The sequence below is a fragment of the Delphinapterus leucas genome, chromosome X (genome assembly GCF_059928025.1).
Source record: "Delphinapterus leucas isolate spDelLeu-1000000601 "Yukka" chromosome X, BTC_Dleu_Yukka2, whole genome shotgun sequence".
NCBI lineage: Eukaryota > Metazoa > Chordata > Mammalia > Artiodactyla > Monodontidae > Delphinapterus > Delphinapterus leucas.
Genome location: NC_143150.1, coordinates 66,322,937 through 66,394,353, shown reverse-complemented (window position 1 = coordinate 66,394,353; position 71,417 = coordinate 66,322,937). Strand labels below are relative to the sequence as shown.

Here is a 71,417-nt window from a genome sequence, read left to right as displayed (position 1 = left end):
TAAATGTTTGACTAATCTACAGATATACTGTCTTTTTAACACCCCCCCCAAAAAAATCCTTAAGCCTTCCCTTTTGGAAAATGTTTGCTAAACCTTTTGGTCAATGGAGATTTCGCTGAGAATATGATTGGATCAACATTAAATATATGAGTCATGTGGCAATGATATTTTTAAGAGAGGATTATCCCTTTGTTTCCTTTTACTGTTTTTTTTAAAATTAATTAATTAATTAATTTTTGGCTGTGTGGGGTCTTTGTTGCTGTGTGCGGGCTTTCTCTGGTTGCGGCTGGGGGGGCACTCTTTGTTGCAGTGCGTGGGCTTCTCACTGTGGTGGCTTCTCTTGTTGGAGCACAGGCTCTAGGCACATGGGCTTCAGTAGTTGTGGCATGTGGGCTCAGTAGTTGTGGTTCACAGGCTCTAGAGCACAGGGTCAGTTGCTCTCTAGCATGTGGGATCTTCGCGGACCAGGGATCGAACCCATGTCCCCTGCATTGGCAGGTGGATTCTTAACAACTGCGCCACCAGGAAAGTCTCCCTTTTACTGTTCTTATCCTAAAGAAATCCCTGTATAACTGTTTGTGGGATAGCCATCCAACTAGCAAAATAACATCCTTTCTAGTGGGATTTTCATTGTCCTTTCTGCCAGCTATGGGACTAGAACCTACATGGACAAACTGGTGGAAGATAAAAGCAACTTGAAATCAGGAAACTTCGGTTCTTCTCATGGCTTTTCTTTTGACAAGTCACTTCACCTCTCTAAACATATTATTTTTTAAGGATTTATACTGAGTCATGAGAGAGATGGGCTAGTCTTTCGCACAAATGGTTTGGCAAGTTAATTCAGTGTATGTGAAATTCTTTCATATCGCTTGTCTTTCTTAGTCAAAAAGGCTGAGTTGAAAAGTGAATTAACATTTATCTCTGAGAAATGAAAACATATGCCCACACAGAAACTTGTACATGAATATTCATAGCAACTTTATTCATAATAGTCAAAAATTGGAAACAATCCAGGTGTCCATCAACTGATGAATGGATGAACCAACTCTGGAATACTATGGAATACATACCATGGAATACTACTAAAATAAAAAGGAACAAACTAATAATATACACAACGATCTGGATGAATCTTTAGGGAATTATGCGGAGTGAAAAAAACCAACTTAAAAGGTCATATACTATATGTTTCCAACTATATAAGGTTCTTGAAGTGACAAACTTAAAGAGGCAGAGAACAGATTAGCAGTTATCTGTTGTGATAGAATTGTTCTGTATCTTGACTGTAGTAGTGGATATACAAACATACATAGGTGATAAAATTTTATAGAGCTAAATATACCACACATAAGTACAAGTAAAACTGGGGAAATCTGAACAAGATTGGTGGATTGTATCAATGTCAATATCCTGGTTGTAATGCTGCACCATAGTTTTGCAAGAGGTTACCACTGGGGGAAACTGGGCAAAATGTATAAGACATCTCTCTGTATATTTCCTACAACTGCACGTGAATCTACATTTATATCAAAATAGAAAGTTTACTTTAAAAACAAAGTAAGTAAATAAGGTTTCCTTTTGTCCATTAAAATGCCCTAACCTGAAATGAAGTGTTGAGGCTAAAGAGAAAGAAATTCCAAAGGGTTTAGAATCTCCTGGGTGCTAATTTTAGGCACAGTCTTGTCTGTGCAAATACAGCAGCAGCTGCCTTGAAAAGTCTTTGTTGAGCAGTTTTCTGAATGGCTCCTTTGATCCTGTCAGTTTCTGCAGCGGGCGTATCATGGGTAGACTTGCAAGTTGGTTGACTTGGCTCCAGGGTGGAGAGAACCACAGCTCCTCCTTTACTCTGTGGGTACCCCACTTCGAGTTCTATGGGCTGGCTTGACAGGGTCCAGTCCAAAAAATCAGTTGCATCCTTGTGGGAAGGGGGAAAGGGTAAATCTGGCTGTCAAGCACCAATGCATAGCAAAGGACACAGAAATGTTGACCTAAGAGTATATAGTGCTCGAACCCGGGTCCCCTGCAGAAGCCCGTGCACCGCAACAAAGAGTAGCTCCCGCTCACTGCAACTAGAGAAAGCCTGTGTGCAGCAACGATGACCCAACACAGCCAAAAAAGAAAAAGAAGAGTATATAGTGGACAGAGGAGGATCAGGAATGGAATCTGGCAGCTAAGGTAGAAAACACTCAACTTTTTGTTTTTCCCTAAAAATGAACTAGCTTATATGTTCTGTATTTGTCAATAATTTTTTCCCTTTTCTTCTCACATAGTTTGCTCCTTAACTAGGGGGAAGCCAGGTTCCAGGTGTTTTGAGAAGTGGAGCTTTAGAATTTCTATAGCAGCTTCGTGCTAGATTGCATCCATACATTTAATTTTGTGCTAGTTTTTTTAATCATTATTTTGGAGGAAAACATATTAAGGAACCTGGAATCAGATGCTCAGCTTTTAGATGCTTTTGGTATAGCAAGTTTGCTACAAGAAAGTAAAACTTTAGGCTAGGGGCTCTCTAAACAAGGGTGAACTAATGACAAAGTTATAAACTAGTCAAAGTTGTCTTTCACGACTCCTGCCTTCACCCTTTGTGTACTCTTTTTTCCCCTCGTTGGGACTCCTTCCCTCCTTGCCCCACACCCAACTGTCCAGTATCCTCATAGCCTCTCCTTACAGACATTTTAGAGATTTTCTGTCTGGAAGGACACAGGAGAAGCTGATAACAAAGGAGGAGAGCTGAGGAATTGGGGTGAGGAGACTTACATTTTTACTGTGCATCATTTTGTGCTGTTTGAATTTTAAATATCTGCATGTACCACCTATTGGAAAAAATTTTTTTAACTTTTTTCAGTAAAGAATTTGCTATCTAGGCAGTCCATGGCATATAATATTTTGGGAAAAGATGGTCTAGGTTGAAGTGATGTAGATCAAACCTTATTTGCTTATAAAAGTTTTCAAAATAAGTGTTTGTGTTCTAAACTGAAAGCCTGATGCCAATTTTTTTAAAAATTAAAATGATTACAAATATCATTTTTAATCAAATGCTAAATGCTATGCTTTAGACTAACCTTTACAAATATTGTAAAAATACATCCTGAAATTTTAAATCTAGTTCCAATGAAAAATATTCTAACCCAATGTAAGACTAGCATGTCTTGACTTTTGGTTCATAAAATATGGTCAGCATAGATATATTTTTCTAATATAGAAATTAAGTAGGGCAGCACAGTGACAATATCATAAAATTGTATTACATAGTATACAGACATCTAGTTTACTGTAGAAATTTCTTTTTTAATTGAAGTATAGTTGAATTACAATGTTGTCTTAGTTTCAGGTATACAGCAAAGTGATTGTTTATATATATATATTTTTTCAGATTCCTTTCCATTATAAGATATTATGAGATGTTGAATATAGTTCCCTGTGCTACACAGTAGGACCTTTGATGTTTATCTATTTTATATAAAGTAGTGTGTATTTGTTAATCCCAAGCTCCTAATTTATGTCTCTCCCTCCTTCCCCTTTGGTAACCATATGTCTGTTTTCTATGTCTAGGCTCTGCTTCTGTAAATAAGTTCATTTGTACCTTTTTCTTAGATTCCACATATGAGTGATATCATATGATATTTATCTTTCTGTATCTGACTTACTTCACTCAGTATGACAATCTGTAGGTCTATCCATGTTGCTGCAAATGGCACTGTTTTGTTCTTTTTTATGGCTGAGTAATTATCACAACTTCTTTACCCATTGATTTCTTTATGGACACTTAGGTTGCTTCCATGTCCTGGCTATTGTACATAGTGCTGCTATGAACATTGGGGAGCATGTATCTTTAGTCTACTATAGAAAGTTCTTATTTCTTCACTATCCTTGCCTCATTTTGAATACCACAACCAGACGAGTTTGGCTCTCTGCCCTGTTCCAGTACTTTGAAAAGTTCAGTGTGACAGGCCTAAACTCAAGCTGCAAAAACCAGTGCTGTTTGGGTTTTTGCACAGATTCTTTCCTATTCACTTTCTTGACTGCCTACTCTCTGCTCTCATCTCCCTGGCATGCTGAACCTAGTTCCACAACTGCTTCTAGAAGTCGTTCATTTTGGTTACCTTTAAGTACTTTTCTTCTATGGTTTATAGGCCCCAGCTCCCTGCTCTGGTATTGGCTCTGAATGCTCCTTTGATTGCAGTAACACCAGCAGTTTCAGGTAAAAGAAACCTTCTCCACTAGCCCTGTCCCCATGGAAGCTTTATCAACAAAGCTTGTCCCTTTCTGTACCTTGTCAGGGTGGGCAATTTGGATGTTTGGAGCTTTACAGTTTTCCTTCATTTAAAATTTCCTGTGACAAACAGGGATAGATTTTAGGGGTCATATTGGTAACCCTTGTTATCTGTGAGAGCAGAGAACACATTCATCCCGGCAATGCCATCTTGTTCAACCCAGTTTCCTTGAGTCACCTCACACTTATGCAAGACATATTTACTTATACTACTACTTTTTCTTCCTCTTCTGCTCCTTCTCCTCTTTGCCCTTCTCCTTCTTCTTATATTTACTTTTGCAATGAAATCTCTCATCCTTTGATCCATTTCCTTCCTGTTGCCTAACAAACTTAAAATGCCTTAAAGCATTGGCCTCCTAGCACTGAATAAATCTACTCATCTCAGTCCTAATACCAGTAGGCTGACTTAAAATTGAAACTATCATTAGATCATTGTTTTTTTCATTTTCTCTGTCATTGACATGAATATAAAGTGTAAACTTAGGACACCACCTTTTGTGGAATATTCTAGAATTTATACACCAAATTAGCATTCTTCAAAGTGACCACTGAGATAGAGTTGTTACAAGTATCCCTGTGATGTAATCATTGTTACAAATGTTTGGGGGCTGCTCTTTTGGAATTAAGGGGCGACAGAAGGTAGTGGAAAGAACATGAGGTTCTGAGATGATATAGCCTTTGCTTTTTTTTTTTTGCCACATATTCTGTGTTTCTATTTATATGAAATGTCCAGAATAAGCATACCCATAGAGAGAGAAAATAGGTTAGTGGTCGTCAGGGCCTACATAAAAGCAAGAATGGAGAGTGATTGCTAATGTGTGCAGGGCTTTTTTTGGGGGGGGGGCGGTGAAGACAATTTTCTGGAATTGGATAGTGATAATTGCAAAAACTTGCAACTATATTAAAAACCACTTCATTATATACACTTTAAAAGAATAAAGTTTATGGTATATAAAATATACTTTAATTAAACTGCTATTAAAAATGTATGTAAACTTACATCTGATTTCCACATAAATAAGATATAGCCTTTTCTTTGAATTGCTAATCTGCCTCACATTAGCTGTACAATATTTGTGTCTCTGAGCTTCCCGTTCCCCATGTATACAGTGGGGTTAAGACTGTTTATCTTGCTGAGTTTTGTAGTGAGTCATTCATGCCTATGAAAATGCTGGACACATAGTAAGTGCTTGATATTTTCACACTTCTGTACTTACTGCCAATTTATCATCTGTGCAAGAAATTTGTTGCCCCTGTACACTCTCCCTTAGTTGATGGCTCTATTTCCCCCTCTCTCTTTGTGTTCTGGTCAAACTCAACTATATTCTTCCTTAAAAAATTAGGAGTATGAGGGAAATTTTCTGACTTGATATATATTGAAACTTATAGCAAATAAAATAATTAATTGAAAATCTATAGATGTCATCCCATTAACAAAAAACATCTATCATCACTATGATTTAATATAGGGAGGTTGTGACCAATATTATGAGACCAACATAAAAAATGCATAGGAAATGTATGAATTTGAAAAAGAGATATATAACTTCCATTACCTACAGAGAACATAATCATTAACATATAAACCTAATAGAATAAACAGTCATATTTTAAAAACTATTAGGAGTTCAGAAAGCTTTCTATGCTTATGATCAACAAGAACACAAAAAATTAAAAAGTTATGGCACCCTTGCTATACTTAACTAGAAAATTAAATAGGAAAAAATAAGATATTTCTCAATATCTCAATAATAAAATCTAAAAGTTTCTAGGACATACCCTAACACAGAAACACAAAAATTTACAGAGAATATTTTAAAACTTTTAAAAAATATAAAGGAGATTTTGACTAAATGAAGACATACCAAGTCTATATTTGGTGTCGCCTCCTCTGAAATTTACCTGTATTAGAGGCTTTGGTTTTTTGGGAAAATGCCATTAATGCAGGGGGCGTAAAGTGCCTTGCCAACTGTACCAGGCTTTTGTCCCTTGACCTGAGCCAAAGCAGTGATCTTGTTCACCTCAATGACAGTGAGTTTGATGCTATGCCCAGCCTCCAAAGGCTGAATCTAAACACGTGTCAACTTTCCTTTGTCAGCAACAGGACCTGGAGTGCCCTCCAGAACTTGAGAGCCCTAGACCTGAGCACAATAAGTTTAAAAGATTTCCAGATTTTGCATTTTCACCCTTGAGGTACCTACAATCTCTCTTTCTCTCTAGAAATCCCATCACAGTACTCAGTAATATGGCCTTCTTTGGGCTGTATTCATTGAAGGAGCTCAACTTGGCTGGGTGCTGGATAGTAAAAATTGACAAATACTCCTTTCCTCAATTTCCAAATTTAGAGAGTTTAGACCTTGGATACAACAATATTCGGACACTAAAACGCAGAACATTTCAGTTTCTGAAGAAGCTCCAAGTTCTCATTCTCTCCCAGAACTGCCTGAAAGACATAGAGGAGAATGCATTTTCTGACCTCAATTACTTCTACAAACTTGACTTGGCATACAATATCTTGTCAAGTTTTCAAGCAGGCCTTTTCTTGGGCCTGGAAAATCTAGAAGTTTTGAATCTCAGTTTTAATAAAATTAGTTATGAAACCAGTAGGACCTTGCCATTTCCTCCATTTATGAACCTCAAGTCTTTGAAACAACTCAACCTAGAAGGACAAATACATGGAATTCAGGTTGTTCCAACCAACTTCTTCCAAGGGCTGAATGGCCTGCAGGAGCTACTCCTAGGGAAAAATCCCATGGTATTCCTAGACCACCTTCAGTTTGACTCCCTGATTAATCTCACAAAGTTGGATATCTCAGGAACAAAATCTGGAGACTGAAGTCTCAGTTTAAATATTTCCTTATTTCAAAAACTCAAAAGACTAAAAATGCTGCACCTGGAAAACAACAACTTAGAGTCATTGACTCCTGGCATGTTCTCTGGATTAGAAAGCCTTCAGGACTTCTCTTTAAGATTCAACAACGTAAGAGTCATTAATCAAAGTCATCTGGAGAATCTGAAGTCTCTGAAGTACTTTGATCTCTATGGGAACAAACTTCAGTGCAGCTGTGACAATGCATGTTTCAAGAATTGGTCAATAAACACAGCAAATGTCCATATCCCCTACCTCTGGAGCTATACTTGTCAGCAGCCAAATATCCAGAGTTTGTTGATAGATTTCGATGATTCTATGTGTAATTTTGACCTAGGAAATGTTTGCTTCTTCTGCTCCTTCAGTCTGGTCCTCACAACCATGGTCTCCTCTTGGTTCATTGCCAAGATGACTCCGTCTCTATGGTATGGGCTCTACATATTTTAAGCCTGGTACCTGGCCAAGTGGCAAAGGACAGAGAAGGAGTTCATCTATGATGCCTTTGTCTCTTTCACTGCCACTGGTGAACAGTGGGTATATGAAGAGCTTGTTCCAGCCCTAGAAGAAGGTGGCCAGCCCACTTTTAAGCTCTGTCTTCACCACTGGGACTTTGATCCAGGCATAGACATCTTTGAGAACATCCAGAATGACATCAACACCAGCCGGAAAACTTTGTGTGTGGTCAGTAACCACTACCTGCACAGTGAATGGTGCCAGCTTGAAGTACAGCTGGCCAGCATCAAGATGTTCTATGAGCACGAGGATGTCATCATCTTGATCTTCCTGGAAGAGATCCCAAACTATAAGTTATCCAGCTACCACCGACTCAGGAAACTTGTGAATAGGCAGACATTTATCACCTGGCCAGACAGTGTCCAAGAGAGGCCACTCTTCTGGGCTCGTATTAGAAATGCATTGGGCAACAAATCTGTGGAGAAAGACAACACACAGCTGATTGTGGCCCAGTGACTAGAAGTCTTTGTGACCTCAAATCCAATGTTGCCCAAGGTGTGTATCGACTAAGAGTGTGACTGAATGTACCTGCTCTGCAGGGAGAAGGTTGCTCATGACCATTATTTGGTTAATGTCCATCAGGCAACTGGAAGAGTGAAGGGAGCTGCCTGAGGAAGCTTCAGGAACAGTGTTAGGGGATGTAATCCCGCTATTAGAGGATTAGATATCTGGAAAGTAGGGCCCTCATATGTGCTTGAGAACATTGCTCAGCTAGTTTATCCAAATCAGTTCCTGTCAAGATAGATTGAACTATACTCCTTCTAAGAACCTATAACAACATAAACACCACACACAGGGTTTAATAAAAGCAAAAAACCAAAAGTTAGGATTCTGGTGTATTCTCCTTTAGGGCATGAAATTCCAAAGGCCAGCTTCTGTTTAAGTCAGAGCCCAAGCATTAGGAGAGTCCTAGTTTGGATCCATTGATTTACTCAATGGGAAGCAGCCTTGATGATCTAGCAGTGCAATGATGACTGCAGGAACTATCACCTAGCTGTGATAAAAAAGACTTCATAGAGCAGTTTCTGGCAGCTATTCATAGGGTTGTAGCCCCAATGGCTTCATGCTTCAAGCACCAGATACAGACCAGTGTCCTGTAGCAGGCAATATCTGTAGGGAGCAACACCCAGAATAGGGGCCATGGCTCTGGTAGTAGGCAAAAGTGCTACAGATTCCTGTAGGAAGGAATTTCTTACAGGAAAAGTGCAATAAATTCCTGGAGCAAGAGGGGCCATAGGGATCTAGAGGAGATCAGCCTATAGTGGGATTAGTAGGGTACCAACACTGTCCTTTTCTGATTGTCTCTCCATGAGGACTTGGTCTTTGCCCTTTATCCCTAAGACTCTGAGAGGAGTTTGTTGAGGAAGAAAGACCCTGATGGGCAGAATCTTTAGCAGCTGAGGTAGTCAAATGTCTACCTCAGTGGGTCCTTGCCAGGTCTCTCTGTACTACACATGACTCCCCTGTGTGAAGAGAGGTCGGCATGTTTGGGACAGGACTTTTGTTAAATTGTTAGTGAAAAATCCAAGGGCATTTGTGTGGGAAATTGTGAGTCATCAGCTGGATGTTTGTGGGTTAAATATTACATTGTTGCAGGAAAGGTTTACAACTGCCTCATGGGAGATGAAAGAAATATGACATTACTTAATTTTCTTTAAATCAAATGATATCTGATTTTGAGGCCCTGTTCTGCTAGATTGTTAAAAATTCTATCTTAGTCATTATGGGCTCCTCACTCTCACCCACTAACCCCTCATGTTCTTGCATAAAGCAAAAAAAGAAAAAGTTGGTGGAGGACTTGTAGAAAGGAAGTGCTCAGGAGTGAAAAACAGCTCTTTTATTTTTTGCATCCTGAAAAAATGGGGGGCAATTTCTCCAGTCTTTGGTCCACATTACCACTTGTATGCCCATCATCCAAGCTGGATCCCTGGAGTCTGAGGACTCTGCTGCCTCTGGGCTATGCTTGGCACTGCATTTTTTGCTGAAATTGGAGATAGCCATTTACCTCCCTGGAGATGAAATGGGTCTTGGATCCCACCACTCAAGGAAACAGCAAGTAGACCTCTGTTCTTTTCCTGGTCTTACGTAAACTTCACCTCTCTGGGTGCTTCAGTCACCATTCTGTGCCCTGTTCTCCTCCCATCACACACACACACACACACACACACACACACACACTGGCATGATTAAATAAACTAAGACAGGAAGACAACTTCCTGTCTTCAGACAACTTCAACAGGCATAGGAGTATGTTCCCTTTGGATGGGGGGAGCTATATTTCTCTTATTCTTCCTGATTCTTCCACAGCAGGAAAACTAAAACAAAAACATCTCTATACATTATTCTGCCATGAAATTAATAAGTGAAAATGACTAGCAGACTAAGATCATTGGGCAGCATGGCAATCAATGGCTGTATAGGATTCTTTGAAATTACAGTGTGTGATATGAGGGGCACAATACCATGAAGAGGGTGATGGCTGTAGCCTAGTAGGAAAGTACACATTGGTGCATGTGTGTGTAGTCCTTCTTGGAAGGAAAGGTGGATAATTAATAACTTGAACTCGTTTCATTTTCGAAACGATGAGGCAATCATGCTGGAACAGAGACTAAATTTTATACACATATTCCAGGAAACCAGATGAACAGCAGTGTTCACCCATGTACTTGGGACCAGCTACATAATTGCAGGGCTTAATGTAAAATGAAAATGCGGGGCCACTTGTCCAAAAGTTATTCGGAATTTCAAGACAGTGATGGCAGAGCACTAAACCAAGTACAGGGACCTTCTGAGTGTGGAGCCCTGTGTGACTGCACTGGTCACATGCCCATGAAGCTGGTCCTGCTTGTGACTATCAGCCAGGTGAATAGGATTTTCTCCTCACAACTTAAATCTTTAAATAGGAAAACAGTGTGTATTTTCCCACAGAACATATTATTTAATCCAGTAAAGGGATGATTATTTCCTTGAACGAAACTGTCTCGCCAGTCTTTGAGGTCATCTTAAAAAAGAAATGGAATTGTCTTTTGTATTAAAAAAAATGCCATCACACCACCACAGATGAAATGGTGCCATTGTCATTCCTGTTGTTTTAGTCTTGGAAGGGATTGGGGCACTAACTCAAGGCATACCCATTATATAAAGGTTTGCATTATGTTTTTACATGTATCAAATATTTACTTAGCTGGGATACAGGGAAATTCATTTCCTAGACCAAATTACTAAAACTATAGGCACTTTAAAATGAAGCCATTGGAGCTGTAATTATATAAAAAAGATATTTGGAAATGATTATATAGTTAATTTCTCTATCATCAATCAATCTGCAGTAACAAGTGGTTTAAATTGGAACAGAAAAAAATTTAGATGAGAAAAAGAGAAATGTTCCTGCCAGTAAAGCTAAAAATATATTAAGCTTAATTTGTTAGAAAGATCTGAAATTTTTTCCCTACAGATACTGAAAAAAGGGATAGAAATCTCTCTGTTTAGAATTATTTATATGGGCCTACCTGGATGATTTTGCAAAATTTATTTAATTAATTTATTTTATTTTTGGCTGTGTTGGGTCTTCGTTGCTGCCTGCGGGCTTTCTCTAGTTGCAGAGAGCCGGGGCTAGTGGGCTTCTCATTGCGGTGGCTTCTCTTGTTGCGGAGCATGGGCTCTAGGTGCACAGGCTTCAGTAGTTGTGGCGCACAGGCTTAGTTGCTCTGCGGCATGTGGGATCTTCCCGGACCAGGGCTCGAACTCATGTCCCCTGCATCGGCAGGTGGATTCTTAACCACTGTGCCACCAGGGAAGCCCCTACCTGGATGATTTTTAAGCTCATCTTCCAAACCAGAGTTTCAGTGCCAGCTCTGTATTTATGAGAAAGGGATGTCTCCACCTATTGAATATATGTTTCCTTGCAACCACACATTTGCCTTTAATAATAGGATTAGTGATTGAGTTTAAGAGGCAGAGCCAAAATTATTCCTTGGCACACACAGTGTGGTCCAGAGATCAGAAGCATGAGCATCACCTGGGAGCTTGTCAGAAATGCATACTCTCAGGCCCAGCCCAGAGTCTGCATGTTAACTGAACCAGAATCTGCATGTTAACAAGATCTCCAGAGGATTCTTACACACATTATAGCTTGAAAGGCACTGGGTTAAGCAATTATTTACATTGAGAAATCTCTGGGAAGGTTCTCCTATCTTCAAATATTAACTCCTCTTAGGTTACACAGTGATCAAAATGTAATCATTAAATATTCTTTGGATTTCTCTTCTTGTAATATTTCTCAAAAGAGTAACAGTAACAATACCATAATTTTACATGTGTGTTGTTAATTACCATTTCCAAAGCACTTTCATACCTGTGATCTCACTTGATAACTTTGTGATGGGTAGCCCATTAAACTAATGCACCCTTATCATTCTACCAGTAAATATGAAGGTAGGTCAATATTGTATTGCTTTTGCCTAAGACCATTAAAAAATCAAAGAATACTTTGATAGTAATCATTTTGCAATATATAAATGTATCAAATCAACACATTGTACACCCTAAACTTATACAATATTATGTCAGTTATATATCAATAAAGCTGGGAAAAAACTGCAAGAATAATATATAGGTACAGTGAAATCCAACTAGATGAGTGCAAAATTGACATAAGAGTTTTGAGATAAAAGATAATATAGTGAGGATACATTTCTAAGCATGAAAATATAGAAGGGTTCATAGAATCCCAGAAAGAATCTTCATCATTGGGTAGATTTAATTATTATTAACATTCATTCTAATTGTTGAAGTGAAAAGAAGTGGCTCTGGAAGCTACATATGTGTTCATTTAAATCAGGTAACAACTTGAGTTAGAATTAGCCTAAGAAAATGCAGATATACAATGCAAAAATGAGAATAGAGGATCTATTAACTTGGGAACTATAAAAACAGGTTTGTAGATATATCTGGACACTGCTGTAAAGTTTTGTCTGCAGATTAAGAAGGTGACATTGACCCAATAATGTCACTTACTATAATCATCTTTGATTTTATTATACTGTACCTCTAGGAGGAATTTAAGCCTGTAATAGGTGGCCTATTGCATCCTAAAACATTTAGGAGGAACTGAGATGAAGCTATTGTGGATTATGGTGGCTCTAAGTCCAGTCCTAACAATTTTGTAGTTTCCAAATAAAGTTCTCAATGGAATCTTTCTAAATTGAAAATCATTAAATAAAGTGACATAGACAGGGGTTCTAACTGGGGGGAACTGTTTCCCAAGATGAGAAATGTTAAGCATCTAGTGAAAAACTAAAACTTTTAGGCTCACTGTCACAGGTGATATGTGGCTGCAAACACAGCTTAAGGTGTAGTCCCTGGCTTAATGGAGTTTGCGATCTAATTAGGAGATAACATATATTTGTGTAACAGATAATTAAAATGCTAGTCAAATGAGTGATACAGACAGTAAATGTTAAATTAGAGAAAGATGGCCAGAAGCCGAGTTGCACTAAGATATGGCAATTAATATCAGATGACCAAGGTTTGAGGCGTGACTCAACCACTTAAGAACTGTAACCCTGTTAGTTGACCGCACTAAACTCCAGTATTCCACTCTGTAAAATCAGGATAATTACAATAGCTTTCTCTAGGCTGTGTTAAAGACTAAGTGGTCTTGGGAGGATGCCTGGCCCATATGTTAGCTAAGAAATTCACCTTCCTCATGACTGAAGGACCTGGGGCAGAAAGAGCATTGGGTGTCTGAGGATGGGCTTACTGAAAAGGAGTAGCTAGAAACATAGAGGTCACCAGCTTTGTCCACTTCACCATTTGCTAAAGGTCATCCCTAAAGGGAGACCTGGGTTGTTTCCCTCAAAGGATACAGCTCAGATTTGACGGTATTTCAAGCTTTGTAGAGTACTAAAAGACAGATCTCATTTCATTGCTTACCATCCCCTGACATTCCCAACCTAATCTCTATAATCTAAAGTACCTGTGGATGCCCAAGGCCCAAGCCAGCAGCTTTTTAGGGTTAGAAAGAAGATTGGCATCAGTGAGTTGCAGTGATGAAAGGAAAGGGGACCGGAGAGAACGAGAAGTAGCAGAACCGGTTTCCTTGCTAGCCTCTGCACAGTACTGCCACCTGGTGGTTATTTAATAAACCACAATATCTCTTCCTCCCATAGTCTTGTCCTAAAGTACAGCCTTAGTGTTAACGGAGAGAACGTGGTGATGCACTGTATTCGTTTCTGGTGACTACTGTAACAAATTACTACAAAGATGGTGACAACAGAAGTTTATTCTCTCATAGTTCTGGAGGCTAGAAGTCCAAAATCAAGGTGTGGGCGAGGCCATGATCCCTCTAGAAGTTCTAGGGGAGAATCTGTTCTTTGCCTTTTCCAGCTTCTGTTGGTTGCTGGCCGCTGTTCCTGAGCTTGTGGCTGCATCACTCGAATCTCTGCCTGCCTCTTCACATGGTCTTCTCCTGTTCTGTGTGCCTGATCTTCCTTTGCCTCTCTCTTAAAGGGACGCTTGTAATGGCATTTAGGGCCCACTTGGAAAATCAAGGATTTTCTCTTCATTTTAAGATGCTTAATTCAATGGACATCTGCAAAGACTCTTTTCCAAATAGGGCAACATACACAAGTTCCAGGCATTTGATGTGAATATCTTTTGGGGACCATTTTTTGGCCTAACACATTTATTCTTTATTATCATTTATTATACATTGTTGGTAATGAATATATAAAATCGATTGGGACTTCCCTGGTGGCGCAGCAGTTAAGATTCCACCTGCCAATGCAGGGGACACAGGTTCAAGCCCTGGTCCGGGAAGATCCCACATGCCGCAGAGCAACTAAGCCCGTGTGCCACAACTACTGAGCCTGCGATCTAGGGCCTGCGAGCCACAACTACTAAGCCCGCGTGCCACAGCTACTGAAGCCCACGTGCCTAGAGCTCGTGCTCTGCAACGAGAGAAGCCCCCGCTCGCCACAACTAGAGAAAACCCACGTGCAGCAAGGAAGACCCAACATTTCTTTGGTTTAATAAAAACAAAATTATTAAAAAAAAATAAAGATTGATCTGCTGGCCAGGGCAGGCCAAGAGGATAGGATGCAGGATATAAAGTTTTGAATTTGGGTGTGGGGATGAGATAAGGAGGGAAAAATCTAGAGTGTCAACTTTTCTAGGGAAGGCCAACTTGGGTGGGACAGCTCAGTTAGAGACCCTGGGTGGCTGGGAAGCAGCACAGAGGACTCTGGGCACATGGTGTGGAGGAGAGAGTATAGAAAGGGCAAGAAAGGGGTGGTGAGCTAAGATTTAACTTTTGTTTGTTTTTAATAAACTGAATGTGAGTGGTCCTAACCCTTAAAATCCTCTATATGTATAAGGAAATGGGCACTCTCAAACACTGCTGGTGAGACTGGTGGAGTTGGTAAAATCCTTTTGGAGAACAATTCTACATATATATCATGTACCTCCATCCAGTAATTCTAAGAAGTCTAGAACTCTATTTTAAGGAAATGATCAGAATACAGGAAGATTTATGCACAAAGGCATTCCTTATGTCCTTTTTTTATGGTGCTCTTGAGTGTTTGTAAACAACTCAAATGTCTACCTTTAGAAAGTAATAGTTGAGTGAATTATGGTTCATCTATATGATGAAATATTTTATAGTCATAAAAGTATGTTTATGAAAAGTGTACCATAACATGAAAAATGCTTTTATGTGAGATGTTAAGCAAAATAAGTAGGAATTATGAATACATACATACATACTTTACACAAATATTAATTCTAAATTGACTCAAGATTTTAAAAAATATGTATATGTCACCTCTTTATATGTATATATACATATTGAACTCTCAGAAATTGTGCATAAATAGGTGACATAACCACCTCTTAAAAAGCACAAACAGGGACTTCCCTGGTGGTACAGTGGTTGAGAATCCACCTGCCAATGCAGGGGACATGGGTTTAAGCCCTGGTCCAGGAAGATCCCACATGACGTGGAGCAACTAAGTCGCTGCACCATGACTACTGAGCCTGCGCTCTAGAGCCCGCGAGCCACAACTACTGAAGCCCGCACGCCTAGAGCCCATGCTCCGTAACGAGAAGCCACCGCAGTGAGAAGCATGCACAATGCAACGAAGAGTAGCTCCCACTTGCTGCAACTAGAGAAAGCCCGCGTGCAGCAACAAAGACCCGATGCAGCCAAAAGTAAATAAATAAAATAAAATAAATTTATTTATAAAAAAGCACAAACATCATATCGTTTATTTTTGTATTCATCTAGCTCAGTAAAATCTTGCCTCCTGAAACTAAATATTTTCCCTCTATGTTTATTTCAACTTTTGTTCCCAAGCAGTTAGGCTTAAAAATTTGTAGATATATACAGTGTGTCTGTGATACATGCTGAATTACTACAGGAACTGCAGCTATAAATTGAACAAATATGGTTGAATGGGCTTGGTCCTAAAGGATGTAAGGGACTTTGACAGAACCAAATAGAGTGCCAGCACTGCCACTGGTCTTGGAGCTCATGGTACTTGGATTTTAGCACTGATACAGAAGAGACTTCTTAACAGAACTTTTTTGTTCATCAGTCTAAAGTATTTAAAGTCAATTCATGGTGGAAATGTAATTAAAGGTCAATATAGAAAAATGTTCTTATACTGATATTTTAAAATATGGAGATACCTCAGAATAAGCAATAGTGATAGAGTTAACCAAGTACTTCCTGACATTAAACAAATACAAATATATATTTTTTCCTTAATAAAGAAACTTATTAAGCTGCCCTCTCAGCACAGCCAGCAGCACGTCCGTCTCCTATCTGAAGAAATTTATTGATATGGGAAAATGCTTACATAATAAGAGGGGTAAAAAATTGTATGTGCCAGATAACCTTAACCATACAAAAATAAATAGAAAAAAAGACTGGAAAAAATATACCACAAGGTTAAGAGGGGTTATCCATAGCTACTGAGTCTTTTAAAAAGTTTTTTCTTATATTTCTAATCATTCTACGATGACATGTACTAATTTTAAAACCCAAAAGAAATTCTTTCAGAAGTGAAAGAATGGCCGATAGCAGGAAATGCTGCAGAGGGGCTAAGCATAGTGTGAATTGAAAAGGAGTCACAGAATTTGGGAACCAGAGGTGGTGTTTCAATAAATGGGGTATCAGACCCCAGGTATTGGGCTTGGAATACTGAGGCAGGCTTGGGTTGAACTGTAGCCCTGCTACTTCACATTTCGGTGACACTGGACACGTAAGTTCTCTAGGCGTCTGTTCCTTTGCTGCAAGCCCTGCTACTCCAGTGGGAAATGCTACGAGGGGTTCTAGTGGAGTTATCCATCTACTCGGCACCACGGTCACAGGGACAGAGTAGTATGTCCAGATGAGTGTGACCATCAGGGCAGCTTGCAATATGTAGAAAGCAACACTTATAACCCATTTTATCTTAGGCAACTGAGCTGTCCGTGCTTTCACGTGAGTTTTGAGCTTATCAGTCATCTTGTTGATCTTTCTCTCCAGCCTGGCGTATCTGGCAAACTCGTCCATCACGTTGACGGTGGAGAGCTCCTGCTTCATACCCTGAATCTCTGCTCGCATCTGAGACTCCTGCTCCACGTCCTTCTGCAGCACCCTGGACGTGAAGGAGGAGAAGGACGGGAGGAGGATCCTGAGTACATTGCACCCAAACACGAAGCTGAGCACCAGCAGCCAAGCCCAGCGGTCAGCCTCTGCCGCGCTCATCTCGGAGGCTGACGGCGGCGCCAGCTCGGCTAAAACAGCTCCACCTGGGACCAAGCTGATGGCCGCGCGTGCGCAGTGAGCCCAGCGCCCCGCAGAGGCGCGCCGCCGTGCCTGCGCACTGCCTATTAATACTTAATAGTAATAATTATTACTTACATAATACTTAGATTTAGAACTCCCATACCCATTCCTGTCCCCATCTACCCCACTCTTTCCATTCTCATAGCTAACCATTTTATTAGTTTCTGATATATCCTTTCAGTGTTTCTTTATACAGATACAAGCAAAAATAAATATATATTTTCATTTCTCCCCTTTCTTATACAAAAGGTAGCATAGTACTATACACTATTTTGCATCTGGCTTTCTTCACCTAAGTACATCCTGAAAATACAGAGCTTTCTCATTCTTTCTTACAACTTCGTATAGTATAACATTCAATTATATATTATAGTTTTAAAAATCTAATCCCTTATTGGTAGACACAAGTTTTTTTCCTGTCTTTTGCTATTACAAACAATGAGAAAATGTACATACATTATCCATAAAGTGCAGATATGTCCTTATCGTGAATAAATTTGCAGAAATGAAACTGTTGGCTCAAAGGGTAAATTCATTAAATCTTCATTCCACTTAGAGTTTTAACCTGCTGTATGGTGTGAGGAAGAGATGGAACTTTATCTTTTTCTATAGTATAGATACCTGGTTGTGTCAACACTATTCATGTAAAAAATAAAGTCCGTCTTTACCCCACTGATTTGATTTTGTACTAATTTTCTGTATGTATTTGGTTCTATGATGGACTTTCTCTTTTGTCCCATTGGTCTGTCTACTCATGTTCCAGTGACTCGGTGTGTACTTTTAAAATTTTGCAAGTTTAGCTCAGCATGGTTTTATTAAGGAGGGTGCAGGTACTATAAGAAAAAGACCCAAGATTGTACACAAGTAGTTTAACAAGATAGAAATTGGTTTTTCTTTTAGGTTAACAGAGTAGAGGTAAGTGGTCCAGGGCTGGTAAAGAAGCTCTGCCATGTCTGGGTCCAAGGTGGCTGCTTCATCTTTTGGCATCTCTTAGCCAGCAGATGGGGAAAAGGGCCAAAGGAAAGCATGAACTTTCCCTTTCAGTGTCACAATGTGGAAATGGCTCACAATGATTTCCAGAACTTGGTCACTTGGCCACTCCAAGCCACAAGGGAGATGGGGAAACGTAGTCTCTTGCTGGATAGCCATCTACCTGGCTACAACTTAGGAGTTCTATTAGATAATAGGGGGAAATGGTCTTTACTACAATGGTGGCCTGATGTAAAGGACTCCAATGTTGAAGGTACTGATGTTAGGGGAAGCACTGAAAGAAACTGGCCAGCACCACACTAACCATTTGCATGAGTTATTTTATGACAGGAGGTCCTGATAAGGAACACGGAACTAACAAGCCACCACCAACCGGAAGAATTCAGGAAAGGTCAAAAAGGGACGCCAGTCCATATGTCCTACCAACCTCCCAGAATCCTCCTCGCTGGAATCCATCTTGGCTGAGTGATGCGCGCACTACCAGGAAGGACCCTGAGTCAGAACAATTGGCCAGAGACAATCCAGAAACTAATCCCATTACCATAAAACCTGAGACTGTGAGCCACATGGCAGAGCAGTCCTCCTGGGTTCCCTTACCCTGCTGCTCTCCGCCCGGGTGCCCCTACCCAATAAAGTCTCTTGCATTGTCAGCACGTGCCGCCTTGGACAATTCATTTCCAAGTGTTAGACAAGAGCTCACTCTTGGGCCCTGGAAGGGGTCCCCCTCCCTGCAACAGTGAGGCACTGTAACCTGAAGAATGGCATAAACTCTTCTCTCCAGGGGACTAATGCAAAGGTGTCTAGGGTTCATATAGGCTTTACCTTCCTGCCCTCACAATTTTGGTGTTTTTTCCCCTCAGAATCATATTTATTGTTTGTTAGAGCTCCTCTCTCTCTCTCTCTCTCTCTCTCTCTCTCTGTATGTGTTCTCATATGTGTGTGGGTTTTTTTTTTCCTTTTACTTGTTCTTTTCTCATTACTTTACTCACATGTCCTTGGAGATATCAATCTTTTTCTGAGGCAACTCTTGGGGCTTGTTAATGAATTAATTGGCAAAAAGAGGCCTCCCAGAGAACAAAAACAAGAACCTGTTTATACCTCTGAACTTCCTACATCCCTTTCCTTGTTATCCCACTTGAATGTGATAAAGAATGGATAGCTTAAGCGGCCCAAATAAGTGACCTTTTACATTTGCAGAAGATGAAGTTTGCATATGAAATGAGATCTGGGTTATAGAGACTGCTAAGCTAAAGGATAGGGATAAAGCCAAAAAGAAAAGATCCTAAAGCCTTAGGGAGACCATATGAACTAAACTGGAATACTTTAGAGAGTGAAAGGAGGCACTAAAGCAATTCAGTATATATGAAATATTTACCTACTGATCAACAAATTGGCTTTATTATATTGGTAGGCTATAAAACAGTTCTGTTAAAAACTAATTTCAAAAATAAAATTCTTTCTAAAAATAAAAACAACATATATCACTGTACATTAAAGCAAAAAACACTTATATTGATTATCTGAACATTAAAAAATAACACAAGCAGAATTTTTTTGGTATATATTCACATACCTTAATCAGTTTCTTAGCCACACCTGTCTCTAACAGCACATTACCAATATTTTTCTGAAAACGTATTTTTTTCAATATGGTTATAATGTTTTAAATCTTTTCATAAAATTGCCTGCAATTTGTTTCACAGTTGCATTTTATGGTTAATAAATTTGAAATTGCAAACATCTTCAATTGATTCTTCTCATCACAATGTTTTTAACTGAGAAAACACCCTCTACAGGAGAAGAAAAAAATTCTACTAAATGGAAAACATTCTCAATACTAATATTTTTATTAGAAAGTATATATACTTCAGCTCAAATATATTCACAGGTTCTGTCTTTTTGCCTCCATTCAGAGTACCTCTCCTTGACTAATATTTTTATAAGACAAAATGTTGTCCATTAAGTTATCTCTGCTTTTTTTTTTTTTTTTTTTTTTGTGGTACACGGGCGTCTCACTGCTGTGGCCTCTCCCGTTGTGGAGCACAGGCTCCGGACGCACAGGCCCAGCGGCCATGGCTCACGGGCCCAGCCGCTCCATGGCATGTGGGACCTTCCCGGACCGGGGCATGAACCCGTGTCCCCTGCATCGGCAGGCGGACTCTCAACCACTGCGCCACCAGGGAAGCCCTATCTCTACTTTTAATTCCTTTGACTGTTTTGACAAATTTAGATACTGAAAAATTTTAGGATGTGTCAACTTCATTCCATTCTGGAGCAGAATATCAAGTTACCTAATTAAAAATAGAATCCCCATCAAAAGATTTTCTCTACAACTTGAGATATCTCTAAGAACAGTTTGATATAATTTCAAAATCAAATGTTGTACACCATGAAGGCTTCTCATTCTCCAGTCTTCCTTGACTCTTTCTACAAGTGTATGTATTAGCTCTTGGTGTCATAGGTTGGTATATTAGTTTTCTATTGCTGTGTAACAAATTCAACAGTTTAAAGCAACACCCATTTATTGTCTCACAGTTTCTGTAAGTCAGGAGCCTGGGCTCATCTTGGCTGGGTAATCTGCTCAAAGTCTCACCAGACTACAATCTAGGTGTTGGCCAGGGTGACAGTCTCATCAGAGGTTCAGCTAAGGAAAGATCCACTTTTCTCAGAATGTTGGCAGACTTCATCTCCTTACAGTTGTAGGACTGAGGTTCTTGTTTTCTTGCTAGCTATTTACCAACGGCTGCTCTCAGCTCCTAGAGGCCACCCATTGTTCCTTTCCATGTGGCCCTCTCCATAGTCCCTTTCACAATATGGCAGTTTACTTCAAAGCCAGCAAGGGAGTCTCTCTAGTGCATGCCAGCAAGAGGGAGTCTTATATCTACATTGTAATCTAATCATAGGAGTGACATGCCATCATCTTCATCATATTCCATCAGTTAGAAGCAAGTCGCAGGCCCCACTCACTCAAGGGGAGAGGGTCATACAAAGATGTGAATACCAGAAGGTGAAGATCATGGGAGTCATCTTTGAACTTTTCCCAAGGTTCCCTGGGAAACAGACTCTGAGTTTGAGATTTGTGTGTAAGTGGATTATTGGGGGCTGCTTTTGGGAACAACACCTGTAAAGGAGTAAGGAAATCAGGATTGGATAGAGAGGGAGAAGATGCAAAGAGGTCGCAACCAATCTCACAGACTGAGATGGTCCTTCAGAAATGTCCTGAAATGAAGAAAAGAAACTAGGCCTTTGTGACCTTCATTGAGCAATCACTGCATGTAGGCTGCCCCTGAGAACGGGGCATGACCTTAGGCAAGGCAGCTCCCTTCAACACAGGACAATTTCTGAGGAGGTACTCAGTGTGAGCATTCGGCAACCAATATTCCCAGCAGCTAGAAATGAGTGCCTTAGTTCTGAAGAGGGGGTTCTGAGTGAAATGTCACATCGCCATTACACTTGGTTAACCATAAAATCTCCTTAATTAGTACATATATTTCCCAACTACTATGAATAAAATTTAGTTGAATTTATAACAACAAAAGTGTTCTAAGGGCTCGGAACTGTATTGGCAGGTGAGTCAATGAGGGAGGGGCTACTCAGAAAAAAGTGGTGGTTTTGATATATAATGTCAAGGGTGGGTGAAGGGGATAGAATTTGGTGGATGAGAGCTCTTTCATGCCTTTAAATAGCATGCAAAATATCATGTGGGGCCAGGCTAACACATTAAATCCCCAAAGCCAAACATATATTTCAGTAAAATATAATAGAATAAGAGCAAAAGCAGGTTGAACTTTATTTTTTTTCAACAATTTAATTCCACTGCTGCTTTCGAATTTTTTTTAATGAATTAATTTATTTTTGGCTGCATTGGGTCTTCATTGCTGCGTGCGGGCTTTCTCTAGTTGTGGCGAGTGGGGGCTACTCTTCGTTGCAGTGCACAGGCTTCTCATTGCGGTGGCTTCTCTTGCTGTGGAGCGGGGGCTCTAGGTGCGCGGGCTCAGTAGTTGTGGCTCACGGGCTCTAGAGCACAGGCTCAGTAGTTGTAGTGCACGGGCTTAGTTCCTCCACGGCATGTGGGATCTTCCCAGACCAGGGATCGAACCCGTGTCCCCTGCATTGGCGGGCGGATTCTTAACCACTGTGCCACCAGGGAAGCCCCTGAATTTTTAAAATATTTATTTATTTATTTTGACTGCACATGGTCTTAGTTGTGGCATGCAGGATCTTTAGTTATGGCATGCAGACTTCTTTAGTTGTGGCATACGAACTCTTAGTTGCAGCATACATGCGGGATCTAGTTCCCCGACCAGGGATTGAACCCGGGCCCCCTGCATTGGGAGTGCAGAGTCTTACCCACAGGACAACCAGGGAAGTCCCAGGATGAACTTTAATAGGGGGAAAAAATCTAAAGTCCTCTCTCTAAGTTTAGAAATTACTTGTAAAATGAGGCAAAGGGTTGCCATGTCCTAAAAGCAGTTCATGTGAAAAATATCTGAGAGGTTTAATTTACCACAGCTTTAGCTCTATGGCATGACAGAGAAAAATGATAATGCAACCTTAAGTTGAGTTAATAGAAGTCTACGTTATTGTAAATAACAGTTCTAGTGTACCCTGTGCTAACCAGACCTCATCTGTGCCCAGTTGAAGGCAAAGTATTTTATAACACACATGTAGAAAAGTGCATGAATCACAACTATACAGCTCAATGAATTTTCACAAGGTTAACATACCCATATAACTGGTAGAGTGACCAACTTTTCCAACTTCCCTAGGGGTGTCCCGGTTTTAGCACTGGAAGACTTGCATCTTGGGAAACTCCTCTGTTCTGGACAAACTAGATGGTTGGTTACCCTAACCCATCCAGATTAAGACATAGAACATTATCAGCACCCTAGAAGCCCTCATATGGATAGTCAGTCACTACCCACTCCTCTTCCCCAAAGGAAACCACTATCGTGACTTCTAACACCATAGATTATTTTGAGGTGCTCTATTTTAATATGAGTACTACAAACTAAAGAGCAGAGGTTAAAACCTCATAGCTCATGGGCTGAATCTAGCTGGTAGATGTTCTGTTTGAGTTATGCAATATTGGCCTGTAGAGCTTTTTCTTTTTTTCCATTTATTTTATTTGGGGGCCAGTGCTATGAGTTTTAATACAGGTATAGATTCATGCAACCCCTATCACACTCAGAATACAGAATAGTTCAATTGCCACAAAAATCTTCCTCACGCATCTCCTTTCTAGTCACATATTCCACCGGCTCCTAGTCCTTGGCAACCAATGATCTGATCTCCATGCCTCTAGCTTTGCCTTTTCCAGACTGTCATACATTTGGAATCTTATACACCATGAAACTCATGAGTGTGCCTTATTTCATTCAGCATGATACCCTTGAGGTTCATGCAAGTTGTTGCTTGTATTAATAGTTCATTCCTTTGTATTGCTGAGCAGTATTTCATTGTATGAACATACTTCAGTTTGCTTATCCATTCAAGGACTTCTGCATTGTTTTCAATTCTGAGCAATTATGAATTGTGCTGCTATAAACATGTATGTACAGGTTTTTGTGTGAACATAAATCTTCATTTCTCTAGGGTGAATACCTGGGTGGGGGAATTGCTGGGTCATATGCTAGGTATAGGTTTAATTTTATAGGAAACTGCCAAGCTGTTTTCCAGAGTGGCTGTACCATTTTGCACTTCTATCAGCAATGTAAGAGAGTTCCAGTGCAGAGTTCTGCATCCTTGTTAACACTTGGTATTATTATTTTTATATTTATTTTAGCCATCTTAATTGATATAAAGTTGCATCTCATTGTGAGTTTCTTTTTTAAATGTTAATTTAATTTAATTTATTTATTTTGGGCCGCGTTGGGTCTTGGTTGCTGTGCACGGACTTTCTTCTAGTTGCGGCGAGCGGGGGCTGCTCTTCATTGTGGTGCGCGGGCTTCTCATTGCGGTGGCTTGTCTTGTGGAGCACGGGCTCTAGGCACACGGGCTTCGGTAGTTGTGGTGTGCGGGCTCAGTAGTTGTGGCATGTGGGCTCTAGAGTGCAGGCTTAGTAGTTGTGGCACATGGGCTTAGTTGCTCCATGGCATGTGGGATCTTCCCGGACCAGGGCTCGAACCCGTGTCTGCTGTATTGGCAGGTGGATTCTTAACCACTGCGCTACCAGGGAAGCCCCTCATAGTGTTTTTTTAAATTTTTATTTATTATTTTAAACATCTTTATTGGAGTATAATTGCTTTACAATGGTGTGTTAGTTTCTGCTTTATAACAAAGTGAATCAGTTATACATATACATCCTCATAGTGGTTTTAATTTGCATTTCCCTAATATCAAATGGTATTAAACATTTTATCATGTGCTTATTTGTCACCTGTATATTCTCTTTAGGGAAATGTCTAAGTCCTGTGACCATTTTTTAAAAATTGAGTTTGTTTTCTTACCATTGAGTTTTGAGAGTTCTTTATATATCATGAATACAAGGTAACAGTGACTGCAACAAATGGCTTCTCATAGCTCTTAGGATAAAAATCACATCTTTATCATGGTTATAAGTCCACAGGATCTGGTCTCTCCTTACCTTGCCTCACCAGTATAATTTTAGAACTCTCTTCCTTCCACTCCATTTTCCAGCAACACTGGACTTTTTATATTGTCTCAGGCGCTTTCCCATTTTAGGAACTTTTCATCTCTGATGCTGCTTCAGATCTGTAGTAGATAAAGTTTTCTGATATTTTTGAGCTTCCATGTTCTCATCTGTAAAATAGAGATAATAAGAGTACCTACTTCAAAGCTTTTGTGAGTCGTAAATGAGTCATGTATGTTCAGTCCTTAGCACAGTGTCTGGCATACAGCAAGTGCTCAATAATTGGGAAGTATTATTAAATTCAGTGTGTCAGATTGTATGCTTGTTTTGCTTTCTTTGCTGACAACCTTGGTTGCTAGTCTATCTTATCCAAAAGGAATTGCTTCCCACTACCACAGTAACCCAGGTGGAGTGAAATAAGCGCTAAATATATGCAGAGCTGATCACCGGGAGGTCAGAAGGCCCATCTGGGCCTCAAATGCAGACTCAGTTGGAAGTAACTCCATGGAGATTTCCCAAATATACACTGACAGGATTAAAAGACACCAATGCTTATCTCATAACTTTGAACTTGTGTCTCAATACCAATGCACTATGAATTAATATTTCCTACATCTTACCTGGACCTTGAGTGCCATGTGGGAAATTTTTGTTTCTGACTCAAATTACTTCATTCCAGCCAACCCTGTAAGCATGTTGGACCCGAGTGCCTAGTTCTGAGCAATGGTTGTCTGTACTATACTATAGTTAAGTAGGTGTATGGACTCTACATCTTAACTGCCTAGGTTTGAATCCACCATTTACAAGATCTGAAACCCTAAGCAAGTCACTAAACCTCTTTGTAGATGAGTTAATTCATCTGTAAAATGAGGATTGCGAGTTTTGCGAGCAATGTGAGTTAATATATGAAAAATGCTCTAAGCGTTTGCCATTAGCTTCATGTCGTAACCAAACAATTACATTGTACTTATTACAAAAAAGGTGAGGGGGGGAACAGGGGGAACCAGGGCCTTTCCCAACTTCTGAGAGGTCTCAATTCTTAAAGGCCCCTTAGCAGTCTTACGGAGAATTCCATTTGGGGGAGCCAGGAAAACAGAAGTTTTCCAAAAGGAGCTGCCATTTGCATCTATCCTGATACGGCTGCGGGCAATTCCATGGGGTGCGTGCGGGATGGCGCTTTTCCCCAGGCTGTCGTGGGTTTGCGTGGCGCTGCAGCTGCTCTGGGCGTGGCCGCAGGGACCGAGACGGCGGCCTTGGGCCTCAGACTCTCCACGTCTACCCCTCGGCGCCAACCTCTCCCTTTTCCTCCACCTGCCGGCCCGGCGGCACCGCCGCCCGCCTCTGGTCACGAAGGTTCTCAGCGGCTCGCTGCGTGCCGGACGTGACAGATGGCAGCAGCACGTCCCACCAGCGCCCTCGCAGACTGACAGCGCCTTGGAGCAATAGCAGCGCGCAGGCGCCTTCGGGCCGCGTCCTATAGCTGCCCGAGTGGCCGGCGAGCAGGGTGCGGCGGCCGGAAAGGGGCGGGGAGAGGTGGGAGGCGGGGCGATCGAGCCCGCTAGGCGCTCGGCATTTTCCACGCGTTCCGAGCGCGAGTCGGCTGCAGTCTCTGCCGCTGTCGCTGCACAGTCTCTTCCCCCGGCCTCTCGCTGCCGCTGAATTGCCAAGATGTCGCTCTCTAACAAGCTGACTCTGGACAAGATGGACGTGAAGGGGAAGCGGGTCATCATGAGGTAATACTCGGGATTCTGCCGCAGGCTCTTCGGCCGGGGGGCCGACTTGCTTTCCCTCTTGCCCAAAGTGAACTTTAGCTCTCGTCTCGGCCCCATGGGTCCTAGCCCTGCAGGACTGGGCTGCCCACCACTGTGGCTGAAGCTTTGCCCGGATTTAACGGTTTCTAACCTCATTTTCCCCAACCCAAAAAGTGAGCCGAAGTTGCCCTTTGCAGGGTTGGATCCACCCAGGAAGGGCTCAGATTGCAGGGATCCATTTTGCTCTCTTCTCTTATTTCTGAAAGGCAGTTCTATCACCTCCAGTTCCCAGTTGGCGAGGTGGGATGTGATGCTTAGCCTGCAGATCCCTAGACCCCCAGGGAAGGGACCTTGAAAGGCCATTTGGTTAGTTTCCCTTCCCCCACCACCGTAGACCGTCCCAGACAAATCAGAAACGGCCCTGCACAAAAGGACATCTTTCCCAGAGAATGTTGATTTCGTTGTTCAGGAGTAGAACCCACTAAAGCGTTGGGGGTGGGAGGGAGAGGTGGGGTGGGCGCACCGAAGGAGGCCCTGCAGGGCTTATGTAACAGGCCGCTGCCGCTCTACGTGTCTTTGGACTACAGGCCATGGGTTTTGCACCAGGTTTGTGCCACATACTGGGTAATGCTAGAGCAGGGTGTGGCTGCTCATTCTTGCTGTTCTCTAACCTCACCCCCACAGATGGCTAGAGAAGCAGGATATTAGAAGTGGGGAAGGCTCCCCATGCGCTTTGGGGTCTTTTACTCCAAACATGTGGATTCCTGGTCACTTACCAACATGGCTTTTCCCTTGTTTGCCGGAGTTAACTAGTATAATGTGTGGAGCTTTTACATTTATCCTTTTCGTAACATGTACATTCGTGCATGCCAGGAGCTAAGTGCAGGAATTCAGTTAGGTATGTAACTGATGGACTTGACCTTGACAGGATCCAAGGGTGGCGCTTTTGTGGGGGCCATAAGGGCTTGAACTGATAGCGTTGTGTAGTCTTGTCCTTTTAGGGAAGTGGTTGATTGATGGGCAGGCATGTGCATGATGTGATCCAGCCCCTTTCCCAATTTGGGCTGGTTCAAGAGAGGGCAACTTTTGGATATTAATGGATGCAGAAAGCAGTAGGGGATCTCCCTTTACCTAAGGCTTAAACGAAGGTAGGCACCGTGAATTAGTGAACTGTATGGACACCCTAAAAGTTCATGTAGCTCTCCCCTTCCCTCTTATTTCATTATGGCCACTATTAGTTTGCAATTGGCCTTCTCTGCCCTGCTATGGAAATAATTAGAAGAACTCAATGGCTTATGGCCATGAAGAACACCTGGTGTCCCCCTTTTGCTAAATCACCTAGTCCTTTGCAATCTGGACAAAGTAGGAATCATAGCCATCCTAGTATTAGATAAGGGCCCTATCTACCCCTCAGATGCTCTTAAGGAAGGGGGATAGACCCTATGAAAAACAGGACAAGTGGACATTGGCATGCAACTAGATCTTAGATTTTAGTGATTTCCTCCCATCTCCACTGTGCTCAAGGCTGACCTTTCCAGATGCAGGCACCAGCTGAAAGACAAGAGATGGGGCATCATCTTGGCTACCTTCCTACAATTGCAGTCTTGGGCTTTATCTCCTCTCTTCCCAGGGAAACTGGCTTGAGGAATTATCTGGGCTGGCTGGGAGTGAGACTAGAGGAGGTGCTTATCTTTTCTCCCTATGGACCTAATATGAAATATGTTTCTGCCCAAGGGCTCAAAGTTTCATTTAACACAGATTAACCCTGAGCCTTGAAATGATTGACTAGTCCTGTTTTGCTGATGGAAAATGACCTGTCCAAGGTCACTGAACTAGCAAGTTGGTGGTAGAGCCAGGACTAGAATTTGGGTCTCCTTGGTTACCAACCAGATTCTCTAAATTCTTGGACATAGTGAATTGGGACAGGTTAAAGTAGACCTTTGTCCGCTGAAGGTTGCAGTCAATAATTTTTCCCTGTAATCTGGATAGAACTTATTTGGCCTGAGAACAGGAAGTTGCTTTTTTCTCAGATTATTAATGTAGCTCTAGAACAGAGGCAGCCATGCCTCATCAGCTCAAATTTCTTTTTGTCTCAATTGCCTTTATGTGGTGCTTGCTGGCAGTGCTCCGGAAGTGGGGCCTCCGGAGTAGTGGCTGCTTCACTTGCCTCCTCTCTTTATCTTGCAAAAGGGAGCTGTGATATTTGTAGAGTCTTCGGGCCCCTGCTTTGAATGCCAAGGGAAATTGACTGATTTGTTGAGGGAACTTCAGATAGCCAGAAATCTCTGGCTAATTACCAGGTTCTACCTCAGTTTTTTAGGACTCCATTTGACTTTATAGCCCTTTGAGTAAATTTCCTGTTTAATTTTGCAATGTCATTTCCTTTTTTCTTCTCATAGGTTGCCAGTCTTACTCCTTTGCCGACTTGTGAAGCGCTTCCCTTTTGCTTGCTCTCCCCCACCTCTCTCCCTCCCCCTATTTTTTTAAACCTCACTGTTTTTTCCCTAACCTGTTGTAACTTATTAAGCAACAGCCTTGGTGTAGTGGAAGAAGAAACAGGGAGGAAAAACTGAGGGCAGGGGAGGAAAAAAAAGTCTCTAAGGGAGCCGTAATACCCCAATTTTCTAGTCAGGGGCAGTAAAGCGAGGGTGGGAATGGTTCCTCTGAGAGCTTTTAATGGAACTGGGCCTGGACTCCTGCGATTTCAGGTGATAGAGTCTTGATATCTTTATTACAACTAAATTAATATTTTTAAGATTCATTTTGAAATAATTATGTACATTTACAGGAGGTTGCAAAGATAGTATAGAGAGGTCCTGTGTTCACCCAGTTTCCCTCATTGGATACATCTTACATAATTATAGTACAATATCAAGAGTAGGAAGGAAGTTGACATTGGAATAAAGTACATAATTCTTTGCTGTTTTATCACATGTGTAGATTTGTGTAACTCCCACCACAATCAAGATACAAAACTAGTTTTGTTTGAGCACTGCCAAGATCTCCCTCATGCTACTCCTTTAGAGTCGTGGCCCCTCTCCTTACATTCCTAAACCCCTGGTAACTACTAATCTCTCCTCCATTTGTAAAATTTTGTTATTTCAAAAATGTTATATAAGTGGAATCACACAGTATATAACCCTTTGGGATGGCATTTTTTCACCCAGCATAATGCCCTCGAGATTTATCCATGTTGTTGCATGTATCAATAGTTCATTCCTTGTATCGCTGAGTAGTAGTCTGTGGTACGGATGGTCCACAGTTTGAAGGACATCTGGGTTGTTTCCAGTTTGGGGTTATTTCAAATAAAGCTTCTGTGAATATTGAACATTTGTGCACTAGTCTTGGTATGGACATATGCTGTCATTTCTTTTGGGTAAACATCTAGGAGTGGAATTGCTGGGTCATATGCCTAGCCTTTTGAGGAATTCCCAGACTGTTTTCCAAAGCAGCCGCATCATTTTACATTCCTACCGGCAGTATATGAGTGCTCAATGGCTCTGCATCCTCACTAGCGTTTGATGTCATTTTTAAAATTTCAGCCATTATGATTGGTGTGTAGTGATATCTGACTTTGTGCCTGAGGCTAAGCTTGGGATTGTTTAAGGGAAGTGGAAAAGGAAGGGGTGCAGATTTTACACAGAACAAGTGGAATGTGTAGGTCAGAGCAGTTTCAGTGGTGGAGTCCTTAGACAGGAGAAGCTAAAAGCAGACCTGTTGTTGAGAGTCTAGGAGATGATGAGGGAAGATATTCCACAAACAATGAGAAGAGAGTACAAGTCCAATTCTCATCAGTAAGCTATGCCATGGCAGCGTGGATAGATGAGAGAGATTCTTGAATGTTTCCAAAGAACTTCTCTGTCAGGGCTTGGGGGTAGGGAGCAGCACTGCAAGGGTGGCTTATGCTCAGCCCCTTGCCATTAGCCCTTTTGTTTATGTATTTATTTGGCTGTGCCGGGTCTTAGTTGCGGCATGCGAACTCTTAGTTGCAGCATGTGGGATCTAGTTCCCTGACCAGGGATGAACCCTAGCCCCCTGCATTGGGAGTGCGGAGTCTTAGCCACTGGACCACCAGGGAAGTCCCGTAGCCCTTTTGAATGTGGGCCTTCTGGGAGGCTGCAGGGGGTGGGAGAAAATGACTCTTGGTAATGGGATACTCTGTCCTCTTTGGAATGCACTTTAAGGCTGGCAGGGGCCTCGTTCAGGATATTTAAAGAAGATGCTTAGAATCAGAATCGAGTAGCCTGAAATTAAGTAGACTGTATTTCTTTCTTTAGAGGCATACTGCCTTTATTTTTTTAAGATTTTAATTAAAATGTTTGAATATAGAATTAGTTCTTCAACTCACCTTTGGAAAAGCTGTTCTTCAGTGAACTAGACTACAGACCTAGGGGACATAGGAAATTGGTGGTCTTCTTAGTAGATCTAGGATTTTGTAATTGTCTGCCAAGCCTCAGCCTTAGAGAGGAAGGCCTAGTGATGGAGCTTTGTGGTCAAACATGGCAGCAGTCTTTTTGACTAGGTCATACCTTCACAGTAGTCCCTTAGTGCATGTTGCTAGCTGTTTTTAGTAATGGTTGATCTGCCTTTTAGATCACAGAATCACGTTTTGGAGAAGCCTTAGCATGTATAATAATAGCTACCACTTTTTTTTTTTGCGGTACGTGGGCCTCTCACTGCTGTGGCCTCTCCCGTTGCAGAGCACAGGCTCCGGACGCGCAGGCTCAGCGGCCATGGCTCGCGGGCCCAGCCCCTCCGCGGCATGTGGGATCCTCCCGGACCGGGGCACGAACCCATGTCCCCCTCATCGGCAGGCAGACTCACAACCACTGCGCCACCAGAGAAGCCCAATAGCTACCACTTTTATGGCACTTACTGTGTATCAGTTACTCTCCAAAGCACTTTCCAAATCGGTAACTCATTTAATTCTCACAATAACTGTGAAGTAGATAGTAGTATCATCCCCATTCTAGAGATGAGAAAAAAATCGCTTAAAAAGGATCTTGGCAGGCAAAACTTAGACCTTACAGATAGCTATCACACATCGTTGTTTTCAGTCAGATTGAAGTAGCCCGAGGTTCTAAGGAGTTAGCAAGAAGGGGGAAGAAATGATCAGTTCTTAAAAATGGTAAAGCAGCAATCTGTTGGGTAAGAAAGGAGACTGCAGTAAATTGCTACCCACACCCCCAACTCCCCCCCCACCCCCCACCCCCGGCCATGTGCTGTGCCATGTGGCTTGTGGGATCCCGACCAGGGATTGAACCTGGCCCCCAGCAGTCCTAACCAGTGGATCCTAACCACTGGATCATCAGGGAATTTCCTGCTTGTGCTATCTGGATCACTTCTTTTCTAATTGCCAGTTTGTCAGGTGGGCAGGGTCACACGTTCCATCCTCTCCTCTAAGGCTTTTATTTTCTTTAATTAAAAAAAAATTATTGAAGTATAGTTGATTTACAATGTTGTGTTAGTTTCAGGTGTACAGCAAAGTGTCCTCTCAGGCTTTTAGAAAGAGGCTGTCTTTTTGTTATTGTCTGTGTTTTGCTTGAAGGATACTGTTTGAACTTGGTCTTGGATACTGGGTTTCTTTCTGGTCCCGAGGTCCCAGCCTTTCTCCCAAAAGAATGATATTCTCTTGACATGTTTTATTGTTCCAATTAATTTTTTTCTTTTGAATAATGTTTGCTTCCTTAGAACCCAGAAATACTATCAAAGGAATCAAAATCCAGACGTGTTCCCTATAACCCTTCACTCCTCCAGCTGCCACTGTTATTAGATACTATCATGCTGGGCCCACATAGAAATCTTTTTAGATGGTACTGGCTTTAGCTTCCCTGGTCTTCAGGGCTAGTTCCTGTGATTTAAGTTGTTTTTTATTTTTTAAAATTTCTCTTTTAAAAAGTATGAGATACGTACCTAAAAGGGCACAAATCATAAGCTTCAAAGAGCGATCGCTAAAGGAGCACATTTGTCACCCAGGTCAAGAAAGAGAACATTACCAGAACCCCTGAAGCTCCCTCTGGTGTCCTATCCCAGTCACTACTCCTACCCTCATCCCCATGGCTAATCACCATCTTCTGATACTGCTGATTATTTTTAAGGTGACTTTTGAACTTCAACTTATTTAACTGGTTCACTAAAAGTCCCTCTCCTAATCTTTGGGGGAATGGAAAATTGATCATGGCTCTGAACCCAACACTTTGTTTCTTTTTCAGAGTGGACTTCAATGTTCCTATGAAGAACAACCAGATAACAAACAACCAGAGGTAATGTCCCTGCTAATCCTTGAGCTAGGTTTACGATGTACCTGGGTCTGAGTATATGGGATGAAATGGTTTCACTTCCTTATTGTAGAACTATGATAACTTAAGCCATGTGATCTTGGCTTTCAACAACCCACCATCTGGTTTGCCTTCTTATGAGAATTTAGAAATTGAAAAAAATCATTTTAAGAAAGCGACTTTTTTCTCCTCCCATTTTTTTTAAATTTGAAGAATTTGGTGTTATGCATTTTTAAAGAATATAAAGGTTTACGGTTACTTGGCTTCCCTTGCAAAATGAAGAACTGTGCATGTAGTTTTACAAGCCTCTATTCTAGCTGGCCCTGATAAAATCAGTTTTTGAGAATTTTGATTTAAGGGAAAAGACTACAGAAGTAATATTTTCAGTCAGTTTAGGCTGCTCCAAATGTCTTGGCTCCTAGATTCAGAAGCAGAAATTTTAAGTGATAGTACTGCTCTTGCTTTTGACTAGATTGTAAAAGAAGGTTTTATTTTAAATTTTAAATGAAAGGTTTGAGCTGGAAAGGTACGTTCCAATGGTATAGACCAGCAGTGTCTAATAAAAATATAATATGAGCCACATGTAATTTAAGATTTTCTAGTGGCCACATTAAAAAAGTAAAAAGAAACAGGTGAACGTAATAATACATTTTATTTAATCCAGTAAGCCCCAAATAATCATTTCAGTATGTAATCAATTAAAAATTAATCAAAGGAACATTTAACTTTTTTGGTATTATTTGAGATCCAGCACATACCAATCTGGACTAGCCACATTTCTAGTATTCAGGAGACACCTGTGGCTAATGGCTACCATATTGTACAGTGCAGGTATGGACTCAGAACACTTTCAGATATTGGCCCCAGAATAGAGCTTGGCATTTTGCCAAGCACATCCCTGCTGCACCATAGTGGAAGGTCTTTGTACAAGGCACCTCTGACCCTTCTTGTCTTTCATTATTTTCTGTAGCACACATAAAAGATTGGAAATATGCCTATCAAGGTATTTTATAAGTAAAAAACAGAGAAACAGGTCTGAGTAGATCTTTTCATTTTCAGAACTCCATGGAGTTGATTAACAAAATGAAGCATTAGAAATAATAGGACTTGGCCAGTAATGGATAGCCCTGAAGATTAATTTGATTTCATTGGGCAAACGTTGTACCTGATGAAGGTTTCTTCTTTATTTGGTATAAATGAGTTTTTATATCTGCCAAGTAGCATAAGATATTTTAGAAACATAACTTGGCTTTTTATTATTCCATTCTCTGCTGAAATGTCACCTTATCAGAGAGACTTTCCCTGGCCACCCTCTCTAAAATCCTCTTCACCACTATTCTCCAGTCATTCTTGTCCCCCTACCTTGCTTTATTTTCTCCATAGTTCTTACCACTTCTATGAGAGCAGAGACTATTTTATTTACTATTGTATTCTCAGAATCTGATATAGTAGCTGCCACAAAAGAAGCATTCAATAAATATGTTTTGAATAAATAAATGATTTTCTTTGTTATCGATTTTAATTTCTTAAAGACTGCCAAGAATGGAAAGTTAGTATTGAGTTTGTAACAAAAATTTGAAGTGTTTAAAGGAGGTTTAATAAATGTTAGGTTAAACTATAATTTAGTAAATGCAATGCATTATGTAAACCACATTCTATATAATGTATTTATTTTTACCTACATAAAAAAGTGACTTAGGATCTGTAACGGGTGCAGAAAAGTTACATGTTTTTCAGTTTTCCCCAAATTTCTTGTAATGGTTTCAAGATTTGGGAATTTTATATTTCTTCCACAGTCAAACACTTAGGATGTTTCAGGGGTCCCTAAGACCACCCACATATTTGGTGATTCACTGGAAGGACTCACAGGACTCAGCATATAGTTCTCACTGCTAAAGTTTATTACAGTGAAAGGATGCATGACAGTATCAGCAAGGGGAAAAGACACAGGCAGAATTTGGAGAAATGCATGCATGGGGTTCCATGCTTTCTCCCTCTTATGATGGGACACACCAAGCGTGCTCCTTTCTCCAGCAGTGAAAAATGCAATAATTGTGTGCAATGTTTCTGTCCAGAGAAGCCCTTTAGAGACTCAGCTCCCAAGATTTTTACTGGCAGCTGATCACATAGGCACCCTCTGCCCAGCAACTACCAAAATTCCTCCTAGAGGGGAGCAAGTGTTGAGCGTAAATCACCTTGTTTGTACAGACAGTCTAGGAACTGTGAGCAGCCCTTGTCAGAAAACTGAGGGACCACTTCAAAAGCCAAGTTCCCAGATACCAGCCAAGGGCCAACATTGCAAGCAGGTCCTTCTGAAGATAACAGCTTCAGTCCTGCTATATTAACTCTTTTCTGCACAAGGGGCAAAACATGATGAGATTGTATAATCCTAGGGGGAGGGTTGACATCCTAATTAACTTCTTCCTCTGCACATGGACCTGAGGACCATCGCTGAGTTGTTGACAGTAGATTTGAAGGAATTTGGAGAAGAAAGGGGGCTTTATGTTTTATGAGGCCATGAATAGAATAGTTACCACTAATTCTTAGGAGTAACCTTACTCTACCTGTTGACTCTTTTTGGTTGCAGGATCAAGGCTGCCGTTCCAAGCATCAAATTCTGCTTGGACAATGGAGCCAAGTCAGTTGTTCTTATGAGCCACCTGGGCCGGCCTGATGGTGTCCCCATGCCTGACAAGTACTCCTTGCAGCCAGTTGCTGTAGAACTCAAATCTCTGCTGGGCAAGTACGTTTCAGGCTCTGGTGCTGGTGGACTCTGTGACAGATGTTGTCAAGCATGTTGTTATTGGTTCTTAACTTTCTGACTGCTCAAGTGTTTTCCATGTTGTGCTCTCCCCAGGGATGTTTTGTTCTTGAAGGACTGCGTGGGCCCAGAAGTGGAGAAAGCTTGTGCTGACCCAGCTGCTGGGTCTGTCATCCTGCTGGAGAACCTTCGCTTTCATGTGGAGGAAGAAGGGAAGGGAAAAGATGCTTCTGGGAACAAGGTAGGACCTGTGATTTTGACATTAGTGAGGGTGATGAGGGCTGAGTGTATAAGAGACTGTGATTGAAGAGTAGAGGAAGCTCATGTTTATTTTGACAGCTTTTTATTGAAGTACAGCATACGATTAAAAATGCACAAATGCACAGCTTGATGAATTATCACAAAGTAAGCACACCTGTGTAACCACCACCTAGGTCAGAGAATAGGATATTGTCAGCATCCCAGAAGCCCTCCTCATCATGCTCAAGTGGTTTTGAAATACATTGGAAAAATACGTGAACACCATTTGGGTGTACGAGGATTTGGTGAACATGCTGCTTCTAATTGTCCCTTTGTTACACACCTGGCCTGTGATACATGAAGATTGTTTTTTCTAATAGTATGTGATAATATCCTATCAAAGGGGGAGGCTGTGATTGCCAAGTGCTGAGAGCAGACATTCACAGGTGGTTGTTGGCTGGGGGCATGGCGGTGAGTATCCATGATACACCAGGTGTTCCTCCAGGAGAGCCAGTTTTAGATTTTTTGTTTGTCAAGGCTGGAACTGTTTTTCTAAGCAACGGGCCCTGGTGTGTTATGGAAGGACAATCTGTATTTTTATTTAGAAGGGGAATTAACTTAAAGCTTGAGCTTGATACTTCTAACACACTAAATTAAATTTGATATCATTGGGATTTTCTTATAAAAGAATCATGTGAGCAGAAAAAGTACTTTTCCTGAGTCAAGTGGAAAGGGACTATTTGGGACATTTGATTGTAGTTGGGTAAATGATGGTCATGATGATACTGCCTTGGGTTTAAGACATTTTTCTTAAGAAGTGTAAAGCATCTTTCTTTGAATTTCTTCTTAAGGAAGTACAGATATCATCATATTTTCAAAAAAAACCTAGGTCTCAGAAAGGCAGTCATTTGATTAAAGTTAGAGGTAGTGGTACTGTTGCTGGGCCTTATATAGAGCTTAGTCCATTAGATCAGCAAACTTTCTGTAAAGGGCCAGACAATAAATATTTTAGGCTTTGTGGACCATACGGTCAGCCACAACCTTATATGGTCTCTGTTGGAACTATTCAGCTCTGACATTGTTGTGCAAAAGCAACCATAGGGAAAAAACCAAAAATTTTTTTAAAAGGCAACCATAGATAACCCACAAAATAGATTACTGTGAACGACAACCAGAATTCAAATATTAAATGATAAAGCTGGCTCTTTGAGGATGATTTAGAATTTGCCTATTGGTAGAAGGGAAGCTGAAAGCACCCTTTAAGTACTTTCTACTTTTAAGGTCTTTAGTATCTTGTGGAACAAGATGCTCTGAGGCTAGCATCTCAAGCTCCTGTTGTACTTCTGACATTTCTTAAGGTCATTGCAGTGCCTGCTTTCAAGCAGTGCCTGCTTTCTTTTCTTAGCGCTGCAGGCTCTGGTCTTGCCTTATCTTGCCTTTGGCATGGTCTTGCTACAGTAGTATGAGTCAAATGCTGACCTAAAATTTGGTGCCATTTTAGACTGAAACTCAACCAGCTATACGCTTGGGCTTAGAAATGGCAGGAGGCAACTGGCAAATTGAGGCAAAACCTTTTATTCAGGAAGTGATGAACCAACTATGCTAGTCTATGTCTTTTTTAGTTAGTTTACTTTACATTTAGTGTCCAATGGCTTTTCATGCTTGAAATTTCAGGAGCCAGCCATAAGTTCAAAGTGGATAAAAACAAAGCGAGGGCATGAAATTTTTCCTTTATCCAGTGTGCCTGCATTGGTTTTTTAGGAGCATTCTCTTCCTTCTAGTTATTGGCAGATCAAAAATGAGAAATGGGTTCTTATTACTATTAATTTCTATAGTACCTTTTCCATGAAGAGCTTTCAGTTTGTCTCATTTTTCCTCAAACAATTCTTCTTAAATAGAGGGGTTATCTTCCCTTTTTAATAGATGGGAAGATTTCAGGGGCAGAGAACAACTTGACAAAGGTTACACAGTAAATTAGCGTCAGACCTGGTCCTAGAACCCAGGTCTCCTGCCATTTGGGCAGTGTTTTCATTACTACACACATCATCTTGCAGTCACCAGTGGCAGATTATATTCCATTGTAAAGAGATTATGGGGGCTCTACAGTCTTCAGTTTTAGCATTAGTGCCCCTGCATTCTTTGGTTCATTAGAGGAAAGCACCTGTTATCTGTGGCAGCCTCCTTCTCCTCAGTACATGGGAGAATGGGAGTGGACAGTGACTGAAACAAACATCTGTTTTGTGCTCTTCCCTGCCATGTCCCTCTTATCTGGCTTCCTGTGCATCTTCACTTTAATTCCTACTGGAGACTCTGTTCATCCTGCTGCCCTGCTTTCTTTCCCCTATGGGAGCATGGTGGGTATTATCCCTGGATAGTGAGCCGACATTCAAAGCCCTATGTTTTACTTCTAGTTTTTGTTCCTCTTTCTTTTTTGTAGAAGTGTATTGTTTTATCAGATGCCTAACTTCCAGGGAAGGCTATATGAATTACCTCCTTTTGCTATTATATAAAATGTTTCTGAGGTCCTTTTCTGTTGTCATGTTTCCATCTGCCTTCTCTGTTCCAGCCTGCCCTTGTTGCTTTGATGAGGAATATGTATGAGGGCCTTTTTCCCTTTGCAGAAAGGTCTTGGTAGCCAGCAGCTTGACTCAAGTATAATCCTAAATTTTACAAGGAGAATATGTTAGAATGAGGAAATGAGTCAAGATAAGGAGAGAGAAGGATAATTTGAGTCTTGTCCTAGGAGCTGGAAAGAGGCCAGTGGGATGTGATTAGGGGTTAAGCTGTGGTTCAGGAATCTTAGGCTTGCAATTTGAGGTAAGGTGGAGGAGAGCAGAAACATGCAGAAATGACCCAAAGACCTGGAATATTAGGAAGAAAGAACAGATCCTGTTGCTAGTTTTAAAAACTGCTATCCTACCAACTCAGAGTCTTTAGAGGTGTTGAAGAGGACTCTTGGTATGAAATGCTTTTACAGTTGTCTTTGGAGCCATCAACATTTCCTGTGTTGTTGTTTTTCCTTTTGTTTTTTGTTTGTTTTTCTCTGCAGGTTAAAGCTGAGCCAGCCAAAATAGAAGCCTTTCGAGCTTCGCTTTCTAAGCTAGGGGATGTCTATGTCAATGATGCTTTTGGCACTGCTCACCGAGCCCACAGGTACTAAAAGTTTTTTGCTCATTGTCAGACTGGGAGCATTATTTCTCTGTTTACTTGAGCAGCCCAAGCTCTGGCTTGCTTTTGGATATTTCTGTATTATATTATGATCTTTTTGGCTTCTATCTCTAATTGGAGCTACAAATTACACTGAGGTTCTTGTTGAGTATCTCCGAACTAAAGAGGAAATCAAAGCAAATGTTGAGAATTGTGGAGCTTTTTGTTGAGCTTCAGGAAGATGTTCCTCTGTCTCACTTTGGGATATTTCGTGGAGAGCTCTCCCTTTGTGAATGCTGTGGGAGTGGAATCTTAGGCTGTCAGTAGGAAGCAAACTGAGGAATCCTTTCCTGTTGTCATCACCTGGCTGATTATTTATTGTGATTAAACCCTTGGCCTGAAGACTATTAATTGGGTATCTTAAATTCTACCGTAGGTCATTGCTTTTCACTTGTTCCCCTTGACCCTGCATTATTAGTCAAAAATCTTATCTTGTACCTAAGTGTTTTGTTGCAGTTTGGGCATGACAACCGTGGTGGCCTGGCATCTCAAAAGTGAAAGTATTTTCAGTGATAAGGAGATGGCCTCTAGAATTGGGAGAATTGCTAGGGATTGACCTAACATTTGAATGTCTCGTTCATTTCTAGCTCCATGGTGGGAGTAAATCTGCCAGAGAAGGCTGGAGGATTTTTGATGAAGAAGGAGCTGAACTACTTTGCCAAGGCCTTGGAGAGCCCAGAGCGACCCTTCCTGGCCATCCTGGGCGGGTATGGAGAACTCTTCAAGATCATGCTTTAAGTAGTGTTTTTGCCTGGTAGTAGGCCATAACTTGGGTGGTTTATTGTCAGATAGCACAATCAAACTGGGTGACTGAGGAGAATTTAATAAAGGGACTGTCTAAAAAGGTGTGGGTAGGGTTTAGGGAAACCCAGAAGGGACAGTACAGTAAACTGGGGCAACAGTCATCACCATCCCTAGGCCTGAAGGGAAAAAGGAAAGGGATGGTTACCAAAATCCAGAGACAGTGGTTGCGTGGAGAGGTCTCTCTGATAGAAACCGTAGCCTTTGGTCAAGGGATGTAGGGATAGTCATCTAGCAGGGAAGGAGCCAGGGAAATAGATACTCTGATCTCCTTTTAATGTCCTGCTGATGTACCCCCTCCTACCCACAATGGGCTGCAACCTAGCTGGACGTCAGAGGGCAAGGGAACTCCTTGATGCAGTCCACTCAGGTCAGCCTCCTGGGACAGAGAACAGGGCTGGAAAGGATAGAAAGTGGCTCTGGAGGGAAGAATCGGAAAGATCCACCATTGCTCATCTAACGATTTTTGAAGCACTTCAGCCTCTCAGATATGAAAACCTCCTCATATGTGTTTAATATATCATTTGGAACTCATTTCTCCAGCTCACATACCTTTTTATATTTTCTCCTGTGGGGAAAGGTACCCTGTGAATAGTGATATTCTACTGGCTTAGTTAAAAATACGAATTTCAGTACGGTTTCTGTCCCAAGACAGCCACTGTCTGTAGAGGGGGAAAAGATACACATATGAATGTTGGTAGTTTAAAAAAATATTTGTGATGATTCTAAGGTACAACCAGTTTTGAGAATCAGAACACAAGACTGTAGTTTCCTTGAGGACAGAGACTTTCTTTGCCATGCATCTTTGTAATGGATAGCATGCCTAACATGAATCCCCTTGCATGTCGCACAACAGAAAAAAATGCTACCAGTCATGTAAACTGCTTCTGGTGCAAAACTGTAAGAGAAATGGGCAGTCATAATAGTAGAAAGCAGGCATTTTGGATCTCAGGAGGGAACCTCATCAGGATGGGGAACCCAGGATGAATTTTCCCTGAGTCCCTTTTGTCAGGAGCTCAAGGACATTAAACCATCTCTGAACTTAACATTTACAAATGTATTAGAAGTTTCTAATAACAGAACTTTTTTTATATGGAAATAATAATAGCTACCATTTAAAGTGTAAAGCTGTGCTAAATAAACATTTTGCAGTTAATAAAAAAAAAATACGAATTTCAGAAGTGCAACTCAAGAGGCTAGGAGGATACATTTTAGGTGACAGAGACCTGGGACTGCTTGGATAAGATCTTGTCACTTGGCATGGCTATCTAGATGGCAGCCTCTTTATGGCTAGATGCTCCTGACCCTCTTATGAGCGGGGCTTTTTTTTTTTCCATGGGAATGAACACACTCAGCATTTCCCTATGAATGCTGACTTGAGTTGGGTGTCAATTTCAGATAGCGTAGTTGCTCTCCAGGTTCATGAGCCCAGTTTCAGGGTCCTAAAAATAGTTAAGGTGGGTATAGGTTGTTATCTGTGTCCTGGAATCATTGCCCCTCTTGTGCACTGGTTTATAAAGGTCAGACTCTGATCTTTGCTTCTCAGGAGATTAGGAGTTGGGCTTTGTTCTCCAACCTTCCGTAGATCTGGAATATGGAAGTGAGTGCCACCTAGGGGTTATGATTAGGTTTTGGACTCTGCCTAAAATAGCTATTTTGGGGAAGTTGACGTGGAGGTTTTTTTTTGCCACCTTTCTTGCAATGTAGTCTCCTTAGAACATTAACAATTTAGGGGAAGATTTTACATTTTATTAAAAAACGTTGTGTTGGGAATTCCCTGGTGGTCCAGTGGTTAGGACTCAGTGCTTTCATTGCCGAGGGCCCTGGTTCAATCCCTGGTTGGGGAACTAAGAACCCACAAGCCGCACGGTGCAGAGAAAACCCCATTATTATGGAAACGCTCAAACATTACAGAAGTTGAAAGAATAGTATAATAAACCCCCAGGTACCTCTCACCCTGCTGTAATAATTATTGGCATTTTTGCCAATCCTGTTTCATCTGTCCTCTAATCCTTTTTTTTGTCAGGAGTATTTGAAAGCAAGCCTTAGGCATCATATAATTTCATTTCTCATACTTCTGTATGCATCTCATAACTGATGAGATTTCTTTTAAATAACCACCGTGTGTTATACCTAACAAAATTTAACAATTTTATTACTATCATCAAATACCCAGTCTGTATTCAGAAATTCTCCATCATTTCAGAAATGCCTTTTTACAGTCAGTTTGTTTGAATAAGGATCCAGATGAAGTCCATGCATTGAATTTGCTTGTTAGGTATATTTTATTCTATAATAGTTCCCTCTCCATTATTATTTTCATTCCATTGATTTGTTGAAGAAGCAGGGCATTTGATCTGTAGAACATCCCACATTCTTTAGAAGACGTTGAGTCTCGTTTCTCCCTCTTTCTCTGTCTCTCTCTCTCTGTGTGTGTCTGTTTCTGTGTAAAACAGTTAATCCATTCTTACCCTTGGTGGTGACCAGTCTTTACAAATGAGATATCTATAGTCTCTTTCCATCCATTCTCCCACATCGCTATTGTTTTGAACCTCCATTTCACAAATCCTAGCATAGGGCCTCTCACAGAGTAGGTATCATCTTGTTTATTGAATGAAGAGGTAGATAGGCCCAAGGTCATTGGTTCATTTAGGTGGGATTTAGATATATAAGAATATCTGTGGAAGGCAAGCTATTACTTACGTGAAGGATTTTAAAGGTTGTGCTTCAAGTGAATGTTTTTCTTTTGTTTAGATATTTTTTTTCTCTCGGAGGTGAAAGGTACATCTGTGTTTATTATCTTATTTCCCTCTACTAGAATATAAGCTCCAAAGGGGTAGGGATCTTCTCTTTTGCCCAGTGATGTTTCTCAGAGACCTAGAACCTTGTCACAGAGTAAGTGCTCAATCAGTGTGTTGAATCAAATGGTCCAATAGAATAACGAATGCCATAAAGCAAATGTTCCAGCAGCTGAGCATGGACCTAAGAGTGTGAATATCTATTTTTGCTCAGTATATATTCATTTCGTATATAATCTGGTTCCTGCTCTAGGATTAGGACAGTTCTCAGGGAGCTCAGGGATTCCACAATTAGCAATCTTTCTCAGGTACAATTAGCAATCTTGACCCTTTGATTTTTGGGGGGAGAGAAGGGGCAAAATAGATCTATTTGGAACTTGTGATTTCTTTAGATGATTGTAAGTCTTCTAAGCCCTTCTTCGCCAAGAGCTACACCTTAAAAGGATTTATTAGTAATGGATTGGCTTTTCGGGTTGGAGAAACGTAGGGCAAAGTTAGCCAATACTTCTGTCACTCTGTGGGACATTTCTCTGTTCCTGTCTCTTAATATCAAAACTCAGGCTTTATGTAATATCAGTTCCTTAGTCCATTGTTTGTTCTTTGGGTGATGATTCTTGCTTTCCCTTCCAGAGCTAAAGTTGCAGACAAGATCCAGCTGATCAGTAATATGCTAGACAAAGTCAATGAAATGATTATTGGTGGTGGAATGGCCTTTACCTTCCTTAAGGTGCTCAACAACATGGAGGTAGGAAACCAATGCCAAGTGGATGTGAAATAGCTCTCCATGAGAAATAGCCGGTTATGTAAATTTAAAAAGGAAATTAGCTTCTGACATGAGCCCTAAAAACTCCCATTTTTATTTATTTTGCAAGTTGTTTTTCTTTCGTCTTTGAATTATTCCTTTGTATTGTGTTGTATTTTGTTCCTGTCTGCTTTGTGAGGTAATCACATTCTTAGTATAGAGGCTGATCTTCATCATCTTGACTTTCCTCTGTAGATTGGCACTTCTCTGTTTGATGAAGAGGGATCCAAGATCGTCAAAGACCTGATATCCAAAGCTGAGAAGAATGGCGTGAAGATTACCTTGCCTGTTGACTTTGTCACTGCTGATAAGTTTGATGAGAATGCCAAGACTGGCCAAGCCACTGTGGCCTCTGGCATACCTGCTGGCTGGATGGTGAGTCACTTGGGTGGTTTGTAGTATGAGTGAACAAATACATTTTGGTATCATTCACTCAACCAACCAATGGGAATTTTAAAAGAAGGGCTACAAATGTTGAGTGAGACCCTCCTTTGGGGAAAATCCATGGGGAAAAGCAGTGGTATCAGATTGCTGCTAAGACTTTTCATTAGTAATGTGGGGGCAAAACTGTTTTTTCTTTCTTCATCTATTTAATGTTTATTAAGTACTTGACTGTGTGCTGGGGATGATGCTATGTACTTTCATGGTTTGGGCTGTTCTGGATTATGTTGCTGCCTAGAAACCTGTATAAGAAATTTTTCTTATATGAAAACATTAAGATAGTACAAGTATAATTATTGCAAGCAGGGAAAAATTTATGTATGTATTAAAGACTTATTTAGCTGATTGTAATGTTCTCCATATTTTATCATTTTAATAGCTGTACAAAATTGTTAATGGTGACATACTAGTTTGCTTATTGCTTTCCTTTTTTTTTAGAATTATTTAAGCTTTCATATTTTTTCTTTTAAGATTTATTTTTTAAATTTATTTTTGGCTGCATCGGGCGGCATGTGGGCTTCTCTCTAGTTATGGTGCTTGGGCTCCAGGGTGTGTGGGCTCTGTAGTTGTGGCACGTGGGTTCTGTAGTTGTGGCACGTGGGTTCCAGAGCGTGTGGTCTCTGTAGTTTGCGGCACGCAGGTTGTAGTTGAGGCATGCGAGCTCAGTAGTTGTGGCACATGGGCTTAGTTGCCCCGTGGCATGTGGATCTTAGTTCCCTGACCAGGGATTGAACCCGCATCCCCTGTATTGTAAGGCGGATTCTTTACCACTGGACCACCAGGGAAGTCCCATCACTTTCCTTTTGATAGGCATGTGGGTTTTATTTAGTTCAGTGTTTCTCAAAGTGTAGTCTCAAGAGCAGCAGCATCGGACTTGCCTGCTGGCACAGTGGTTAAGAATCCGCCTGCCAGTGTAGGGGACATGGGTTCGATCCCTGGTCCGGGAAGATTCCACATGCTGTGGAGCAACTAACCCTGTGCACCACAACTACTGAGCCTGCGTTCTAGAGCCTGGGAGCCACAACTACTGAGCCTGCCAGCCTAGAGCCCGTGCTGCACAGCAAGAGAAGCCACTGCAATGAGAAAAGCCTGCGCACCGCAACGAAAAGTAGCCCCCACTGGTGGCAACTAGAGAAAGCCCGCGTGCAGCAACGAAGAACCAAAGCAGCCAAAAATAAATTAAAAAGAGAACAGCAGCATCAGCATCATTTTGAAACTCATTAAAAAATGCAGATTCTTGCCCCCTGCCCCCCGACCTGCTGAAGCAGAAACTCTGGGGGTAAGGCCCAGAAATTTGTGCTCGAACAAGCCATCCTGGTGATTCTGATGCACAACAAGATTTGAGAACCACTGATATAGTTTAGTGTTTTTCAACCTCGGCACTATTGACATCTCGGGTAGTTTTAGTTGTGGAGGGCTGTTGTTGCCTTATAGGATGTTTAAGGCATCTTTGGCCACTAGATGCCAGAAGCAACCTCCTACCATCTCCAAATCATGACAATCAAAAATGTCTTGAGACATTGCCATATGTTCCCTAGGGAGGGACGGAATTGACCCTAGTTGAAAACCACTTATCTAGTTACACACAATCATAAAATAGTGTGGCTAAGAATGTTTTTATCAAATAACTTTTGAGGTTTTCCCTTAGACTTGATCTTCCATAAAGGATATGAACAGGTTTATAATTTTAAAGAATGAGGGGTATCTTTTGGTTCTAGAAGACACTCTGGTGTTCAGCCTTGAGTTCTGGTCTTGGTGGAGGTAAGGTATTTGCTCCTCTAAGTAGCTTTTATTGGTAGCTCATCCTCTCTTTTAACTCTGCCCCTTAGGGCTTGGACTGTGGTCCTGAGAGCAGCAAGAAGTATGCTGAGGCTGTTGCTCGGGCTAAGCAGATTGTGTGGAATGGACCTGTGGGTGTATTTGAATGGGAAGCTTTTGCCCGAGGAACCAAAGCCCTCATGGATGAGGTGGTGAAAGCCACTTCCAGGGGCTGCATCACCATCATAGGTAAGGGGTCCTGTACAAAGCTATTGCCAATGTGAGCTGGCAGAATTCTGATCAGAGGAAAGTAGAGGAGAAATGGTTAACTTTTCCTAGGTTCCTTGGTGCCAGGTGAATCTTGAGAGCTAAATGGGTATATAATTCATGGAGGAACCTCTAAATGAGATGGACTTGGGGGGTTATCGGCTACCTTTTGGGCTCGAGAGCACATTGCCTTATAATTTTGGTGCCAATCTTTTTTCTTTTCTCTCCTTTCCCCTTTTTACTTGGCTTTCATTCAACAGGTGGTGGAGACACTGCTACTTGCTGTGCCAAATGGAACACAGAGGATAAAGTCAGCCATGTAAGCACCGGAGGTGGTGCCAGTTTAGAGCTCCTGGAAGGTGAGGTTCTTTAATGTTTTTCTGACTTATTTGGGGGAAGGATGGGGTTTATGCAGTGAGAGGTGAATAGAACGGAGTGGAGACGGTAGATAGTGTCATTAGCAGTCATTAGTTGGGCAGTACAAATGGAGGAGTTTCAAATAAAGCTCCTGGCTTCCATTTGAGGTGGGGAGGGCTACATGGGAAGACTTATTCTCAAAGAGGTTATGCTCTAGTAGACCTGGGACCCAAAATGTAAAAGTTACCTAACTCCTGGCCATATACCCTAGAGAAGAGCTGATATGTTATTGGGCGGATAGAAGGGGACAGATCTGGCTTAGTGGATCCTATAGTAATGCTGACTGTGTGTGTGTGTGTTCTCTCAAAAACAGGTAAAGTCCTTCCTGGGGTGGAGGCTCTCAGCAGTGTTTAGTACTTTCCTGCCTTTTGGTTCCTGTGCATAGCCCCTAAGTCAACTTAGTGCTTTCTGCATCTCCACTTGGCATTAGCTAATATCTTCCTCTATGTCAAGATTCGGCTAGTGGCCAAGAGATGTAGCGCCAGGAACCCTTAAACAGTTGTATGGCATCTCAGCTCACCTTTACTGCACCCTGGCTTTGCCTACATTCTTCAAGATCCCATTTGAATTTCTTAGAGACTAAACCGTTGTCCATTCTAGAGTGCATATATTTGTATTATGCCTGTTAAAAGAAAGTGAGCTGTGTTAGCTTAGTTCTCTTTATGAAGTAGCTTATTCTGATTAGCTTTGTCATAGTTTCACCACTCAGCATGGAAACAAAATGAAATTCCAGTTGTTGGTAAGGAGGGAGATGAAGTTGGTGATCTATTAAATAAATAATAAAAATATCCATTGAAACTGGGATTTTTTTTCCTGTCATATTTTGTTAGGGTGAGAACAGAATCTTGAGGAAGGGATCAGATATCTACGTCCATGTTTCTAAGTAACATGCTTAAACTGTTAACTTCTTGATTTCATACATGGGAAGATTTAGCTCTCTTATAGCCTTTGTTCCATATGTATGTCCCCTTCTTAATTCTCCCAGTATAGTTTTGTCATAATTTTAGATTTGATCAATAGAGTCTACATTGTGATTATAAATATTATTCACAGCTGAGCTATGTCATATGCCATGATTATATTTACTTATGTATCTTTTAATTTTCTTTGGAGTTAAAAATAGTTTTAAAAATTAGTTTCTTTTTTTCTATGTATCTGTCACTGATTCATTCCCAACATATTCAAACATATGGGACAGTAGGTTCATTTTTATTAGAGACGTCCCTCCTGCAGTCCTCTGTGTTCCTGTTCCAGTTTGTACTGGCTGCCCCCTATGTTGGCTGTACAGCTGTTGCCCTGGGGTTTCCTGTTTCCAGAGGAAATCCCTGTGGGGTAACTCTTGGGGATTCCTTTAACCTCCTGTGTTGAACCTTCCCTTTCCTGGATCTGTTTTCCCCTTCTTTCTTGGTTTACTTCTCCTTTTTGTGAAATACAAGACTCCACTAGCTTTCTGAGAAATTGAGGGCGTAGGAGGCAAAATTTTTTGTATGTCTGAAGATATCTTTATTCAGCTCTTATATTTGCCTGTTTGGTTATATGTAGAATTTCAGCCTACCTATCAGTTTCTCAGACTTAAAGCCTTTGATTCACTGTCATTGCTGAAAATCTAATGACATCCTACACTTGATCTTAGCCAAAAGGCCAAAGCGATTTCAACGACATTCTTATTCTTTTATTGTCCTTGTAATTTTCCCTCCTTTCTCTTTCCTGTCATTTTAATGGGAGTTTCAGGAATGAGCAGAGGTAAATGGTGCAATTTCAAAAGGCTGTGTGTAACTGGAATTTTTCTGCTGGGCATTTTACATACTAGAGTATGTATTTCACCTTTATGGATAAAGAAATAAACTATTGGACAGGATCACAGAGCCCGTAACAGCAGGGATTCAAATCCAGGTCTGTCTGACTCCAAAGGCTGGTGCTTTTTCAGTGTGCCTCACTCCCTGAAATGATTCTTCTAGACTAGGAATTTTTTGCTTAACTCTGGAGAGAACAGCAAAAGAAAATTTTGGTGGCTGCTTTAAACAAAACAAATTTTGAAGGCTTGAATTTTTTCTAAAAATTCATTTGTATTTTAATACTGTCACCATAGTTGTAGTTAATTTTTAAAAACACCATATTTCTGCACATCTCTAATGGCATGCTCTACCCTGGTTTGAGAAGCAGGAATTATAGTACAATCTTTTTTGTAGGTGAGGCCCAGAGATGCTACACATTGATCCAGAGAATTAATGTCATAGCCGGGCCAGAACTTTAGCATACTGATGACTTTCTTCCCCTACTGATTACCTTTCCCTCAACATTTTATTATTTCAAATGTACAGAGAAATTGAAAGAATTGTAAACACCCATAAACCTAACACTTAGACTCTACAACTGCCATTCGTCCATCCATCAACCCCTGATTGTACCTTATAAGTAATTTCTACCAGACTCTGCTTCCAGGATCTTTTCCCCATTTATTTCGGTCATTAATCCAGAAAATGAATGGGGAAACGCAAACAGCCAAATATTTTGAGTACCTGCTATATGCTCAGGACATAATAGAGGCAGTATAAGATGATAGCAGTTATCTCCTGAAGGAATTTACAACCTAGTCAAGGAAGATAGTATATAACAAACAATTTATGCATATATAAACTAGAATTGTACAAGTATGTGCTTCCTGATTTAATACAGAGTTATGAATTATTGATAAAACACTGCAAAGGTTTAGGCTTAAGTGTAGCAAATTCACTTTTAACCCCCAGACAACATATGTATGCCTGTATATAGGAAAAAAATTATAATCATCATAAATGAGTTCAATCTCTTCTTTAGTTCAGTGTTTCCTGCTTCCTTTCTTTTCATGTCCAAAACTTCCCTCTAGTACATGATACAAAAGTCAAAAAGGAGTACAATGAGAAGACTCCTTCCTACCTTAGTCCCCTAGCTACCAGTTTCCCTTCTTAGAAGCAACCAATCACTGTAAGACTGGTTTACTTCAATCTCGAGCTACTTAATGCATATAAAAAGGGTATGCATGTGCACGTGTGTGTTGGTGTATGGTGGCATAATTACACACACTGCTTTGTACCTGTGGTTCTGATGTTTTTTTTCCTTACCTCCTGAGTTACTTCTCTTCACTCTGGACCCCTTAGGCCACATCTTCCATTCTCCCTGCATAGTGGCTGTATTCCTATATTCTTACTCAGCAAAGACACTTGTTTCCTACTTGTAGAAGGAAGAACTTGGGATGACAGTGTCCTCACCTCATTTCCTATCAGTACATCTTTTAAAAAAATTCCACCTAGAAGCCAGAGGACAAGAGCTGCCTTAAGTCATTCTTTTTTTAAAAAAATTAATTAATTTTTGGCTGCGTTGGGTCTTCGTTGCTGCATGTGGGCTTTCTCTAGTTGCAGTGAGCGGGGGCTACTCCTCGTTGCAGTGCATGGGCTTCTCATTGCGGTGGCTTCTCTTGTTGTGGAGCACAGGCTCTAGGTGCATGGGCTTCAGTAGTTGTGGCATGTGGGCCCTAGAGCACATGGGCTTCAGTAGTTGCAGCATGTGGGCTCAGTAGTTGCAGCACATGGGCTCAGTAGTTGTGGTGCACGGGCTCAGTAGTTGTGGCTCGCAGGCTGTAGAACACAGGCTCAGCAGTTGTGGCTCATGGGCTTAGCTGCTCCGCGGCATGTGGGATCTTCCCGCACCAGGGCTCGAACCCATGTCCCCTGCATTGATAGGCAGATTCTTAGCCACTACACCACCAGGGAAGTCCCTTAAGTCATTCTTGATGCTAGAATGGGTGGATGTAATTAGGAAAGGGAGATCTGCAAGATAAAGCAGTCTTCATCGGAAAGGGCAAACCACCCACTGGCTGGCTAAGAGAATGAACACTCAGATTGCAACCTCAATTATATGTATAAATTCCCACTAAAGACAGAGCATGTTATGTTAACAGATTTAAACCCATAACCTTTCATATTTATTTTGCTTCATTATGATGAGTCACATGCTGATTCCAAATAAAAGCAAGCAATTCCCTGATTTATAATCATCCATTAAGCAAATCTTGCTTTTTGGACCTCAGAATTACTGGGCCTTGTTCATCCTCTTTGAATCCCTTAAATCAAAAGTGAGAAATACAGTAAGTTCAATTGTTTATTAATAATCTTGGAACAAATACGTTAACAATTCCTTAGAGTCATATAGCATTTTTACAATTTTGAAAGCACTTTCACAAATACCAATTAAACCCTCACAACATCCCTGTGAGGTAGGCAGGGTTGGTGTTATTTTCCTATTACTAGTGAGGAGAACAAGGCTCATGGGTGAAGTAAGGTCACACAGTTGGTTAGCGATGGAGCCAGGACTAGAACCTAGGCTTTCTGACATGCCTCCCTGAGAACATTCAAGTAATGGCATCCTATGCTATATAATGAACATTTCTCTCCTATGATGATCAGATCTATTTTTATAAGTCTGGTATCACCTTTTCCTAATATCCAAAAACACTGAATCACAGATTTGATGAGATATTTCTTCCCTGTTACTGGACTATTTCTCTTTGATGTACCAAGCACCATCCTAAGATGAAACTTACTTGTGTTTTAAGTTTTGAGGATCCTTGGCTATAAGTTCTAAATTATGATATAAAAATTTGTTTTAGAAATTCTGCAAAAGTATTCCTATGTTGAATATGTCAAACTTACTTAAACAAAAACAACACAAGCCTGTTTATATTTTTGAAAGCTTTGCAGTCTTTCTCAATAGGATGTTTAGATGTGTATAAATGGAATAGGGAAAGGTGTTTAGCAACATTACTGGGAAGCCTATGCAGAATGCACCTAAACGCAAGTCACATCACACTAATTTGTTTGTGTTGGCCTTCTAGAGGAAGGAAAACCATTAGAAAACTTTCAGGTTTGATCCCATCTTATGTGTGACATCCTCAGCAATAAGCTGGAAAAATCTGAATTATACCAATGGGGGGTTCAAGCAGTAGTGATCAAAGCATATATATGTATGGTAGAAAGGAAGAAAACACTTGCTCTTCAGTGGTTTTGCCTAGGTCCAGTGTAAGTATACTTATCAAGGCAGATTTTAAGCTATAGCATCTTTCATGTTAAATTTCAAATTGTGAAATATGGTGGAGTTATCAACTTGGAATATGACTGAAACTGAATGTAACTGACCCTAAACTACCTGTCAAAAGCAGAGTAATGCTCAATGGGCATAAAAGGTAAGGGATAAAACCCAACTGCTCTGGTATGGAGAGAAAAACAGCAAATGCAAACCTTCTGGTTAAAGTGAACCATAGACCATCAGGCATGTAAAGCAGGTTTTAAAAATATGAAAATGACACTGAGCTGTATTATCAGGAATTATATTCCTAAAGTTCCAGTTTGGGCCTTTTAAATTTAAGAGCAATAGGGAGAAACGTAAGCCTGTGGGGAGGAGGTGGTGCAGAAAATGAATGGGATCTAGAAACGGGGCTGAGGTGGGAGGTTAGGGAACATCAAGAAACAGCTTAAATATATTCAAAATGGATTTAGAATCCCTCTAAATCCAACCTCTCCAACAATATTTACTAAATTGAGAGATCTGGTCAAAAAAGTTGGTGACAATAAAAGTGACTATTTTATCGTACAAAAGAAGTATTTAAATATAGATTAGAAATTATGCTGTTAAAGATTAGTCTACTGATCAGGCTGTAGAAAGTGAAACTTAAGTGTTGCTGTCAGATACATTGCAGAAAACTGCTTCCAAAAATAGAATTACCATAGCAGGACTCAACATTAATGAAACCATTAATAAACAAGCACTTAACTTTTTATACTTGAAGCCTAATGAAAAAACATTGGTACCCTTAAGAAATAAACATAACACTTTAAGGTGAAAGATATTGCAGCTACATTTAAGTTTTCGATCAAGAATGTTCTAGTTTGGTATACTGGGCTCAAAACCAACTACACGTTTGAAATGCATAGAGACTACACTATATTCCTTACATAGTATCATTGTCATCATCTTCATGTTTTCTCTTCAATGGGTTTGATTCATTGGCCGTGTTCTGTGATGAAACCATGTTGGTGGTAATAAGAATATTTTTGGGCCCAATCATTGAAGGATTAAGCAGAACATTTTGAACTGCAGTTGTTGCAGGAACTGTAAACAGAGGAGAAAACACCCCCAAACTATGAACTACACAGAATCAGAAACATATGGTAAAAAGTATTCAACAAAGCTGAAATGTAATTCTAATAATAATTTCTTTTTTTAAGGTTTTTAAAATAACATTTATTTCTTAAAAGTTAACATGTGCATAATAGGAAACCAAAAAACACAAGAAGCAAAAAACAAAGTCATCCATAATCACAAGCAGTTTACCGTTTGATGTGTCCTTCTAGGTTTTGTTTGTGTATCTACATAACTAAGCATCCATTTTTATGTAATTAAGATCATACAGTTATGTATATGCTTTTTCACACATCATGAATATTTACCATTTCAAAGTCCCAAAGCTGTGAGTATTCTGACAGCCAAGAATACACTATACCAACTCAATCTGGAAGGAAAAAACATAATCCTGCCTTTTTTGGCGACAAAAATTTCATAAATCACAAAAATGGCAACAGGCCTCTAGATAAAGAGTTATGATTAAAATACTACATTCCCTTAGTGTTCAATTAAAAATGAGACATAAAGCAGGAGTACACAAAGTATAATGCTTCTGAGAGTAAAAAGTATTCAACAAAGCTGAATGTAATTTTAATAACAATTTCAATAGCATGAAGTAAAACTATATCAGAAGAAACATAATTATACTGCATTAAGAGTTAAATTACATTTTTTAATGATTTAAAGTACTTAAATTAGTATCTAGTATAAGGTTAAAGAAGTTCTGTTAGTTTTTTTTGTTTTTTTTTGCGGTACGCGGGCCTCTCACTATTGTGGCCTCTCCCGTTGTGGAGCACAGGCTCCGGACGCGCAGGCTCAGCGGCCATGGCTCACGGGCCTAGCTGCTCCGCCGCACGGATCTTCCCAGACCGGGGCACGAACCTGTGTCCCCTGCATCGGCAGGCGGACTCAACCACTGCACCACCAGGGAAGCCCTGTTTTTAATTTACTTAAAATTTCAATTAGTTCTCAGTCATGGGAAGCAGTGCACTGGATTCATCATGGAACATACTAAAGGCACATGTTCAAGGTCAGGAATCATGCTTCCTTACAGACCAATATTATGGTGTACGGTTAGGTTTCAGAAGATGTGAAATCTAAACATATTCATGAATAAACTACGTTATAACAGAATTCTACTTATATTATTCTAACTTTCTACATATACTTCCGTGAAGTGAATAAAAGTACAGTTTTCATTGGATATATACTAAGTTGTATTATTTTCTTGAGCTTTAACCCTAAGTGATTTTGCCTGAGATTTGTAGACCATAACTTATTTTAGTTCATAGGGTTCTTTGAGACTCTGATGATCATGTTGAAATCTCTCCCTTCCCCCCAAAATGTTACATATATGTAAAATTTCATACAATTTTAGTGTGTTTATAGACCCCCTCTGAAGAACCCAGATTTGCAGCATTACGGCCGCCTTCCTGTTACGATATTAAAACAATTTAATTATTGCTATAGGAATACAAACTGTTCTGTTATCACGAATCATTCACAAATTTTAAAATTCAGAAAAATATTTTAAAAGAACCACTTTCAATCCCCCATGCCCTGCCCATCATGTTACCTGGTTTGACAGGTGTGGACTGAGAAGGTGGAATCTGCACCGTAAATCTTTGGCTTGTCACTGACACTGGAGGTGCAACTTTATTTGGGACAGACACTGTTTGTGGGGTTGCTGTAGTTGTAATTAACAGACCATGTTAGTTAGGTGACTTATTATACAGGTTCAATTTCTGCTCTCCTTTAGCTTACCAGAAACTACCTTCAAAGCACAGGGAATTAATGAAAGATCTGCTTGAGTTTGAATCCAGGCTTTATCACCTACTAGCTGAGTGACCTTGGGCAAGTTATTTAATCTTTTTGTGCTTTTCTCATCTATCAAATGGGGATAACAATACCTGTTTCATAGGATTCTTGTGAGAATTAAAATAATCCATGTAAAACTCTTCACATAGCATCTGGCACTGAATTTTAGCTACATGAAGTCATGAAGTTGAACATTTAAATAAACAGCATTAAAGACCCAAGTTTTCTATTAATTATCTTATGTGGCACTTTTAATCTCTGTCACTTGCTGGGAATTAGGAGGTGTCTACTATGCCCATGAAGCTAAATCAACATGCATCTAACAGAAGCCTAACATATCTCCATCTTAAGGTAAGTTTTCCATGTATTAAGGAGTGGTCCAAAGAATTTGGTGAAGCTTAATGAAGCAATATAAGTATTTTATTTTGTCAAGAAAATTCACAGTAGGTGGATGTTTTCTTGTCCATTACCATAAGGAAACTGTTAACATTTATCTAAGTATGGAGTTTAGGTTTTAAAATTGAACAGAGTATACGCTTAGGTCTTATGCTTTATGAAACACATTTAAATTTTTTTTAAAGTTTAAAACTTGCATCTTTAATAGTTTTTAGCAGCTCCCTCACTCTAGACTTAAAAATCTCTAAAACATGTACAATAAATGTCTAACTAGGAATAAAAATCACAACTGGTAACTAAAATTGGTTAACTTGCCAACACATGTAACTGATTAGCACAGCCTAGAGTTTTTAAAAAGTTGGTATTCACTTAAGAGATATGAACCCACAGATAAACAGTATATGATCAAAAAGTTACACAAATTATATATGCAAACTCCTGTCTACACAGGTCACATGCATATAATTAGAAGTGTACAAATTAATACTATACCAGTCTGGTTTTAAAATGCTGAAATGTGAATTCACACCTGAAAATATGAAGAGGTTGTCTACACATCTCAAAAATCAAATGCTGCTTACGCTAGAGCTATATGACATCTATAGTACTCAAGTTGTAAGAGCTAAGAAATCAATACTGGTCAAAGAGAAGGGGTTTTTTTTTTCTGAAAAGACTTTGACTATGAAAAAAATACAGCAGGAACATAGGAAAAAAAAATCAGGAAATCTAAATCCATTATTCATGTGTTCCTTATTATCTAAGCAACAATGACATTATGGTTTCTAAATGCCATTCTCCACTAAGAGGAACCAGGGCTCTTTAGAGAAATGGCTGATTCTAGGACTGGGGTAAGGAAAATATAAGATGAGCTTGGAACATCTTGTGCCAGGAAGCAAGAAATGCTCAAAGAATGATGGAGACCTGTCACAAAGGACACAGGAAACAGTCTGAAGGGGTGCTCACTGACCAATACAGGATAATCAGTACTACTTTTGAAAAGGTTATATTAAAAATGATTTTCTTTGATAGTCTTAAGCTTTTTGTATACTTTAAACTTCTTTTGATTGCATCTCTTGCCAATTTACTCAGAAATTTAATTTCTTATAATAAGTAGGCTACTGCTGTGAGTTTGGCAACTTTATTTGTATAAAACCCAGAAAGAACACTGCTTAAACTTCTGTTTTTGTTACCATAGTTAATACCGGCAACAATGTTGGGTAATGCCCAATTCTATACTCATTTGGGATCAGATATTCCTTGTCGCTTTCTCATTTTGAAATCTGATAAAATATGTTTATAGCTTTACTAGAGGACGAGTAAATGTATTAATGGCAACACATATCGGAATTGCTGACTCACCTTTTTACTTGGATTACAGTTCAAAATCAAGTGCTGAGGCACTTCTTTACCAGCCAGAAAAGCCATTTCCCTCTCGCACTTACCTATAGTAGGAGTGGTAGGTCTGCTACTAACAGCACCAACACTTAACCGTGGAACTAGTCTTCCTTGGTTAGGTCCCTAGGGGATTTAAAAAACAAATTAGTTTTAACGTTGTTCACACTTGACACCTAAAGTTAGCAGGAAATGAAATTAGGATTGCTGATATGAATTATTAATAGATAATTGATGGCAAGAACGTCCTGTTTCTGTTCAGTGTTCTAATGCAACATTTAAACTAGGGTTTTCACAAATATCTATATATATATACACACACATATAATACAAACAATACATATCTATATAAACATGGATAAGAATATATATATAAAATATATAATTCTATATAGTTTTAAAGTTTGAGGTAGAGTGTTATTTGGGGATAATAGCTAACTTCCTTATGATTTTTTAATCTTAACTAGTCAATATCTTAACCCAGTAAGAAACTTCCTTATAGTGGAATTTCAGAGGTACAGAGGTAGCCCAATGTGGGGAGAACTTTCTCAGTGGTGGGAGAGCCTTAGGTCATATTTCAGAAAGCAAGTCCAATGCCTGATGGTATATCATTTACTCTGTTATGGTATAGTGTAAAGATTGGGAGTTATGAGACCTGGGAATCAGTCTTAACTTTGCTACTAACTTCATAGATGAGTTCGGGCTCACTTCCCTGATGAGTTAGATGAACAATAAAGTTCCTTTTAGCCCTAAAAATCTTGGATCATATATTCTATATTTTAACATAGTAGCTAATTGCAGACATAGTATTTTCAAGGAACTAAATTTTAAAAAATCCTAGTAAATTATCTTAGCCTTTAATTTACTGCACTATTTACCCCTAACACATCTTACCCTTTTTAAAAGCTAAGATGACTAAAAATTCTTACCTTTTTAATTAAGGACTTTAGCCTATAGTTTGGAGCTGTTAAGCAATATCTGTCAGGTGGCAGTCTGGGTCCTGCATATGGCTTAATCAGTGGTAAAGGGGTTTGATTTTTCTGCCTTGCAATATCCAGTAAAAACTAAAAAAAAAAATCCTTATTAGAACTACAATTAAAAATTGTAAGTAAAATGAACTTCAAATAAAATTTTGCTCACATCTCTCGGGGGAGGAGAGGTAAAAGACTGGTCAGCCCGACACTGGATTGCCAGTCTCACATCATCTGCATCAACATTAGGTTTCTTAGCATGGCTTGAATAAATTTTTGCATCATCCAGAATTGAAGTCACATATCCTTTAAGAACAAAACATTATTTAAAACATATGAAAATAGATTAATATTTATGGCCAGTTTTTTAAAAAAGTTTCACTAATTTCCAGAAAGTTTATGAATTTTGGTTCTAATATCTAATTGGCCTATCTATATGATCAATTTTAAACAGATATAACAATATACTGTTCCCTAGCCTGAGCTCCTTTTTACTGCTTTCTGAATTCTATAACATTAACTCTTTTTTTTCTTCACATATTTTTAAGACTTTATTTCTGTAGAGTAGTTTTAGGTTCACAGCAAAATTGAGGGGAATATACAGAGATTTCCTATATACTCCCTGACGCCATACATGCATAGCATCCTCTATTATCAATGTTCCCTGCAAAGTGGTGCGTTTGTTACAATTGATAGTCCTACACGGACCCATCATAATCCCCGATAGTCCGTAGTTTATATTATGGTTCACTCTTGGAACTCTACATTTTGTGGGTTTGGACAAGTGTATAATGACATGTTATGACATTAACTGTTAAAGTATTTTGGTTGAAAATGTTCTTACAATGAACGATTTTTAAAATTCACAAGTTAGGCGATTTTGGTGTTTTGTTAACTTACGGAAAGCAAATTCCAACATTTGATTTATAACCCTTGGTTCGTACTCCGTAATTCCCATATCCTTCAGGATCTGTGCCATCACCTGTGGATTCAAATTAAAACGCCAGATGCATAATCTAGGTATAGAAATCAAGACTGGACCGAAGGTAGTAATTATATTTATGATACAAGGTTCCCCCTTCTCTGGGTTCCAAACTTGTACTTATCCTTTTCCTCCCAAGCGAGTGTCAGGTTCACACCAAATCTCGTCTTGATCTCTTTGCTGAAAACTTTTTTTTGGCGGGGGTGGGGGTGGGGGTGGGGGCGGGGGCAAAGAGAAGAAAAAGGCCCGGGTTGGCTTTCCCAGTCGAGGTAGGGGTGGTTACAGCTGGTTTACATTTTCAGATGTGGCGACTGCGGTAGCTTTGCATCAGAACACTGGAGGCGCGAGCCAGGATTCGCAGACGGGGCGGGACGACTAGGCGGCCCGGGCCCGAGGCCCAGGAGACAAAGCCGGGAGGCCGGCCTGCGCATCCGGCGGGCCGCCAGCCTCCCTCCGGCTGGGCCGCCGGGGTGGCGGGAGAGAGCCCTGGGGTCCAGGGCACTCGAATCTCCAGCTCCTGGCGGCCCTGGCATGGCTGAAGTCGACCCGCGAGCCCATCATCAGGTCCTTCCCCCAGGCCCGCCTCTCAGGTCCCCGGCTGCGGTCGCGCCCAGCTTCGCACCCCGCCTCGCATCCTTCGCACTCACCAAGGCATCTCTCGGAGCGTTCTTGGGAGGCGCCATCTTGCCCGACTCCATGTTATCCTGCTGCTAGTCATCCGGGGAGAGAGGACTGCTCGCGGATTCCTCGCTCAGGCTCCACCCCTCTGGGCGCGGAGGGCGGGATTACCGCGCCGGTCCATTTGCTCCGCTGGCTGCCGCTTCCCAGCCGCCCGCCCGCCCCGCGGAGGCAGAGGGAGGCCGGGCTAGCAGGGAGCCCACGGCGCTGAAGCCTTCTCCGAAGAGCCCTCGGCCAACGCTTGGAAGACTGATAAGTTCGCCTTCCCAGAGCTGTTCCCCGGAAAAGTACACGAAAAGGGGCACCCTTGTCTTTTCTGGGGCCCCTCCTCACGTCCCCTGCAGCCACCCTGGCCCCTTCCCTCTCCCTGAATGTCTGCAGAGTCCCTGCATCCACCTGCCTTTGTGGTAGTGCTGCCTGGTCAAATGCAGAAAGCCCAGTTAAATTTGAATGTCAGATCAATAATCACGTTTTTAGCATAAGTTTATCCCAAATATTACACGGACTATACTTACACTATGAAATGATTTATTGTTGATCTGATATTCAAATTTAACTGGGTGCTCTCTAGTTTTTGTTTTTGTTTTTTTTTTTGCGGTGTGCGGGCCTCTCACTGTTGTGGCCTCTCCCGTTGCAGAGCACAGGCTCCGGACGCGCAGGCTCAGCGGCCATGGCTCACGGGCCCAACCGCTCCGCGGCGTGTGGGATCCTCCTGGACCGGGGCACGAACCCGTGTCCCCTGCATCGGCAGGCGGACTCTCAACCACTGCGCCACCAGGGAAGCCCTATGCGCTCTCTCTCTTTTTTTTTTTTTCAAAATTCCAATGACATTTTAAATTTTTATTATTTATTTTTATTTTTTTAACATCTTTATTGGGGTATAATTGCTTTACAATGGTGTGTTAGTTCCTGCTTTATAACAAAGTGAATCAGTTATACATATACATATGTTCCCATATCTCTTCCCTCTTGCGTCTCCCTCCCTCCCACCCTCCCTATCCCACCCCTCCAGGCGGTCACAAAGCACCGAGCTGATCTCCCTGTGCTATGCGGCTGCTTCCCACTAGCTATCTACCTTACGTTTGGTAGTGTATATATGTCCATGCCTCTCTCTCGCTTTGTCACAGTTCCCCCTCCCCCCTCCCCATATCCTCAAGTCCGTTCTCTAGTAGGTCTGTGTCTTTATTCCTGTCTTACCCCTAGGTTCTTCATGACATTTTTCCCCCTTAAATTCCATATATATGTGTTAGCATACGGTATTTGTCTTTCTCTTTCTGACTTACTTCACTCTGTATGACAGACTCTAGGTCTATCCACCTCATTGTGCTCTCTATTTTTATTTGCTAAATCTGGCAACTCTACACTATGGTCTGCTCTCCACCCAGCAGGCATTTGGTCAGCTCTCCTACACTCAAAGCCCTGTCATAATTGCTCATTTCATACTGATGCAAAGCTAAAGCCTTTGACAGCCTGAAAGATTCGCCCCTGGAGCCCCAGATGCCTTCTTCCCACTCTCCACAGAACAGCCTGAGGGTCTTTCAAAAAACATGCATCAGTTAACTGTCTCTGGCTTTAAGTGTCCCAAAGAGAACTCTTTCTTCCTCCTCAACATCCACCAACGCCCTCCATTTCTGAGAAATGCACTCTGACCCACCCAGCCGGGAAGAGCCGTCAGCCATGTTATGCTCTTTCCCGAACAAGCCACACTTAAGTCTAGCAGCAAGTCCTGTCAGGGTGACCTCCCAAAGTCACAGAACCTCTGTCCATGGCTCCGCATCTCCATCCAGTGCTACCATGCTAATGGTCCAAGCTAACAGCCCTAATTACCAAGGCTACAGCAAGAGGACCCCGAAATTGTGCTCCCCCACATTTTTACACAACCGGAGAGATTTCTTAGTCATAAACTAAATAATTGCATTCCTTTCCTTAAAACCCTCTAATGGCTTCCCTCACACACACACACACACACAAATTCAAACTGATTTCTGGGGCTTGGCGGGCCCTTCAGTTTTGGCCACCGTCTTACCTCATCGGGCCTGTCTGAATCCGTCCACCACACAGCCATATTGAACTCTGAGCAGGTCTCCCCACGACCCACGTGTTGTTAACACTGTGGTTCCGGGAGGAACACTGATCCTCATGCTACACAAGCGCCTTTCCCAGCTCAGTGCGGGGAACGTCTATGTAAGACTAATAATGTTTTTCGAATAGGTAGCATATACGCAGGGTACAAATATTTTAAAATATATTTAAAAACTAAGAAAAAGCCTCTCTGGCTTGTTCCAGCCACTCATTTCTCTTTCGCAGAAGGCATCACTGTTTACCAGTTTCTTGTCTATTTAATTTGCAAATATTACCTCCTTTATATCTTTTTCCCCTACCCAAATGGTACTGTACCGTTGGGGTGACCAACCTTTAGAGAGCCAATCGGGACACAGCTGTACTAGATGAAAAGACCCATAAGATGTAATAAATAGTTGTATACATGTGTTATTGCTGTAATATAAAAATATGAAAATAGATGTTCATTTAAAATTGTTTTACTGTAGTATTTACTTTTCTGTTACATACATGCTATTTAAATAAAACAATAGGACTACTTAACAGTGGCAATTAGTAGTAATTAATAGGACTAATTAATTTTAACCATATTTTTCATATTTCTGTCCTGTCACAGCAATTTATTTCAACTCTTGGTTGTTTAAATTTTTTAGGTCATTTTATTGTATATTTTCAATATACATAAATGTAAGACTAAAAAAGAAGAATGTAAACACAATAAAACAAATTAAACAGTATTATCTATTGCCTATATTTAATAAAAAAATTACAATGAAATGTTCCTTTTGGCACCAGAGTATAGTAGGATATTTTTACTCTTTGTTTCTTTTCTAATAATACTTCTCTAAACTTCCTGCAGACTGTAGGACATCCTTCTTTTATGTAGTGGTAAAACTGAATATGATCAAACATAATATTCATTTTGATATGCATCTTTGCTCTTATCAAGCCTACATTAGACTGATTCCTGGTGTCAGTCCAGTGTGATGACATCAAGCTAAATATCCTTTCAAAAAAAGTGTTTGAGTATGGAGTACTCCTAAATATTACTTACTAGAAATAGCAGGTTTTTAGACTTGTAGAAATTAGTTCTCAGTTCTCCAAAAAATGCCCATCCACTTAGTACTAGAGGCTTGTCTTGGTAAACCAGCTATTTGCCAGTCAATTAGGCCCTTTGCATCTACACATTCACCATATAGTCTGTCAATGTCTAAAATATCCATCCTTTTTTAACATTCTGAAGCATGTTAGATGTCATCATAAATTAAATCTTTCTTTCTCAGGGAAAAAAGGTTTTCAAGCACAAAGGTAATTTGAACTCATGAAATTGAAGTTGGATTCCAAATAAGTTAAAATTTTAGTAAAGAAATGAGAGAGTCCTGTTTAACTCAGGTGTCTTTCTGGTAACATTCCTTTTTCTTTTCTTTTCTTTTTTTTTTTTGATGGAGACTTTAGGGTTTTCAATATATAGTGTGTCATCATGTCATCTGCAAATAGTGGCAGTTTTACTTCTTCCCTTCTAATTTGGATGCATTTTATTTCTTTTTCTTGTTTGGTTACTGTGGTTAGGACTTCCATAACTATGTTAAATAGAAATGGTGAGAGGGGGCATCCTTGTCTTGTTCCTGATTTTAGAGGAAAGGCTTTCAATTTTTCACCATTTAGTATGATGTAAGCTGTATGTGTGTCATAAATGGCCTTTATTATGTTGAGATATGTTCCCTCTACACCAACTTTGTTGAGAGTTTTTTATCATGAATGGATGTTGAATTTTGTCAAATGCTTTTTCTGCATCTGTTTAGATGATTATGTGATCTTTATCCTTTATTTTGTTAATGTGGTGTATCACATTGATTGATTTGTGGATATTGCACCATCCTTGCATCCCTGGAATAAATCCCATTTGATCATGGTGTATGATTATTTTAATATATTGTGGAATTTGTATGATTATTTTAATATATTGTGGAATTTGTTTTGCTACTATTCTGTTCAGAATTTTTGCATCTATGTTCATCAGGGATATTGACCTGTAATTTTCTTTTTATGTAGTGTCATTGTCTGGTTTTGGTATCAGAGTAATGGTAGCCTAGTAGAGTAAACTTGGAAGTGGTTCCTCCTCTTCAATTTCTGGAATCGTTTGAGAAGAATAGGTATTAACTCTTCTTTATATATTTGGTAGAATTCCCATGAAGCTGTCTGGTACTGGAGTTTTGCTTGTAGGGAGTTTTTTTTTTTTGGTTTATTTTGCGGTATGCAGGCCTCTCACTGTTGTGGCCTCTCCCGTTGTAGAGCACAGGCTCCAGACACGCAGGCTCAGCAGCCATGGCTCATGGGCCTACCTGCTCTGTGGCATGTGGGATCTTCCCGGACCAGGGCACAAACCAGTGTCCCCTGCATCGGCAGGGGGACTCTCAACCACTGCACCACCAGGGAAGCCCCTAGTAGGGAGTTTTTGATTACTGATTCATTTTCAATACTAGTAATTAATCTGTTCAGATTATCCATTTCTTTACTCAGTCTCGGAAGATTGTATGTTTCTAGGTAGTTATCCGTTTCTTTAGATTGTCCAATTTGTTGGCATAAAACTATTTATAGTATTTGCAAATGAGCCTGGCTAATGACTTATCAATTTTGTTTATCTTTTCAAAAAAACAGGCTCTTGGTTTCATTGATCTTTCCTACTTTTTGGTCTCTGTTTTATTCATCTCCTCTCTGATCTTTATAATTTCCTTCCTTCTGCTGACTGTGGGCTCTGTTCTTCTTTTTCTAATTCCTTTAGATGGTAGGTAGGTAGTTTATTTGAGATTTGTATTATTTATTGAGGTAGGACTGCATTGATATAAACTTCCTCTTAGAACTGCTTTGCTGCATCCCATAGATTTTGGAAGGTTGTGTTTTTATTTCCATTGGTCTCAAGGTATTTTCTGATTTTCTCATTATTTCTTCAGTGACCAATTGTTTTTTTGGTAGCATGTAGTTTACTCTTCACATGTTTGTTTTTCCCACTTTTCCTCCTGTAATTGATTTGTAGTTTCATACCACTGTAGTTGGAAAAGTTGCTTGATATAATTTCTGTCCTCTTAAATATGTTAAGAATTGTTTTATAGCCTAGTGTATGGTCTATCCTGCTGAACATTCCATGTGCACTTGAAAAGAACGTGTATTCTGCTGTTTTTGGATGGAATGTCCAGTAGATATCTGTTAAGTTCAAATGGACTACTGTGTCATTTAAGGCCACTGTTTCCTTACTGATTTTCTTTCTGGATGGTCTGTCCATTGATGTAAATAGAATGTTAATGTCCTCTACTATTATTGAATTGTTGTCAATTTCTCCCTTTACGTCTGTTAAAATTTATATTTTAGCTTAATATTTAGGAGCTCCTATATTAGGTGTACATATATTTATGAATGTTGTATCTTCTTTCATTGATCCCTTTACATTATATAGTGGCCTTCTTTGTCTTCTATTACAGACTTTGTTTTAAAGTCTACTTTGTCTAACTTGAGTACTGCTACCCCACCTTTCTTTTCATTCCCATTTGCACAGAATAGCTTTATCCATCCCCTTACATGCAGTCTGTGTGTATCTTTAGCTCTGAAGTGAGTCTCTTTTTTATTTTAACAACTTTATTGGAGTATAATTGCTTACAATCTTGTGTTGCTTTCTGCTGTATAACACAGTGAATCAGCTATACCTATACATATACGCCCATATCCCCTCCCCCTTGCATCTCCCTCCCACCCTTCCTATCCCAACCTTCTAGGTGGTCACAAAACACCGAGCTGATCTCCCTGTGCTATGCGGCTGCTTCCCACTACCTCTCAACTTTACATTTGGTAGTGTATATATGTCAGTGCCGCTCTCTCCTTCGTCCCAGTTTACCCTTCCCTCTCCCCGTGTCCTCAAGTCCATTCTCTAGTAGGTCTGTGTCTTTATTCCTGTCTTACCCCTAGGTTCTTCATGACATTTTTTTCTTAAATTCCATATATATGTGTTAGCATACGGTATTTGCCTTTCTCTTTCTGACTTACTTCACTCTGTATGACAGACTCTAGGTCTATCCACCTCATTACAAATAGCTCAATTTCGTTTCTTTTTATGGCTGAGTAATATTCCATTGCATATATGTGCCACATCTTCTTTATGCATTCATCTGTTGATGGACACTTAGGTTGCTTCCATGTCCTGGCTATTGTAAATAGAGCTGCAATGAACATTTTGGTACATGACTCTTTTTGAATTATGGTTTTCTCAGGGTATATGCCCAGTAGTTATATTGCTGGGTCTTATGGTACTTCCATTTTTAGTTTTTTAAGGTACCTCCACAATGTTCTCCATAGTGGCTGTATCAATTTACATTCCCACAAACAGTGCAGGAGGGTTCCCTTTTCTCCACACCCTCTCCAGCATTTATTGTTTGTAGATTTTTTGATGATGGCCATTCTGACTGGTGTGAGGTGATACCTCATTGTAGTTTTGATTTGCATTTCTTTAATGATTAGTGATGTTGAGTATCCATTCATGTGTTTGTTGGCAATCTATATATCTTCTTTGGAAAAATGTCTATTTAGGTCTTCTGCCCATTTTTGGACTGGGTTGTTTGTTTTTTTGATATTGAGCTGTATGAGCTGCTTGTCAATTTTGGAGCTTAATCCTTTGTCAGTTGCTTCATTTGCAACTATTTTCTCCCATTCTGCAGGTTGTGTTTTCGTCCTGTGTATGGTTTCCTTTGCTGTGCAAAAGCTTTTAAGTTTCAATAGGTTCCATTTGTTTATTTTTGTTTTTATTTCCATTTCTCTAGGAGTGGTTCAAAAAGGATTTTGCTGTGATTTATGTCACAGAGTGTTCTGCCTATGTTTTCCTCTTAAGAGTTTTATAGTGTCTGGCCTTACATTTAGTTCTTTAATCCATTTTGATTTTATTTTTTATTTTATGTTTTTTGCGGTACGCGGGCATCTCACTGTTGTGGCCTCTCCCATTGCGGAGCACAGGCTCCAGACATGCAGGCTCAGCGGCCATGGCTCACCAGCCCAGCCGCTCCACAGCATGTGGGATCTTCCCGGACCTGGGCATGAACCCGTGTCCCTTGCATTGGCAAGCGGACTCTCAACCACTGCGCCACCAGGGAAGCCCCTTGAGTTTATTTTTGTGTATGGTGTTAGGGAGTGTTCTAATTTCATTCTTTTACATGTAGTTGTCCAGTGTTCTCAGCACCACTTATTAAAGAGGCTGTCTTTTCTCCATTGTACATTCTTGCCACCTTTATCAAAAATAAGGTGACCATATATGCGTGGGTTTAACTCTGGTATTTCTATCCTGTTCCATTGATCTATATTTCTGTTTTTGTGCTAGTAGCATACTGTCTTGATTACTGTAGCTTTGTAGTATAGTCTGAAGTCAGGGAGCCTGATTCCTTGAGCTCCGTTTTTCTTTCTCAAGATTGTTTTAGCTCTTTGGGGTCTTTTGTGTTTCCATACACATTGTGAAATTTTTTATTCTAGTTCTGTGAAAAATGCCATTGGTAGTTTGATAGGGATTGCATTGAATCTGTAGATTGCTTTGGGTAGTATAGTCATTTCCACACTATTGATTCTCCCAGTACAAGAACATAGTATAACTCTCCATCTGTTTTTATCGTCTTTAATTTCTTTCATTGGTGTCTTATAATTTTTTGCATACAGATCTTTTGTCTTCTTAGGTAGGTTTATTCCTTGGTATTTTATTCTTTTTGTTGCAGTGGTAAATGGTAGTGTTTCCTTAATTTCTCTTTCAGATTTTTCATCATTAGTGTATAGGAATGCCAGAGATTTCTGTGCTTTAATTGTGTGTCCTGCTACTTTACCAAATTCATTGATTAGCTCTAGTAGTTTTCTAGTAGCATCTTTAGGATTCTCTATGTATAGTATCGTGCCATCTGCAAACAGTGACAGCTTTAGTTTTTCTTTTCTGATTCGGATTCCTTTTATTTCTTTTTCTTCTCTGATTGCTGTGGCTAAAACTTCCAAAGCTATGTTGAATAATAGTGGTGAGAGTGGACACCCTTGTCTTGTTCCTCATCTTAGAGGAAATGGTTTCAGTTTTTCACCATTGAGAATGATGTTGGCTGTGTGTTTGTCATATATGGCCTTTATTATGTTGAGGAAGTTCCCTCTATACCTACTTTCTGGAGGGTTTTTATCATAAATGGGTGTTGAATTTTGTTGAAAGCTGTTTCTGCATCTCTTGAGATGATCACATGGTTTTTCTCCTTCAGTTTGTTAATATGGTATATCACATTGATTGATTTGCATATATTGAAGAATCCTTGCATTCCTGGGATAAACCACACTTGATCATCGTGTATGATCCTTTTAATGTGCTGTTGGATTATGTTTGCAAGTATTTTGTTGAGGATTTTTGCATCTATGTTCATCAGTGATATTGGCCTGTAGTTTTCTTTTTTTTTTTTTGACATTTTTGGTTTTGGTATCAGGGTGATGGTGGCATTGTAGGATGAGTTTTGGTGTGTTCCTCCATCTGCTATATTTTGGAAGAGTTTGAGAAGGATAGGTGTTAGCTCTTCTCTAAATATTTGATGGAATTCGCCTGTGAAGGCATCTGGTCCTGTGTTTTTGTTTATTGAAAGATTTTTAATCAGAATTTCAATTTCAGTGCTTGTGATTGTTCTGCTTATATTTTCGATTTCTTCCTGGATCATTAACTGAAGGTTTTGCTTTTCTAAGAATTTGTCCATTTCTTCCAGGTTGTCCATTTTATTGGCATAGAGTTGCTTGTAGTAATCTCTCATGATCCTTTGTATTTCTGCAGTGTCAGTTGTTACTTCTCCTTTTTCATTTCTAATTCTATAGATTGGAGTCTTCTCCCTTTCATTCTTGATGAATCTCGCTAATGGTTTATCAATTTTGTTTATCTTCTCAAAGAACCAGCTTTCAGTTTTATTGATCTTTGCTATTGTTTCCATCATTTCTTTTTCATTTAATTCTGATCTGATATTTATGATTTTTTTCCTTCTGCTAACTTTGGGGTATTTTTGTTCTTCTTTCTCTAATTGCTTTAGATGGAAGGTTAGGTTGTTTATTTGACATGTTTCTTGTTTCTTGAGTTAGGATTGTATTGCTATAAACTTCCCTCTTAGCACTACTTTTGCTACATCCCATAGGTTTTGGGTCTTCGTCTTTTCATTGTCATTTGTTTCTAGGTATTTTTCATTTCCTCTTTGGTTTCTTCAGTGATCTCTTGGTTATTAAGTAGTATATTGTTAAGCCTACATGTGTTTGTATTTTTTTACAGATTTTTTTCCTGTAATTGATGTCTAGTCTCATAGCACTGTGGTCGGAAAAGATACTTGATACAATTTCAATTTTTTTGAATTTACCAAGGCTTGATTTGTGACCCAAGATATAATCTATCCTGGAGAATGTTCCATGAACACTTGAGAAGAAATTGTTTTCTGTTGTTTTTGGATCGAATGTCCTATAAATATCAATTAAGTCCATCTTGTTTAATGTATCATTTAAAGCTTATGTTTCCTTATTTATTTTCATTTGGATGATCTGTCCATTGGTGAAAGTGGGGTGTTAAAGTCTCCTACTATGATTTTGTTACTGTCAATTTCCCCTTTTATGGTTGTCAGCATTTGCCTTATGTACTGAGGTGCTCCGTTTTTTGGGTGCATAAATATATCCAATTGTTGTACTTCTCTTGGATTGATCCCTTGATCATTATGTAGTGTCCTTCTTTGTCTCTTGTAATAGTCTTTGTTTTAAAATCTATTTTGTCTGTTATGAGAATTGCTACTCCAGCTTTCTTTTCATTTCCATTTGCATTGAATATCTTTTTCAATCCCCTCACTTTCAGTCTGTATGTGTCCCTAGGTCTGAAGTGTGTGTCTTGTAGACAGCATATATACTGGTCTTGTTTTTATATCCATTCTGCCAGTCTGTGTCTTTGGGTTTGAGCATTTAATCCATTTACATTTAAGGTAATTATCGATATGTATGTTCCTATGACCATTTTCTTAATTGTTTTTGGTTAGTTTTTGTAGGTCCTTTTCTTCTCTTGTGTTTCCCACTTAGAGAAGTTCCTTTAGCATTTGTTGTAAGGCTGGTTTGGTGGTGCTGAATTCTCTTAGCTTTTCCTTGTCTGTAAAGGTGTTAATTTCTCCATCGAATTTGAATGAGGTCCTTGCTGGGTAGAGTAATTTTGATTGTAGGTTTTTCCCTTTCATCACTTTAAATATGTCCTGCCACTCCCTCTGGCTTGCAGAGTTTTTGCTGAGAAATCAGCTGTTAACCTTATGGGGATTCCCTTGTATGTTATTTGTTGTTTTACCCTTGCTGTTGTTAATATTTTTTTCTTGTATATAATTTTTGATTGCTTGATTAATATGTGTCTTGGTATGTTTCTCCTTGGATTTATCGTGTATGGGAATCAGTGCTTCCTGGCCTTGATTGACTATTTCCTTTCCCATATTAGGGAAGTTTTCAACTATAATCTCTTCAAATATTTTCTCAGTCCCTTTCTTTTTCTCTTCTTCTTCTGGGACCCCTATAATTCGATTGTTGGTATGTTTATTGTTGTCCGAGAGGTCTCTGAGACTGTCCTCTATTCTTTTCATTCTTTTCTCTTTATCCTTTTCTGTGGTAGTTATTTCCACTATTTTATCTTCCAGGCTATTTATCCGTTCTTCTGCCTCAGTTATTCTGCTATTGATTCCTTCTAGAGAATTTTTAATTTCACTTATTGTGCTGTTCGTCACTGTTTGTTTTCTCTTTACTTCTTCTAGGTTCTTGTTAAACGTTTCTGGTATTTTCTCTATTCTATTTCCAAGATATTGGTTCATCTTTAATATCATTACTTTGAATTCTTTTTCAAGTAGCCTTCTCAATTCCTCTTCATTTGTTTGGTCTGGTGTGTTTTTACTTTGCTCCTTAATCTGCTGAGTATTTCTCTGTCTTCTCATTTTGCTTAACTTACTGTGTTTGGAGTCTCCTTTTCACAGGCTGCAGGTTTGTAGTTCCCGTTGTATTTGGTGTTTGCCCTCAGTGGGTAAGGTTTGTTCAGTGGGTTGTGTAGGCTTCTTGGTGGAGGGGACTAGTGCCTGTGTTCTGGTGGATGAGGCTGGATCTTGTCTTTCTGGTGGGCAGGACCACATCTGGTGGTGTGTTTTGGGGTGTCTGTGAACTTATTATCTTTTTAGGCAGCCTCTCTGCTAATGGGTGGGGTTGTGTTCCTCTCTTACTAGTTGTTTTGCATGGGGTGTCCAGCGCTGGAGCTTGCTAGTCGTTGAGTGGAAGTGGGTCTTAGCATTGAGACAGAGTTCTCTGGGAGAGCTCTCACCAATTGATATTACATGGGGCCAGGAAATCTCTGGTGGTCCAGTGTCCTGAAGTTGGCTCTCCCACCTCAGAGGCTCAGGCCTGACACCGAACCAGAGCACCAAGACCCTGTCAGCCACATGGCTTACATGTAAATGGTTAAATTCTCCAGTCCAAATGCACAGTGTGGCCAGCCTTCTGTGCCGCACCCGGTCCTCCAGCTGAGCGTTGTCCTCCAGGCCTGGTTGCTATGGACAGCCTGCTTTGGATCCAGTTCCAGCTGCATTCCCTAACATCTAGAAGAAGCAGCCATTGCCCCCGTCCTCCCCTATCCCCGCTGGAACTCTGAAGTGAGTCTCTTGAAGGCAGCAACTGTATGGATCTTGTTCATTTAATCCAATTAGCCACCATTTTTTTTATTATGGCATTTAGTCCTTTGACATTTAAAGTGATTATTGATATTTATGTACTTATTTCCATTTTGTTGTTTGTTTTCTGGTTGTTTTTGTAGTTCTTTGTTCTTTTCTTCTTCTTTTCCATTGTGGTCTCTTCCATTGTGGTTTGATGATTTTCTTTAGTATTATGTTTGTGTTCCTTTATCTCCAATTTTTCTATATCTAATGTAGGCTTTTGCTTTGTGGTTACAATGGAGTTCATATATGTTGACCTATAACTACATCTACTGATTTAAAACTGATACTTATTTGTGTTCCAACACATTCTAAAGGCTCTGCATTTTTACCCCCACCCTCCACGTTTTTTTTTTTACATCTTTATTGGAGTATAATTGCTTTACAATGGTGTGTTAGTTTCTGCTTTATAACAAAGTGAATCAGTTATACATATACATATGTTCCCATATCTTGTTTTTTTAATGTCATAATTTATATCTTCATGTCTATCCCTTAACTGTTTATTGTAGTTATAGTTCATTTGACAATTTTTGTCTTTTAAACTTCATACTCTCTTAGTTAAGTGGTTGATCTGCAGCCTTTACTATATATTTACATTTACCAATGCGACTTTTCCCTTCCTATAATTTCCTATTTCTTGTT

General features: G+C 40.2%; 3 protein-coding genes and 1 pseudogene across 4 annotated transcripts; 2 read left to right on the top strand and 2 right to left on the bottom strand.

Moving 5' to 3' along the window:
* The first annotated feature begins 6,123 nt into the window (after nt 1-6,123).
* On the top strand, nt 6,124-8,108 carry LOC111178219 (toll-like receptor 13). The gene is given in 2 exon segments (XM_022580737.1): nt 6,124-6,412; nt 6,415-8,108. Coding segments are annotated over 2 exon segments (1,983 nt in total).
* Nucleotides 8,109-16,463: 8,355 nt separating this feature from the next.
* Nucleotides 16,464-17,802, bottom strand: LOC111178218 (guided entry of tail-anchored proteins factor 1 pseudogene; annotated as a pseudogene).
* An 8,844-nt stretch (nt 17,803-26,646) lies between these two features.
* PGK1 (phosphoglycerate kinase 1) lies at nt 26,647-47,389 on the top strand. The gene is made up of 11 exons (XM_022580845.2): nt 26,647-26,799; nt 33,030-33,080; nt 35,683-35,838; nt 35,953-36,097; nt 39,146-39,249; nt 39,891-40,010; nt 43,533-43,647; nt 43,900-44,079; nt 45,975-46,152; nt 46,431-46,529; nt 46,901-47,389. Exons 1-11 carry the CDS (start codon nt 26,735-26,737, stop codon nt 46,939-46,941), a joined length of 1,254 nt encoding a protein of 417 aa, XP_022436553.1. The 5' UTR covers nt 26,647-26,734; the 3' UTR covers nt 46,942-47,389.
* Nucleotides 47,390-48,501: 1,112 nt separating this feature from the next.
* On the bottom strand, nt 48,502-59,045 carry TAF9B (TATA-box binding protein associated factor 9b). Of its 2 annotated transcripts, XM_022580843.3 has the most exons (7): nt 58,950-59,045; nt 58,221-58,302; nt 57,490-57,626; nt 57,279-57,413; nt 56,400-56,475; nt 54,320-54,430; nt 48,608-52,731 (listed from the first exon to the last, which is right to left on the bottom strand). In XM_022580843.3, exons 1-7 carry the CDS (start codon nt 58,998-59,000, stop codon nt 52,571-52,573), a joined length of 753 nt encoding a protein of 250 aa, XP_022436551.1. In that variant the 5' UTR covers nt 59,001-59,045; the 3' UTR covers nt 48,608-52,570. The 2 variants fall into 2 exon arrangements, with proteins under 2 accessions (XP_022436552.1, XP_022436551.1); XM_022580844.3 differs by lacking the exon at nt 54,320-54,430 and having other exon boundaries at nt 48,502-52,731.
* Between the last annotated feature and the right edge of the window lie 12,372 nt (nt 59,046-71,417).

What these genes read in the sequence shown, in the direction of transcription:
- TAF9B (XM_022580843.3), bottom strand. Translation starts at nt 59,000, where the DNA reads ATGGAGTCGGGCAAGATGGCGCCTCCCAAGAACGCTCCGAGAGATGCC. An exon ending in ACGCTCCGAGAGATGCCTTG is followed by an intron (nt 58,303 to 58,949) that starts GTGAGTGCGAAG and finishes TTGAATCCACAG; the next exon opens with GTGATGGCACAGATCCTGAA. An exon ending in ACCTACCACTCCTACTATAG is followed by an intron (nt 54,431 to 56,399) that starts GTAAGTGCGAGA and finishes TTACAACTACAG; the next exon opens with CAACCCCACAAACAGTGTCT.
- PGK1 (XM_022580845.2), top strand. Translation starts at nt 26,735, where the DNA reads ATGTCGCTCTCTAACAAGCTGACTCTGGACAAGATGGACGTGAAGGGG. An exon ending in GGGAAGCGGGTCATCATGAG is followed by an intron (nt 26,800 to 33,029) that starts GTAATACTCGGG and finishes TTTCTTTTTCAG; the next exon opens with AGTGGACTTCAATGTTCCTA. An exon ending in GGGCTGCATCACCATCATAG is followed by an intron (nt 46,153 to 46,430) that starts GTAAGGGGTCCT and finishes TTCATTCAACAG; the next exon opens with GTGGTGGAGACACTGCTACT.